Source organism: Pithys albifrons, chromosome 15 (genome assembly GCF_047495875.1).
Source record: "Pithys albifrons albifrons isolate INPA30051 chromosome 15, PitAlb_v1, whole genome shotgun sequence".
NCBI lineage: Eukaryota > Metazoa > Chordata > Aves > Passeriformes > Thamnophilidae > Pithys > Pithys albifrons.
The window spans coordinates 9,279,966-9,349,698 of NC_092472.1; the positions used below are offsets into that span (position 1 = coordinate 9,279,966).

At 55.3% G+C, this 69,733-nt stretch overlaps 2 protein-coding genes across 7 annotated transcripts in view; both read right to left on the minus strand.

The window, feature by feature from the left end:
- Positions 1 to 450: 450 nt before the first annotated feature.
- PPARGC1B (PPARG coactivator 1 beta) lies at positions 451 to 50,589 on the minus strand. 2 transcript variants are annotated; one of them, XM_071570210.1, is made up of 12 exons: positions 50,452 to 50,589; positions 17,681 to 17,854; positions 14,994 to 15,206; positions 13,070 to 13,186; positions 11,169 to 12,285; positions 10,580 to 10,616; positions 10,149 to 10,213; positions 8,934 to 9,717; positions 8,374 to 8,449; positions 7,429 to 7,550; positions 6,965 to 7,119; positions 451 to 5,380 (listed from the first exon to the last, which is right to left on the minus strand). In XM_071570210.1, the coding sequence occupies exons 1-12, from the start codon at positions 50,533 to 50,535 to the stop codon at positions 5,277 to 5,279; spliced, it is 3,048 nt and encodes a 1,015-aa protein (XP_071426311.1). In that variant the 5' UTR covers positions 50,536 to 50,589; the 3' UTR covers positions 451 to 5,276. The 2 variants fall into 2 exon arrangements, with proteins under 2 accessions (XP_071426311.1, XP_071426312.1); XM_071570211.1 differs by lacking the exon at positions 14,994 to 15,206.
- Positions 50,590 to 65,613: 15,024 nt separating this feature from the next.
- The window catches only part of ARHGEF37 (Rho guanine nucleotide exchange factor 37), a 19,645-nt gene continuing 15,525 nt past the window's right edge, over positions 65,614 to 69,733 (minus strand). For 4 of the 5 annotated variants that reach the window (XM_071570281.1, XM_071570284.1, XM_071570285.1 and 1 more), the window contains exons 13-14: positions 69,637 to 69,733; positions 65,614 to 65,874 (exon numbers count right to left, since the gene is read on the minus strand). The exon at positions 69,637 to 69,733 is cut by the window's right edge and continues 26 nt beyond it. In XM_071570281.1, the coding sequence (XP_071426382.1) occupies positions 65,752 to 65,874; positions 69,637 to 69,733 (220 nt within the window). In that variant the 3' untranslated portion in view covers positions 65,614 to 65,751. The other variant, XM_071570286.1, reaches the window with a different exon arrangement.

Sequence of the window (69,733 nt, forward strand, 5' to 3'; positions counted from 1 at the left end):
AAGACATCCTGTGCTGGGACACAGTGGCTGTGCCTCTGGGAGAGCAGGCTGGCTCCCAGGAGACTGCTCTCCTTCTTCTAAGGGACTGTCCAGGTGCCATTCTGAGCTGCTGCATCACCATCTGCAGTCTTTTCCTACACTTTTTCTTGCTCTCTTCCTCCCATTCAAGCAAATTTGAGGTGCATGCTCTGTTTAATTTTTACCCCCCCCCCAGTCTCAGGGGTTTCTTCTACAACAGGTCTTGTGGCATTGGCACCGCTTCAAAGTCCAGAACACAGAGCCCAGGCTTTTTCTGCACGAGTTGAACTAGAAGAAGCCACACTTCAAATAGCAATATACAGGGACATTCCCCCACAGGAGCCACATCCCTGCTTATTGGTGTGAACAAGCTGGGGAGTTCTGCCACCCCCCATGGCCCCGGCCATGCCCCCACAGTCCCACTACCCAGGCAGATGCAGGAGAGCAGCTTCAGCAGAGCAAAACACCTCCTCCCCAAGCAGGCTGGCACTAACAAATTAAAATATAGCAGAACAAACTTTTCCTTTTGTTTTTTTGTTTCTACTTTATAGTATATATGTTATTGTTTATTTATAGGCAGATCACTTAACTATTTACAGTACATGAGCGTAGAGATTCTACAGTCTTTTTGATGTAAACAATTAACTCCACGGCAGGGGAGTCTGGAAAAAGAAGCCAGTTCTGAAGTATTTACACAATTTAAAATAGAACTTTTATACCCACCGGATAGATATAGAGAATACATTGAGCGATTTGGTTAAATTATCTATGAAACTATAGAATCTGACAATGTAAAAATACAAGAAAACGTTCTCTCATTTTAGAAGGTAGACAGTTAAATCACACTAGAAATAAATCTCTTTTTTAAAAATAATAATAATAAAGGAAAGGCATAAGAATCCATGCCACCTTTTAAGGTTAAAGTATATTACATAAATAAGGACACAACAGAAAGGAACTGGGGAAAAAATTAAGTGAAATATAAAAAAACCTCTACCAATTAAAAAAAAACATACTAAAAACTTGATTCTTTAGCACAGAGGGATCAATTCTGCTACTTTCACTTACTCTGCAAGTAGAAAATTGCAGTTAAGAAGTACTTACTCAGCATGAGCAAGGGAAGCAGAATTGGCCCCTAATGATTATGCGCAGTGTCCTTTTACTTAAAAAAAAAGACAGAATTTAGCTTTTTTCTTTTTCATAAATACCAAAGCAGATGTGCCCCTTTTTAGGTGAAATTCTTACACCTTTCTCAAGAAATGCATCAATTTAACCGTTCTGTTTCTCACATGCATACACACACTCCCTCCCCAACTCTGTGTTGCAGCCAAGCTGCTGCTGCTGCCCCTGACCCCGGGGAGGGTGAGGAAAGAGGAATGAAACCCCAAGGCTGTGTTTGGCTCTATATTGCTTGAGATTGTCAGGGATAGACTACGATGCTTAGAACAGAAAGGGTGTTGGGTTCAGCTGTGAACACTGATGTATCTCAGGATTCAGCATACCGCCAGAAAGAAAAAAACCAAAATAAAGGATAAAATCCTGTTGATCTGCAATTGCAATACTCCTTTGCATGGACCAGAGCTGCAGGCAGACATTCAGGACTGTAACATGGTGACTGAGCTGCTGCATCATTAAAGATGTGCAGCCCAGCCAGCTGCGCTGAGAAATTGGGATAAACCTTTTCTTTGGGGCAGCATCGAACCTAAAACCTGGGATTGTCTACTGCATTCCGCCCACACACTCAGAAACATTTGCTCCTTCCTGCGGAGCCTCAGGGACCCACTGGATCCCAGCCAAAAACCCAGTACCCCACCCTGAACAAGCTTTTCTGGGGCAAACCTGTGCAAAAGAAGCAAGGGGGCATTTTATCACAAAACTCTTCACATTCAGCATTTCCCCACAGCACCCGCAGGAAACGACTGGGGGACATTCTATATTACATATTTTTAAAAAAATAAATTTCCTCCTGACTTATTGCCTACCAAAGCAAACCCTTTTGCTCCCAGTTTCTCTTTGAAGCCACATTCCTACCCTGGCTCTCACAGGGGGCTGGCATGTGAGGGTTCCCTTTTTGGGGTGCCCAGCTCCGAGCTGCACCCACCCCAGAGCACCCACGTGGATGCCACAGGCTGGGTGGGACATAAAGGCAACCCTTGGAGAAGGATGGGATCCCCACTCTCTGGCAGCACCTGCAAATCTCTGGGTGCCTCTGGCTTTCCTGGAAGCACTGTCTGCCTCTCCCCATGCAGTGCTTGGACATTGCTTTGCTCCTGCCCCACTTCTGTGTCAGTATCCAAAACACTCACAGGCTGCTCAGGAAGGGAGTTCTCACCTGCCCCCTGTGTCCGAGCCCACTTTCCTGCCCCTGTGCAGACTCCAGCACTGTGAGCTAAAGACACGTTTATAGTAAAAAAAAACCAAAATAAATAAAGTGGAAACTTAGTTTTTGCCACAAACCCTGTGTGAGGGACTCTAAACCCAGCAGAGCTGCTCTCTCCACTCTCACCCAGTCCCGAAAGTTGGTGGAAGCCATCAGGGCAGGCAGGCAGCACATGTCCCCAGGGCAGGCAGCACACAGCCCATGGGGCTCTACATATGCATAAGTCCTGTAAAACATTTCTTGGGGAGGAGGGAAAACAAACCATCCCAATTTAATGAAAAAAAAGTAAAAACCCAAACCAAAAAAACCCCCCAACCCCACTTATAGGCTTCAGGCACCTCAAAGACCACTTATTGCATCTCTTCCTACTACGGCTGCAGTATGGATCAACTATATGCAGGATCAGCCCTCTCTTCCCCAAGCACTGGCCTCAGGACCCAACAGCTGGGCATGGGCAGGGGCTGTGGGCTGACCTGGGGCACCCAGCTGCAGGAAAACAATGTGAAACTTTGTATATGGTACACCAAAACCAATGCTTGGGAAGTGACTGAGTGATCCCCCAGGAGCAGGCTGGAGCCCATCCAGCTCTGCACTAGACCTTCCCCTCCACCACGCTTGATGCATCCCCAGCAAGGCCCAGCCATGGATGCCCCTGGCTGAGTGGGAGATGGAAGAATTCCACTTACTTTGCGCTTTTTTTGACTTTTTTTTTTTGGATTGATCGTTTTCTGAAAAACATCAGCACAGCACAGGACAGTACTACCCACCCTAAATGTGTCGCTATATACATTCTACATAAGCTCTATAGCAATCACATGTAAACATCATCATTGTGAGGAAATACTAGGACAGAAAAAGGCAAAGCTACAATGAGGCAATTGCCAATAGCAGATGCTCAGTCATGGCCAGAGCTCGTGTTCATTAAGATGGGATGAGAAGTGGGAGGATTTTGAGGCAGGAGAGACACCAAACCTTGCTGTGAGGCTGAAATGGCACAAGGACTGTTCCCTGGCAGTGATCGTCACTGGTGGTGGATTGGGGACCCCACGGTGGCCTCTGGGCCCTCATGCTGCCGGGCTGGTTGTTGTCAGAACCACGGCTTTCCCGAAAGAAATAGCCAGGGAACTGTGCTGGTGTCGGCGCTGCCGGCATTCCTGCTCCCACCAGAGACCAGCTGCACTCACGGCCCCAGAGCCCGGGGCCATGCCGGCAGGGCTCAGGCTCTTGGCATCGCATCTGGTGCAATTTCCGAGGCTTTGGTCATTCTCTCTGCAAAACGAAATATACCCAGGCCAGGGAAATGAGAATAAAACCCCTAAGTCATGTTGAGAGGAGACCCCAGGAGACTCTAATCTATCTATTGGCAGAGTTAAGGCTATAATATTCTATCTACATAGGATGGCTGAATCCCTAGTGGTCTCTGGGGAGTTAAAATAAAAGGAGATGATGACAATGGCTTGAGGAGCAGCAAAATTCCCGCTCGCTCAGGCAAACTGTGCCTCTGGCCAGCTGATGGTAGGGTTTGCTCCAGCCGGTGGCAGGCTCTCTCCCTATCCCACCTCACCCAGAGATGGAGGGCAAGTCTGCAGGCAAATATGATGCTTGAGTATTCCTTAAATCCAGCCCTGAGGGCCCCTGGTGAGAGGCAGAGCAGGCAAACAGGCCACGGGGCGCTGGTAGGCATGGGGACAGATCCTGGGTGCCAAGTGGGTGCTGGGGAAGTGTATGGCTTATCAGGTACTGGGCAGAGTGCAGGGAGGGTGTTGGGTGGGCAGATGTTCGGTGCAGGTGCTGTGCCCTCTCCTGCCTCTCTAGATTTTGGGCTGGCTACCCAGCAAGAATCACAGACAGGTCTTCTTACCTCTCTTGCTTTGCAAGGGCTGGAAGTGAGTGCAGAGCAAACCACTTGTCTCAGCTGGTCTCTCAGCCATCCAAGATGCTGGAGAGAAGCCAGTTCCCTCATATTGACCTGGAGATATCCATACCCCAGGCTGTGCTGGCTGGACCCACCAGATCAAGTGTGGCTGGCTCCAGCCCACCCAACCCCTGTCCTGGCCCCAAAAGCAACAGAAGGCTGGAGTAGTGCTCGCTAGAAGTAGTGCATCCTTCTACCACCCCTCTCCTTGCTGCCTGCAAAGCTGCCTGGCCGTGGCTGCATCACGCACCAGGACCCAGCTCAGCACCTGGGTGCTGCTGTGGGGCTCAGGCCATGTGAGGACAAAGAATGGCTTTGACAGCAAAGTGGGCGACTCTGGCACGACCACTGAGCACCCGGGTTTGCCAGAGGGGGAGGTGGGTGAATGTCAGCTCCATGACTCTGTCTGAGCCCCCATTTGCTGAGTGGCAAGTGCCTCATTACAGTGCATAGTTAAAAATCAAGGAAGCCGTACAATAAATCTGAATTACAGTACATCTGAGCCATAAATACATTTTTAAAGTATATACTTTTTTTTCTCTTCTATTAAAAATTAGTTTATAATCCTGATTCTATTCACAATTAACAATTTCATCATCACACACTACAGACAAAAAATGTTATGGTGAACACAGCTGCAACTCCACAGCAGGAGCACGGGGAGGGCTGGAAAGGGGAAGAGGGGATGGGAGGCTCCTAGGCTCACCCTAAAACAACCAGTCAGAAGCAGAGGGACTAACGTGTGGCAGTGAGACATCAACACCATGGGGACTCACAGACAGAAGCAGCTTTGTTCAATGTAAACATCGATCAGAAGGGACAGCAGTCTCTCTCTCGCGCGTGCGTGCTCTTGCTCTCTCTCGCTCTCTTGCTTTCCATAGACTGAATAATTTCTTTGAAAACGTAAACATATTGGAAGTGCCTTGACTGAGGTATTGAGGTATTCCTCCAAGGTTAAGGCTGTTACCGATGCAGGCTTAGCTGGGCCTCCTGCAGCAGGCTGTCGAAATCCATGGTCTCGTACTTGCTTTTCACTGAAGCTGAGGAGGATTCCTCCGTGCTGCAGTCTGGGAATGGAAGGGACAGAAGGCAGCCAGGTCAGGGAATGGGGCACCAGCATGCTCACTGCCTGGTGGAGAGGGAAACTGACACATGGCAGGGCACTGCTCACTGCTCTGCTACCGCAGAGCCAGCCTGGATGCAGCAGTGATGGCAAAAGGGATTGGGATGGTGCTGTCTCTCCCTCATTGAAAAGAGCTGTGGGCAAGTCACACAGTTCTGACACTTGTTCTTCAGGTGTGCAAAAATTTGCCAGAAGCAGCCAAATTTGGAGGTGCTGAAACAGGTCATGGTGAGGGGAGTGCCTGCCTTCCCCCACTCCCAGCCCTCTGGCAAAAGCAGAACACACGGTGCCACTGGAAAGCCTGGGGAATTCACCATATGCCAAATAAGGCTGCCTAATTTAACAGCAGCTTAACATTTTAAGTGTATATTTTTGAATGGCATGGTTGCATTTCAGCTCAGCCTGTTGGGCTCTGCATCATGTCTTGTACCAGGACAAGAAGGATTTCAGGAACAAGCTGAGCTGTGCAGGAAGAAGGTGACTGGTGGCTTTCCTGCAATCGCAGCTGAGGAACACTGAGGGGACTTCTTGTAGGCAGCTCTGGCTCCCTTCCCACAGCACTGCACAGTCAACATCTTCATCATGGGGTGCTATCTGCCTCCTAACTTCTCTGTGCCCCAAATGAGAAGCTCTGGCACTTATTTACATGAGTAGCAGGCATTTGTGCCCACAACCAAATTCAGAGGGATAGCTGCTCTGAGAAGAGGACATATCTAGTACCTAGCAAGGTGCTAATAGATTGGTCAGTGCTTGTGTCAGACTGGGTGCCTGGAGATAAGACTTGGGGTTTTATTTTCTGGGCCTCAATCTCTCACTCATGAAGTGGGATCCTACAACTCTTCATCCCCTACAGAGTATGGAAATAAACATGCAGTGTTGGTGAAACACCTGAAGACCACAGCAAGGAGGGCTGGGCAAAGCCTGGGACACATTTCTCTTGCAGGCTTTGGCTCCTGCCCCTCAGCTCAGGCTGCAGTCCTATACCCCAGGGAGGGACAGGGTCCAGTGAGACCCTGGGTGACACAGTGACTGGGTAGAGCAGGAGGCCTTGCCAAAGCTCAGATAGCACTGAAGGGGTTAATGTGACCACAACACATTTCAATGCTATCAGTTTGGCTCAAAAGTGCATGTGTAGTGTGGTGAATCTGTCCTACAGAGCAGCAAACCACCCAGATCATCTCTTGGGCTAAGGAAATGCTGCTGACTGCTTTCTCTGAGATGGGAATTTTCTGCTGAAAAGCCTCCAGGGCTGTGCAGAAACACAGCAGAGACAAGATGGGCTGTCGTCAGCTGAGACCCAGCAGCCCTGGGGTGTGATGCTACATTTTGCAGCCAACACACCATGGGGCCTCACGCCAGTTGCTCTTTCTCTCCCCAGCTTCCCAGGCCACCTGGGTGAGCTAAGAACAGCTATGTGAGCCACAGGAAAGCCGGTGGGCTTTTTCTGCAGGCTTGAAACATGTTTGGTATCCTTGTGTGACCAGGGCTCAGCAGTGCCATGTGCTGATAGAGACTCCTGCTTTCTTACCCAAGTCAGCATATCTGGTCCAGAAGAAGCGCCCGAGGCCACCAGAGCTGAGCTGGAAGGAAGGCTCATTCCTCTTCCTTAGCGAGGGACCGTTCTTCAGAGATAAGGCGGCATGCTCTGAATACCGGTAGGTGATGAAGCCATATTTATCCCCCCTGAGCAACCAGAGAAAGAACTCAAGACATGATGGGCTCCACAGCCCTTCTGGTGCAGTTCTGCCCAGCACCGTGCCCCTGTCCCTCCATTCTGTTGTCCCTCCATCCTGCTGTCCCTCCATCCCAGCAGACCTCTTCATGGCCTTGGATCTGTGGATGCATTGCATCTCCTTGCCAAAAGCATGGAGACTGTGGGCTCAGCTGACCAAGTGAGTTGGTGTGGCACCTCCTGGCAGTGCTGATGGGGCCTGGGGAGAGGGGCTGCCTGTAGCTGCTGAAGCCCTGGACCACAGCTCACTGCCTACCCACCTGTTAGTCCTGGACAGGACCTGACACTCCACGATTTCACCAAACACCTCAAAGCGTTTCTTCAGTTCATTGGAGCTCATGCTGCTGGAGAGGTTTCTGATGTACACAACCCGGCCTTCCCCCTGGCAAGGCAAGTGAAAGGTTTCAAGCTCTCTGACCTCACACCTCTGTACTGCTGATGGCTGCTGGAAATGTAGGGCTGTTTAGGAGCCCCTGTAAGCCAGCAGTGGGATACACTGCCATCGGCATGTCCTGACATCTCCAGGATCTGGCTGTTTCCACTCCAGCCAGTTCACGGTGTCGTCTCCAGGACACTGCTGCTCAATGGGCAGTCATAGCCAGGCTGGAGCAGCTGCCACCCCCTTCTTCTCTTTTAAAATTCCTCTGCATTCTTGCAGCTCTTTCAGCTTCTCCTGAAGAAGATGTGGGAAATATTCCCAAGAATTGCTAGGGGCAAAATCCAATTGCATTGCGGGAAAAAATGCTAGAGCGGCGTGTGTGTGTGCACTCTGTGTGTGCACAACAGTATGGAGCAGCAAGTTACTTTCCCACATCACCACCCCTCTCCCAGCTCCCACTCGTGGGCACAGATTGAGTTCCTGATGCATGAGGATCCAGCAGAGCCACATCTGTAATGACTGAGCCTCTCCAGGGATTCCCCAGTTCACCCCCCAAAGTGCCAATGCCAACTGCGCTGAAGCACCAGCGTGGGATGTTCTGGGCATTTCTGTGCCAAGGACTCCATGTGTTGCCAATTGCTGGTGGCTTCCACTCCAGGTTGGGTTTTTCTCTCCCTCCTCCACCCCCGTGTCCTTGTTTAACATTGGCCTCGCACCAAGGGATGCTGAAGCCAGGGCTAATGGGCTCCACTGCTGCTTTTCTGGAGCAGGAGATGAACTGAGGGCTGGGGATTGCTTTGTCCCGGCATGGGGTTCCCCCACTTACTATGGCCTTTTCTCGTTTCTTCTCCAGCTGGCCCCGGTGCCCATTCCCACCCTGACACTGCTCGCCATTCTCACACCTGGGAAGCGAGAAAGAGGAGATCAGCCCAGGACAGGGGGAGCTGGTAGGGAAAGCTTCAAACATCAGTGATAAGCCAAAGCATGTAGTGGCTGCAGCAGCAGATAGAGACTCTGGAGCACTGGCAGCCAATGAGAGAAGGGGGTCTGGAAACACTGGAAAGGACACTTGAAAGTTTTTTCTAATAGATGCCAGTGGGTGTCTCCAGCAGGCCTCACCCCTTCCCAGGCCCAGCTCATGTCCCTGCCCATGTCCTGTCAGCCATAGTAATCCTTGGCTGCTTGACCCTGCTGCTGCTTCCTTTGGTCATGGCTGATGTTTGCAGCAGTGGCTGATGTAGAACCAATTATTTTTGTTGTTTTTCCTTCATTAATTAGCATCTTTATTACTTGGACCAGCAGAGCAGAGAGGACTGAGGCTGCCCTGTATCACCCTGCAAAAATATGGGGGCACGAATGATCCCAAGGTCCCTATGCCCCCTGTACCTGAAGGTGCATCTGCTGGCAGGTGATCGTGACCGGCAGCATGAAGACCCCGAGCTGGACCTGCTCCGGGAACAGTAATGCAGAGTGGTCCTGGAAAGGGCATTTCTCCGCAGGCACAGCTGGGTGTTGCCACGCCCCTCCTCCTCTTCCTCCTCTTCCTCTTCCTCTTCCTCCTCATCCTCCTCCTCCAGGGGGGAGCCACTCTCACTGCAGCTGTCTTCAAAGACAGTGTCATACTCAGGGGTCTTGCAGAAGCCCATGTCCTCGTCATCAAGAGCACTGTCCAGGAAGCCAAAGTGCTTTGTTAAGCTGGCTCTGATCTCCTGGTCTCTCAGCTGCTTGACACCATCCTTCCACAGCATCTCACTGTCCACCTCCTTGCCAAGCTCCAGTCCCTGGTAGTGGGCAGCTGGGACCCTCCTCTTGTGCTCTGTCTCCACCTGGCTCGTGGGCTCCCATGACTTGAGCACCTTCCTCTGCAGGGAGGCCTCGGGTTTCAGCACCTGGCAGTAGTCATGATCCCCAAAGGAGCGGGAGAAGGGCCGCTTGAGCAGGCCCTGCTGCTCATGGAGCGTGGGGCGCACAGCAACAGCTCGGCTCAGGTGGGCAAAGAGCTCCGTCCTCTCGGGGTGCTTCCTGGGGGCCTTCCGGGAGGCTGCCATGTCCCCTGTGCCCCCAGGACTGGGGGCCATCCCATCCTCCTTCCCTGGCTCCTGGGGGATGTCTGGCTTGTACAGGTCCTCCTCAGCAGGCTTGTATGGTGGAGTGGTGGGTGGTGTGAGACCTGAACCCCCCCAAACAAAGGGCAGGAGTCAGCTCAGCCCCCACCATCCTGCTCTGTCCCACCCCAGTGCCACATCAGGTATTGCAGAGGAGGAGGCTGCTCAGCCCAACAGCCTCATCCATCCAGTGGCACTTGGGGTTAAAAGAAGGATGCCTGATCCCAGCGAGGACCAGAGGACTCTCCCTTCCCTCCTGGCTCATCCAGGGGCCCCCTGAACAGCTGCCCCCACCCCAAACATATCCCCCTGAGGTACTCATGGTGCTCAGATGTGGCAGCACACAGGGAATCTCCTGTGCTTGCAGTGCAAAGGGGATAAATGTGCCCCCTTGGTTGGTAGGCTGGAGCTGACAACTCCAGACTGAATTTAGGGTAAATTTGCACTCTCCTGGGGAGGATTTTTGCAAAACTAGAAACTTAAAAGCCTGTACTACCTGCTGTCCCGCATAGCTCCACAGTCAGCATTGGCTCAAAGTTTCTCTTCCCAAAGGCTGGGTCACTGGAGAAGAGTAGAAAATCAGGAGGGAGGAAGTGTTTAGGTGAACCACAGTCCCAACAACTAAAAGGAAGCTGAGAAAATGATGTCTACAAGCAAGGCCTCCCACTACGGCTAGTGATAGAGGGGTGGAAGGGCAGCAGGGTGAGCAGTGTGCCCTCCCCATCCTGACCAGAGCTCTGGGGCACACACAGAAATTCCCTGCCCTCAGTCCAGAGCTCTCACAGCTCCTCGCACCAGAGTGACGGCTGTGGCTTCCCTGCTCTGCTAAAGTTGTTTCACATGCCTGCTGCAGAGGCTGAGCCCAGCCACACAAACTGAGGTGGTTACTAGCCCCAGTGCAGTTTCCTCAACCCCCTGTGCACTTACGTTTGCACCAAGGACAGCGTGAGACACCTGGGTGTTTCTGAAAGGCAGAAGAGAAGCAGGTTACCAGTGGAGTCGTATTCCCTGCAACCCTCGCAGTCTGGCAGGGGCTGGGCACTGGGGGCTTTGCCCACCTGAGAAAGAAGGCTCATGCTTCCAAGGCTGAACCATTAATGCTCATAAAGCACTTGCAGACAGCTGCAGTTTTGGGGCTCTGCTGCAGCTGAACCCCAGAGCCCAGATACAGCATGACCCCATGGGCAAGAGAGACCTGGAGGGATGGGGCACCCTGGTCCCTGCTGGGTGAGCACTACACCAACTCCTTCACCTCATTATAAGGATGGGGAAACTGGAGCAGGAGGCCCCATGGATTGAAACAGCACTCCAAAACCAGAACAGGACCCCAGCTCCCCATGCATGGGACCCGAAAGCCAGCCAGCACACAGGGCTGTGCCTGGGCTTGCTCACAGCTTTACTGCTAGCCGAGTGCTCAGTGCCTGCCCAGTATCACTTGGTCACAGCCAGGATGGCACAGGCAGTGTGGATGCACTGGGGAGGGGTGAGCAGAGTGACAGCCCACGGGCCCCCTCACCTGTTTGCTCCAGGAGGGCACAGTGACGGTTCTCGGCCCCATTTCCCACCTCGCCATCCACTGGGGAACCCAGGGAGAGTGGCTGGGGCTCTGCCAATAGTGCTGTGCCGCCCACCTCCACTTCAGCTGCAGGCTCTTCGGCAGAGAAGCCCTCCAGCACTGGGCATGGTGCAGCCTCTCTGCAGACAAGGGGGCCAGAGGGCTCGGGGGGTGGCTCATCAAGGAAGGAGAGCCAGTGCCCAAGCTCGGGGTTGAGTCTCTTGGACCGGCGGACGGCATAAACAGTGTTGTCCTGCTTACGGGGCATCTTCCCCAAGGCTGTGACTGGGGTGTCCTCTTGCTTCCCAGCATCGTCCTCATGGCCACCCAGCTCCCGCAGTGCCTCTGTCTCAGCCCTGGGGCTCTGCTGTGGCTCGCCCTTCTCTGGTGCCATTTTCAGTCTGGAGGTGCAAGTCCCACTGACATCCTCCCCATCCCGGGCTGGTGGCACAGGGGAGCAGGAGCCAGGCGGCCGTGCCAGGGCAGCGTACACAGGCTTGCCCAGGCGGTATGGCTTGCTCACGTCACACAGCAGGTCCCGCGCCAGCAGCTCCTTCAGGATGGAAAAGGATGCTCCAGGCTTCTTGCAGTCGCCGGCTGCCTGCCAGGAACAGCCCGGCTGGCTCTGGGCACTGCCAGGGGGGCCTGGCTGTGCAGGACAGTCCGGCTTGGCTCTCTTGAAGGGGCTGCTGCAGGGCTGGGGCTTGGCATCGGTGGTGTCGCGGGTGGGCAGCTTCCGTGGGGGCAGGCAGTAGGTGTGCATGTAGCGGATGAGCTCCACCATGGAGTGCATCTCCCCCTCGCAGGAGAACTGGCTGCCAGAGCCATCCTCAGCTGAGGAGGGGGGTGTCACCGAGTCGCCCGAGCTCAGCGAGTCCTCGCTGGAGTCACTGTCATCCTCGTGATGGGCGCAGTCGCCTGGGGACGGGTGGTGGCCAGCGCTGGGGCACTCCTCAGGTGCCTCAGAGGGTTTGGTCTGGGAGCAGGGGGTGATGGAGGTGAGGTGCCGATGCAGCTCGGTGCAACTGCGGCTCTGTGCCTGAGGGACATTTGCCCTCCTGTCGCGGGCACCCTCCAGCTTTGGCGAGGAGAGAGGAGAAAATCAGCCCCAAGCCCCACAACCATGACCTGACATAAGTACCTGGCATGGGGGGAGAAGCCCTCCAAGCTGACAAAGCCACTCCACATCCTCAAACCCCCAAGTTCTGGCACAGCAGCATCCCGACCTGCCTTGGGGTCAGCCCTCTGCCCCAACTGCTGCCCCACCCTGCACATAATGATGCTCCTTCTTCCAGGGAGGGATCTGCTACTCTTCCCAGGCAATTTAATTTGCTGGGCCTAATGCACTGCACAAGTACCATTAGCAAAGTACAAAAATCTTTGATGGCAACTTCTGCTGGGTTTCAGACCAGCTTAACTGAGGGGTGGGTTCTCCAGCGTGGCATGCAGCTCTCCTGGCTCATGGCCACCAGCTCAGGCTGAGTCAGCAGGAAGGAGGGCAAGGACATGGCCAGGGAGCACATGGGGCTTTCACAAATGGGCACTTGGGGAAGCTGGAGGAGGCTGAACCACACTGGGTCCAAATGAGATGGAGTCATTTCTCAGCCCTGCACAAAGTCTAAAGTTTTGCTAAGCCTGGACTGCAGCCCCTGTGCAGATAGGAATGGGAACACTGCAGGCGATGTTCCCTGCCTGTCCCCAGCCCCTTGCCCAGCTCAGAGGCTGCCTATGCTCTCTGACACCATCCTTCAGTGCCCTCCTTTAGGACAGCTCCCTGACACTATCCTTCAGTGCCTTGCTTTACTACAGCTCCCGAGAGGTGGGCACTGCACGAGCTCGAGCTCTGCCCACCGAGAAAGTACCTTTGTGCAGGGCCGTGCTGGTCGTGATTTTGGGGTCCCCGGGCGCCGGGTACTCCCATCCCGCTGAGCCTCACAGCTCAGAGGCACATGCGATGGAGAGAGGAGCAACTTCTTCAGCTGCAAAGAGAAGTGGCAAGAAAAAGAGTCAGCATCACAGCAAGGGCAAGAGAAAGTGCCAGCAGGGCTGCAGCCCCTTAGCTCATGTGCGCTGGGCACATCAGTCACTGAGCACCCAACCCAAAAATGGGGCAGGAAAAATCTAAGGCAGAGAGGCTGTGGGGGAAGGTGCCTGGCCACGTGCAGCTCTGAGGGGGTCAGGGCTTTCTCCACAGCATTCACCCATGTCCCCAGGGACCTTCAAGCACATCAGGGCAGTGTGGACACAAGGGAATTTACTTTCCAGGAGCAACCCCACTCCTGTTAGACACACAGGAGCTGCCATGGCATCCAAATTTCTTACTCCATCAATTCTGCCCTTAGGTGGCAGAGGCTTTATGCTGATGTGAGTGATGGGTTTGGATAACTCACACATGTCCCCATGCAAGGCTCATTTAGCTGAAACATCCAGAGAGGGCCTGGACTCATTAATGAGCTTTCAAGGCGTTTTGCAGATGCAAACCCCGGTGGGACATGTCAAGGATCTTCCCAAAGCCCATGGGTGGTGGGAGTGGGATTTTCCTTGGGTCACCCACAGAGGCAACACTTCCGGTGACAAGGTCAGCATAACATTTTCCTTCTACTGAAACCCAGTTTTGCTTAGGGGGAGGAAAAACACCAACCCCACACCCAGCAACAACATTTGATATTCCACCCATGTCGTGCTAACAGCCAAAGGCGACAACAGCTCAACAGCAAGACGACTGCGTAGGCACTGGGGGACTGCACAGAGGAGACAGATCTGGGGCTCCCGTGTTGGTCGGTGGGCACAGAGCCCTGGGGGGGGTTAAGGGGCAATAGAAACAGGCAGCGCCCAGGTCAGGGTCTGCTGCAAAATGTCAACCAGGGCAACCACAGCTTTAGGTGTGCAGCTCCTGTTTGTAGAAGCAATCAGCACCCTTCCCCCCCACCCCTGCAACGTATACATCCTATATATACACATACATTTCGTGTGTGATATATACCCCTGCGCAGGGGCGTGGGCGGTGGAAATGCACGCTGTCACCACTGGATGTCACTCCTCCCCTTCTGGGTTTTTTGGGAGACCCCGGGACTAGGCTGGAGGTCTCTGGAGGGGGCCGTGAGCCTCAGGAGGGAGCAGGCTGGGTGCCCTGTCCCAGAGGATCTGGGGATGGCAGTAAATGCTGCCAGTTAGTCCTGGGCAGGATGGGGAGCAGGGCTGGAGCCCCAGTATGGCAGAGAACCAAGACAGATGCTCCAGTCACCAAATCTATAGGGACTGGAGACCACGCAGCCCCAGAAGGGTTTTGGTGGAAGGCACAGGGAGGGTCAAACCCTCTTGCTGAAAGCTAAGGGCACAAGATGACACCCGGGCCAAACCCCTCTGTGCCTCGTGACAGCAGCAGGGAGCTCGGCCCAGGGCAGAGCAGGTTGTGAACAGCCTCTGTTGCCCATGGACACAGGGCTGGGATGACCCTCAGGCAGCCCCACACCTGCATGTCTGATTAAAAGCAAGTGTGGGTGTTGCCAAAGCAGCCCCACCCCTATGACACCCGCCCCCACCCCATTCATATATATATTTGTATACACACAGCTTGTTCCTGTGAGGATGGTGATGGAGGTGACAGCAATGATGCAGAACATGTATACGTATACAATACAAGAATATGCTTTGGTATTGACGGTTAAAGAGAGTTTTAAGCCTAGAATGAAAAAATTCAGACCTTTGCTTCCTATCATACCCATGCAGCCGGCTTATCAGGGGCTCATCCAAATCCACCTTAAACAGTAGGAAGTGGGTTCTTACTAGAGACAGCTCATCAAACTCGGGGGCCGGGGGCGGCCCCCCCGTGACCGGGGCGGTGGGTTTGGGGGAGGGGGCAGGTGAGGTGTAGGCATGGTTGAGCGTGTCCCCCTCTTCCATAGTTCGGAAGGCAGCCAGGCCCATGTCATCTCCCTGAATATCATCCAATGTCTCGGTCAGGGCTGCCAGCAGTGCTTCATTCTCGCTGTCTATTATCTGAAAGGAGCAGGCAGAGAAGAGAGGGGAGTTAAGCTGGGCAGAGGGTCCATGGGATACTGGGTGCGGAGAGAGGGACCAGCAGTGCCACATCAGCTCCCACTGACCAGCTCCTACTTCCCAGCTTGAGAGACCCAACTTGAAAAGGAGGATCAATGTGTCCACCTGCACCCCCATCAGGAAAATAATGAATCAGAGCATCTTCTCTCCCAACAGTTGTCTCCACCCCACCATCAGGCAAACATCAGCAGAAAAAGGATCTGTGATTAAAAGGCTCCTTGCCTAAATCCCCCCACTTTTGGCTGCAAGTGGCCACAGCACAGGCTGCTCCAGAAGGGATAGGAACCCAGGGAGGGGGCAGGAACAGCCCCCTGCCCTCCATAGGGCTGTGTAGGCCTGAGAGGGCATGGCTGGTTAATGTGCAGCTCTTCTGACAGGGGAGGCAGAGGAAACGTGATGAGCTGCGAGCTCAGCCCAGGTCTGCCCAGTGGACAGGAGGGTACAGCTCCTCAGGAGGGCACAGGGGAAGCTCAGCTCTGGTTGCACTGCTGACCAAATAGCACAGCTTTAGCCAGTAGCAGTATGAGTTTTGTTTTCACTAAGAGCCCCTAAAATGTAGGCACCTGGAGCTCAACAGGAGCTCTCAGCCCTCACACTTAAAGCTGGCTGCATCAGTGCTCTGCAAGGGACTCTGTTCACAGAACACAGCCTCCGAGAGCAAGATGGGCCTTGCATTACAGTTTCTCTGATCTATTTTTTGGGTGAACAGCATGATCTGAGGATGCTGATGGGAGACTTGTGAGTGTCTGGGGCTGTACTGGGACAGGCAGGATCAGGGGCTGCTCCTGCCTCCTCCCTTCACACCACCCTGACCTGACCCCTCAGGTCTCTCTTTCTGTCTGGGCTTCAGCTTGCCTGATGCACCTCCAGCCTTCCCAGTCCCACACAGCCCCATGAGTTCCCTTCCAGTCTGGCAATACACTGCAGAAGCCCAGAAGAGGATGGAGAAGCTGAGGAATGGCTGGAGTGAGTCAGGAGTTCCTTCTTTCTGGTCCTCCTCCATTACATTACTCTGAATGTAAACCATGTCCAACAAGAAGCAGGCTACCATCAGTGATAAAATTAGAACAGGGGTAAATTCAGGCTCGAAAGCAGGACTGTTGCCTGCACACACCCTTCTGTGTTTCCCTCATCTTGTTTGAAAATTAAATATCTTTTGTTCCTTGCCCTAACCTTGCTCGCAGTTACTATAGCAGGCTCCAGGGAAAGGCAGCAGGATGCTCCATTTTTGGCTCCATTTCTTTTCCTCCTGTTATTGGCACGAGAGCACTGTGCATACAAGTTCAGTGGGATACATTTCATCATACTCCACTGCTCCTAATGGGCCTTGTCTTTTGCATTTCTTTTCTGTTTATCTTTTCCCCAGGAAGTTCAGCGGAAAATATGCATCTCGTGATGAAGGTCCCTCAGCTGGACTGGACCCTTTTCAAGTACAGCATCAGCACAGCAAAAAAGCCAGAGGGTTGTTGTTATGGCCAGGTTAGAAAATATTGAGGCCTTTTGGGTTTTTTCCCCTTGTTTAAATATCAATCCTGCTCCCTCCCAAAATGTAACCCAGAGTTGGTGACTAGCTGGCACCAGTGGGTCACAACCTCTTTGTCTGAGGGGTAACGGCCTGGGTGCTACTCAGGAGGGCAGAGAAACTCCAGCCCTCAAGGACAGGCACATCTGGGGCATGGCATGAGCTCTGAAAAAGGTGAGTGGGCTTTGGGAAAGGTGAGAAAGGCAAAGTGCCTGATCCCACAGGCAGCTACTGCAGCTCCCTGTTCCCAACCTGCCTCCACTGTGCTCATAGCCCTGCCCTGGCACCACAGCTCCATGAGATGCTCAGTTCTTCTCCAGCGAGAGACAAGATCAGTGCTGAGGGTCATGGACCAGCCCTGCCTGTGCCCAGGAGCACACTCTGTCCCAGCACTGCTTTGCACCATGCAGTCCATGCTGGCACAGTGATGGATCCATCCCAGCACAAAGCCAAGGAGAGAAACCAGCTGCCTCTGCCAAAGGGAACCCAGCCCCAAACAGAGGGGGCTGCCAAAACTGAGAAGCCAGTGTGGGAGGGGCTGCTTTTTGCTCCTGAGAAAGGAATAATCCTGCCCCACACCACAGTGCTGAGACCCCCGCACTGCCGCCCTGGCACATCCTGCCTTTCTGGGAATCGAACAGGACGCACTGCACCCCGGCTGTAATTCCCTGTGAATAAAACATCACAGGAGGGCTGGCTCAGCAGCCTCCTCTGCTCCTCCACCTCCTCATTAGCCTTACTCCGCTTGCCCCATTTAGAGCCAGTGAACAAATTAATGGAGCACTAATCAGCTGGGGAGTAGATATTAATAGTTGTGTGTGTTCCCTCCTCCCTTCCTCCTTCTCCCTCTGCCTCCATCCTTGGGTGCCCTGTGCCAGGAGGATGGGGGTACCTGGAAGAGTTCGGAGTCATCAGTGCTGTACTGGCTGGAGTCTGTCTCCGAGTGCTCCCCACACCACTGCAGCTCGCTGAAGCAGCTGGCCGAGTCGAAGTCGCTGGCATCCAGCTGAGACAGATCGATCTCGGGGAAGTCGGAGTAGAGGTGCTCCTCACCAGACACCTCGTACTGCGCAGAGAAGAGAAGAGAGAGGGGGTGAGCCCACTGCTGTGCCAGGGAACAGGCAGCAATGGGCAGCAGCATCACCTTGCAGAGACAGCTGGTCCACCAGTGTGCTCCCACCCCCGCTCAGGCCTGTTTCTCAGACCCTCTTTCCACATGGCTCCAGGAGCAATTTCACAGCAGTGCAGAGCACGGTGAGCACCTCTTCACTGCACATCTAGCAAACTGTTTTGCACAGTCTGGCACTGGCATTGCTGGTTACTGAGAACACCTCTAAAACTTCCACCAAACACCCCTCTTGTGTCCCAGCTGTGGCACGGGTTGGAACAGCAGCATCAGCATTGGAAGAGCCTTGTCTCCCCCAGTGAGCAGATGCTCAGGGCACAGCACAGCCACTCAAACTGTGGCAAAGCACCTGCTGGTGCTGCTAGGGGCCATTCCCACGTTTGGTGCCCTAGGGGTGACATCTAGGTTATCCAGCTGCCCTGGGTATTGAGGCAAGAGACTTGGGTGCACAAGGGACAGCAATGCACAGGGCAAAGCTCTGGCGAGTGGCCTCACACCTGGTCCATACCCTGACCCTGCCACATGGCACTGAACCACTCAGGAACAGCCTCTCTGGGAAAGCTGCACATCCCAAGACACCACCAATGGAATCCAGACCCTACTCCTTGCAATTCAGAGGATGTGAAAACAGCATGGAAATGAATGATGTCCAGGTGCACGCAGGGTGATGTGAGCTCTAGGAACCCAGCTAAAAATCTTTGTTCAACCACAGAAAGGAGTTGGCACTTGCTCTGCTTCAGTCTGGCTTCCAGCCACTGCCCTCCCACAAAACCTCACAGCTACACCCAGCACCCTTGGGAGTGAGGGCTGGCACCGACACCCACTGCCTGTGCTGGCATTTGGACCATGCCTGGTTTTGTCCCAATGTCCAGGTTCAAATGTACAGGGGAAAAGGACTGGTGTGACTCTTGCTGGCATTGGCTGCTCAAGGGGAGTTTTCTGGCAGTGAGGGAAGCAAGTTTATTTACAGAGCAAATGGATTTTGGAGCAGGCAAACATCTGAGCATGTGAGCAAGGCTACAGGGGTAGGGGAACATGGGGGCTCCTCCTCCTGAAGCACCCTGGAAGGGTCTCCTCCTTCACTCAATGGGAAGTAAAAAGGATTTCAAACACAGCTGGAGGAATGGAAAATACAGCTTTTCTTTCTTTTCTTTCTTTCTTTCTTTCTTTCTTTCTTTCTTTCTTTCTTTCTTTCTTTCTTTCTTTCTTTCTTTCTTTCTTTCTTTCTTTCTTTCTTTCTTTCTTTCTTTCTTTCTTTCTTTCTTTCTTTCTTTCTTTCTTTCTTTCTTTCTTTCTTTCTTTCTTTCTTTCTTTCTCTTCTTACTTCTTTTTTCAAATTAGCATAATCTCGGATTATTGATTATGTTCCCTTAGGCTGAGGAGCCTGTCTGCTGTGTTTCCCATCATGTTTAGGACATTCCAAAGGACACTCGTGTGCACAAACTCACTCCCATTTTACATTTATCACCTGTTTTCCACCCTGAACAGTCCCAGGGGAGGTGAAAAACAGGGTGAGCACCTTGGAGGGCACAACAAGGGCAGGGGAGAGCATCTTCATGACCCGATGGTGAGCCAGTGCCATGTCATGGCAGCTGGGGCTGCAGGAAGCTCCTGATGCTGCCACAACCCAAGCTCTGCAGAGGCCTGAGAGATGCCCCACACTGGGGGATGCTCTTCTTCATCCTGTTGCTGGAGGGACATGGATCAGGCAGATTACACAAGCATGGTGCCACAAAAGTATATCAGGCACCCCTGAGTGGCTCTTTGATCTGACACTCCTCACTGGCCCCCTAAGGCTGGGGCTTTCCTAACCTGCCCTGCAAAAATCTTTGGTCCGCATTCTCATCACTGCCTGTTCTGGGGGACCTTTCCCCTTTTTCTCCTGGCCCCTTTGCTCAGGTGCAGCCTGGACTCCTCTGGGAACAGATGTCCTCTGGCCTTTCAGATCTGTCCCTTACCTGCTGTGGTTTGTCCCTGCCTTCCTGCCTCCTCTAGTGCCTGCTCCAGAAAAAATCTTGCGACAACTTTGGCTCCCCCTTCTCCCCAAATCTTCCCATGGGAACACAGGCAAAGTCTTTTATTTTTAGAAAAGTCATACATACATATATATATGTGTCTCTGTGTGTGCGTGTGTGCATTCAATTAAAAATAGCAGAGCAGTCAAATTCTCCTGCTCCTTTTGATATGCCACAAGGGAAAAGATCCTGGTGCTGAGATCACAAGGAGCAGCTGACACCAGTGCTCGGGATGTCTTTTGATCAACTCCACAGATGTGACATGTCCCCATTGGCAACAGGGCCGGGTAAAAATAAACTCTTGCAATCTAATGCTGCTGAGCTGCCCTCTCTGGGCACCCCAGTGGCAGGACTGCCCCGGCACTGCCACACCGTGGATGCTCCCAGGGTCCCAGCTAGAATAGGTCAGGAATGCCCCAAAACTCAGCTCTGCCTGCATTGAGCCCCTTTCTTTTCAAAAAATGTGAGGAGAGCCTTTGCTCAGCATGATCACCCACACGAGCACCTGGATGGGCAGCTCAGCTCCAGCCAGCCTGCTCTACCAGACAGGGTCACTTAACCAGCCCAGCCACCAAGGACCTGAGTCTCCAGAGGGAATCCATGACTGAGCTCAGAATCCATCACTCCAAGCACCACTAGCCCAGTACAGAGTGCTGAGAGCAGAGTCCCTCTGGGATGGTCACAGGGATGGGGGACTACCCAGCCTCCCGCCAAGGGTCAGGGGTGGCAGCAGCAGTAGGAAGGATGCCTGTGGGCACAGGACCTCATCTGCTCTGACTTTCCCTTTTCCCACCCTTTGCATTTCCTGCTGCCTTGGGAGAGGAGTGAACTTTTGTTCTAATTTTACTTGGGAGTTTGTAGGAAGATCAGCCATGGGTTCTTGGTGTGCAGCCAGCAAACACCCATGGAGACACGCTCAAAAATTCGGAGGCATCCTTCAGCCCAGACACCTGGTCTGTGTGTGCTGCAGCAAGGCTGTGACAAGCAAGCTGCCAGCAACTCATTGCAACATGTCTGATGAAGCCCTGCTCCAGGGAGGAGAGATGCCCTACACAGGTGCCCCCATGCCACACACCTCTGCCCTTTGAGGGATCAGGAGCCCAACCTTGGGCATCCCCTCCTGAAACAATGCCATGCAGGCAGCTGCCCCTGGCAACCAAAGCTGGAAGGTGGAGGACATTTGGGGAATGGCCTCCATTCAGAGACATCCTCCTCCGCTTTCCTTAAAGCACGAACCAGCTCTGACCTCAGCCCCAACAGAGACGCACTTGCAATTCTAGGACAGAGAGGCAGCTGATACTCGCTTGCATGTTGCACAGAGCTTCCCTCTGCAAGGCTTTGCTCAACAGAGCAGCAATGCTTTTATTCATCTATTGCTGAGCTTGGACAGTCCTGCCTACTGTGAGGGGTTTGTCACTTCAGTCGTGGGAGCAGGGACTCCCTACCCAGGGACCCTCATGCTGAGGGTTTTGTGCTCGTTTTGTGCCCCTGCTGAGGCTGTTGGACCTGGCAGCAGCCATGCAGTGGATGCCTGGGTCAACCAGGTGAGCAGGAGGGCTCTGTGCCCACCATGGCTGTGCCACCCCACTGGCAGCCCCCCATCTATGCCTGCCATGACAGAGCTGGCAGTAGTGAGAAAGCACAAGGGACATCTCCAAACTGGCTAACAAGGATGTCCAGAAGTGACTCTGACAACTCTCCTGTCCTGGGGAGCCTTGACTGCACCTAAATGCTTCCAAAGTCCCAGCGCAGCCTCTCCCTGAGCACTCTGGGTGAGGAGGGGCCTGTGCTACACCTGTGCTACACCTTTTCCTGGAAACCCCATGAGAGCAATTCAGTCTGAGAGCTTCTAAGTGTGTCTCCCTGGTCATCATCACTTTGTCTCCCCAGAGGGAATGAAGAGTTCCCAGCTGCTCTGACTCCCTATTCCTTTGCAAGGCCCCCAGTCTTTGTCCTTCCTGGGGCAGTGGTAAGACAAGGCAGGACAAGGAGTGGCAAAGATCACCTTCCTGATGGTGAGGATGGTCAATGTGGGTCTCTAGTGTTCCCAGCAGCTCTGGTACATGGGCAGTCAGTGGCTGGAGCCACATCCAAGGATGCCCTGTTGAGCATGGTTCAATGCTTGCTCCTGACGCTGTGGGGACAGCAGGTAGGGTATTTCCCTTTCAGTACCTTCTGCTGTTTTGGAGCAGTGTTAACTCTGTTGTAGAAGCATGCAAGGTCTTATCTCCCAGAGACATGAGGCTCCTCTCCAAGCCCAACTTTAATTCAAATATTGGATTAATGAGACAGTGTCAATTTGGGCTCCTCAAACTAAGCCCCCCGCAGTAAGCAGGACTGGGGAGGCTTGCTGGGGCTGGGCTGCTGACTCCTGGGGGCAGCCTATCCATGAGTCCACTGACAGCAGGAACCACAGCCCTGCTGCCAGACAATACCAACCTAAACCAGGGTAAGCATGAGAGCTCAGCACATTGTCTGCTGTGCTTAAGTGGCTCAGGGAGCTGGAGACAGGGCAATGACCGTGACAAAGAGACCTGGAGGTCCTCCTCTGTCACACTCTGACAACAGCACCAGTAGAAACTTCTCTTATCTGCAAAACTCCTGGGTCCAATCCCTTGAAGTCATGGCCAAGTATTTTGGAGTGAGCTCTGAGTGCACTGTGGTGGTACGCACACTGTACTCATGCTTAGTCAGGCTGCAAAAGTTTCAGCCTCTGAAGTCTGCCGGCGTGAAAGTGCTGCTGGCCACGGGCAGCACCTTCGCAGGATCCTAATCCTGCCTAAGCCTGGGAGGGCAGCTCTGCATTGCTGCCTGCAGATACAGCCCCAGGATGCTTTGCAATTGCCTTGTTACTCACGTACCATTTTGCTGTACAGAAAAAAGGAAGGAAAGTGGCAGCTCCTTGGAGGGGCCAAAGGAACAAGCCAGAGACAGGCAGCCCACCTCCTCCTGAGGAGCAAAGCAGTGACTCAGCCCTGCACGGAGCCTCCTCCCTCCCCACAGCCAAGTGCCTACCCAAAGCATTAAGGGATAAATATACATCCACATGTGCTGGAGACAGAGCCCCAAATTAGCCAGTAGCATTTAGGCTGGGACCCAAACAAGCAGAAGGTGAGAAATGCCAAGAACATGAATTGCAACTCCCGGCAGCCCTCCCTTGGCCCCACAGGCAGCATCGGATCCCAACGCCCACCTTCTCTGTCGGACAGGGAGTTTCTCCCTCCTCGCCCTCACCCGAGGCTTGACTCTAAAAAGGAAAGAAAATCCTTGGGCAGGGGTTTTGGAGAGAGCCGTCTGGGCTTATCAGGGAAATCCGTAATCACAGACTGCTTGAAATGCGGATTACACCATGCAGGGAGACAGGCACGGCGTGGCTGTTTCACTGCGATGAGCTCTCCCAGGGCAGTGCAGTGGTGGGCAGGGCTGCTCACCTCCTTAGCTGCTTCAGGCAGTGGGGAGCCCCACTTGGCAGTCAGGGATTGGTGTCTGTAGACCCCCAGCACCCTCCAGGGCTGCCCCAGCACTGAAGTGGGGAGGCACTGGGGGCATGACCCACACTGGGACAAAACAAACCCTATCCACCCCACGGGGCACCCTGCTGTCCCTGCAGCTGCCACCCATGGGACAGGGTCCCCGTGCAGTCAGGTCACTAGCACCCTGAGGGGGCAAAATTGAGTGCTGCCAGCCCCTCATCATCTCCAGGGATGCATCACCTCCATCCCAGCCCAGAGGGACCCACTGGGGCAGGCAGCTCCACTCCAGTATCAGGGAGGAAGGCAGAGGTGGGAATGGAAGGCAGAGCTATAAATAAGTGTAAATACAGCAAGGAGGCACCTGGCCAGAGCTGTGAAGGTCACCAGTGTGTGCCAGCAGATAAGCAACTCCCCTCCCCAGTGGCATTTGACAAAATGTCACTGTGAATGAGGGAGAGGTGGTGTCGGGTTGTGACTTGGCCCTGCTGCCCCTTGACACCCACTGATATTTATAGCCAGAGAGCCCCAAAGTGAAGGGTGAGTGGTTCCTCCTTGGGAGGCAATGGAGGTGAGGGGACCCTGCCTGCAAACCCACCTACTGACATGGCAGAGGGGGGCACAGGCAGGGCACAGGCAGGGCTGGCAGCAGCAGACTGCTCCCTCATCCTGCTCCCCAAGTCTGGGGGCAAATGCACACAGCAATCTCCCAGGCACCCAGGCTGCACAGAGGCATGTGACACCTCACTGTCCTGCCAGGAGCAGGGCATTTTGCCCTCTGTACTCTGTTAATTTTTAATTATTTTTTTTTAAATTTCTACTAATCCATTTTAACGATTCAGCCCAGCCAGCAAGAGGCAAAACCAGCTACCACATTTAAAGTTTGGGCAAAGCAAATAGAAGCTTGATCCTTTCTTCCACTGGAACCACTCAAAAACAACTTCTGCTTGTCCACACTGGTGCAGAGTGTGGGAGCCGCTGTGGCGGTGATGGGCCCCACGCTGAACACGCTGTGCCAACACAGGTTGGACTCAAAGGTTGGACTCAAGGTTGGAGTCAGTGATCTTAGAGGCCTTTTCCAATATAAATCATTCTGTGGTTCTGTGGCATGCATGGAGCAGCCGCCCTCCCAACACGGCCCACGACGTGCCAAGCGAGCACAGGAGGTGCACTGGGCACCCGGCCCCAGGCACCAGCAGGACGGGGGCCGCTCAGTGCCAGGTTCTGAGCCACAGTCTCAGCCTGAACATGGACTCACTTGCTGACTTTTGTCTTACATTAGAAGGGTGTAATTAAGATCAATCATGAGATGCCAGTAATAGGAAATATTAAACATTAACTGCAAACAATAAACATGAACTTGCCAGGATATCTTTGATATGGAGGAAAGATGGAAGAAATTGCACTAAACTGTCCCTGACTCACAGGATAGAAAAAAAGGAGCCTGAGATACTGGTAATAATACCCTGGATAAACAACATTTTGCTGGAACACTTTAAACAAAGGTGTGTCAGGCTTAGGAAGAAGGGCAGTAGCAAAGTATATCCCGGGTTACAGAGCTGCAAGCTCACACTGTACTCAGCAGCCGTTTATTTGGGCTCTAAACTACAGAGTCCACTTTCTTTCTGCCTGAGCTCCAGGACAGACCAGTCCAGGGCTGCAGGACCCACCAGTGCCACAGGAGAGCCAGGGAGACCGCACAGCCCCTGCACAGAGCCCAGAGCACCCCCCAAATCCAGCACCCTCACACTGCCAGGCACAGGCAAGGGCATGTGGTTGTTGTGCCCCATGCAAGAAGCAGACACAGCAGGGAACAGGCTGTTCCCAAAGAGCCACGGTCCTCTCTCAACACAACCTAATGGAAACAGCCCCATGCCAGAGGCCGCTGCTGCTGTGTCCTGGGATAGTCTGCCAGGCAGAGGGCTGTCCAGGCAGTGCCAGCACACCTGGGCACACACAGCACACTGATAACTGTGTCTCCCCACGTGTGACAGCTTTATCCTGCACCCTTCCAGCCAAAACAGCAGCACCCCATGCCAACCCTGCCAGCAGCCAACCTGGCAAACCGCATCCACCCCCTGCTGATCCTGGCTCCACCACATATGCATTGCCAGTGGCTGCTGCTAGCCTTGCCCCTGTCCCTGACAGCAGCCAGCAAAACACAGTGGGAACTGAAATGTCCCATCAGTGCAATGGAATGCAACACTCTGGCACTGGGGAGAGAGGCAGGGGCAGAAGCAAGCAGGGGTTACGCCTTGCAGCCGCCTTTCTCCAGGGAGGCAGCCAGCCTGTGAGGGGCAAGGACAAACCAAGAGGTGGCACAAGCACCGTAACCTTGAGAGGCTCCGCACACATGCCCAGTAGGACAGGGAGTGGCGGGGACTGCAGCTGAGGCCAGTGGGGTTGTGGGACCCTGAAACTCTTGGGATTGCTTCCACTCACAGATTCACAGCTGGACATGATAGGAAATTCTGTGGCTCCATGAGACAAGCTAGGGACCCCTATGTGCAGGGGTACCCCAAGCTCCAGCCAGGCTGGCAGCATGGTGGGCCAGGCTGCACCATGGGAGGGAACAAGTGCCTGACTCACCAAGGAGCTGACTGTTAGCCATCTCTGCTGGTCACAAAAATTCCCCATGATGGCAACTCCCTCTTTTGAAAGGAAAACATGAGGGGGAGATTATTTTCAGACCTTCCTCTTCTGATGTCCCTGCAGCCAGCAGCCACATGATTGCTGTGGGCTCAGGGATGCCAGCGAGAACCCTCCTCCAGGACCAGAGGAGGAGCAGCCCTATCCCTGCCCTGCTCCAGCCACCGGCCCCTTTGGAGGTTTGGTTCCTAGCTTACAGGCTGATGGGGCTCCACGAGGACCTTTCTGTCCAGAGGACATTGCAAATATCCTCTCATGGCACAGCTCATGGCAGCTAATACCAGCTCAGCTCCATGGGCACTGTTCACCCTGTCAATGACAGCTCTTCACCCCTCTCAGCTGGTTGCAAGAGCAAATTCCTGCTGGGGGCAGCACCTGTCCCTCCAGCTCCCCACACCACGAGTGAGGTCAGACCTGCAGCAGCATACAGAGGAAGGCAGAGCCATTGCCCACAGGGTGTGTGGTAGACCTCACCATGTCATGCCACACTCTGTCCAGCTCTGGCTGTACCATCGAGCCCAGCCACAGCCATGCTTCCTACCCACAGCCACAACTTTGGGATGTTCCCTTGTGGTGTGCTCAGAAAGCTCACCTTGGCTTTCCAGGAGCCACAGCTGCAGGCTGTAGTCCTGGGAATCCCAGAACTACTCCCAGGCACTGGCAGAGTCCATGTGGGGAAGCCAGGAGGCTTTTGGGACCCGTGGGCCAGCAGCAGGGAGTGAGCAACTGGAGGGGCAGCATCTTGGCTGGGCTGGAGCCACTCACTCTGTGGTGTCACCACTTCTGGGGCTGCTGACTGGAGGCTGCTAAATAACAGGGGAAGGGGAACTGTCAGCACTGACATACCCTTCTCCCTGACTTGGGACAAGGCACACAGGACTCTGCGGGTGGCTGTGGCTCGGCAGACAGCCTGGCGAGAGCTGTAATTCCCTGCACATTCTGGCACTCGGTGTCATCCACGGCTGTGAAATGGGAGCTGAGGTTAAAGCCAGCCCATGTCCTGCCTGAATCCTGTCCCTTTACATACACATCTGACAAGCAGGTGGAAAGAACCTGCTGCCTGCCAGACACTCCAGCCCAGTGTCATCCCCCTGACAGGTCACAGGCGCCTTTTCAGACCTTGCTGATGCTCTTGTGAGAAAGGAGGGACTGCCTGGGCACCCTGCACCCTGTCAGGAGCACTTCTGGTCCCTTTTGCCAGGGAGGTAGCAGCAGGGGCAGGAGGAAAGCGTGCTCCTGCCTGCCTTCCTGCCTGCAGGTCTGGTCCAAAGCTCAGAGAGGTGTTGAGGCCTTCCCTGCCATGGAAGGCAGCGCAGTCCCCTGCACTGTTCAGAGCTGCCCCTGCCACCAGCAGCAAAGCAGCCTCTTAGCGCTAATCAGGACGAGGCAGGAGACAGGAAAGGTTCAAGCTGGGGTTAAGAAGGCGCAAGGAGGATCTTCCCACATTAGCTTGACCTCCCAGCAGGTCCAGCCCCGACGCTCTGTCACCACAGGCACGCTCCAGTGACATGCCGTGCCCTGCTGGGGGTCAAGGCACCACCACCAAACCCAGCTCACTGTGATCCTCCATGGACCCTTTACCCTGCCAGGTATGGTCTGCACTGGCCCTCCTGCTGGGGGGGCCTGTGGGACCCCACACCGTGCCCAGCTCCCACACGAAAAGTTTTCAGCTGGAGGTGTGAGGTCTCAAAGGCTGAAAACCACTGTGAAAAGGGCAAAACCACTTGGGTTTGTCCATACCCTCCCAGCCAGCTTGTCCATGCTTGCCCAGGCACATATCCCAATGGGGGTGGAAGCACCAGCCTTGCCAAGTGGGTGCTGTCAGCTGCCCCTTGCTGCATCAATCCACTGCTGCAGGGAACAGGCAGCACTGCCTGTTCCAGCTCCTGCCCGCTGCCCTGCACAAGGCCTGGCACCCCATGGCATGGCCATGCTGCCTGCTCTCACTGCTCTCTATCACCTGGACTCCCTGTGAAGGGAGCAAGAGGTGGGTCCCCCCACCCCTTCCCCTGAATCAGGGGCTCCCTCTTCTCCCTGCTCCTGCTGCACCCAGTTAAATTATTGCCTGTTTTATGCACAGTGCAAGGAGGTGTCCTGGCCAGAAGAGACCTGTCACCACCTGGTGTGGTCACCTCATGCCTCTTCTCCAGCACGACTATGCCGAAAAAGCTGATGAGGAAGGGGAATGCTGACAGATGGGCATTTTCCAGGTGGGCACCAGCAGTGCTTGGATGTCACTAGTATGATCTGATTTGCAGTATTGATACCATTCCAATTCTGTGGGAAAACCGAGACAAGGGAGGGTGAGACAAGAGCAGGTCACAGCAGGTCCATGACCACGGGCTGTGTACATGCTCACATGGATGGATGGTGGAGGTGTGATCCCCAAGCAACACCTCTGGGCTGGCTGGTCCAGCACCCTGATGCCTGCTGTGCTTCCACTGGCACAACCTGTTTGGCCTGGGGATTTCCTGGTGCTGCACCAGCTGACAAGGTTTTACTGTGTATGGGTCTGCATCGAAGCACTGAGGGATGTCCCAGCCAGGCCACCTCCCTCAGGGACCCAGCACTCTCCCTGGTTTTGGCTCAGCAGGAAGCATTTCTGGGAGCTGCAGCCTGGAGCTGGTGCTGCCAACCCACTTTCCCTGGTCTTCCAGCTCTGCAAACAACTGACTCACCCTGGAAAGAAACCGCTCCAAGATCTTCAGATAGAAAAATCCCTACGAGGGCAAAAGGCTCCTTCAGGAGCACATGTAAACCCACATACACAAAGCTTTGTACTATTTCAAATTCTCACCTGCTGGGGACCACACCTTTCCCCTCCTCAAAACTCCAGCCGACAGGCTCCAACAGGGCATGAGAGGAGGGGTCGGGCCACTCCCTGCTGCAGCATCTGAGAGCTGGGGCCCCTCTCCTCCTCCCAAACCAGTTGGGGTGAAATCTACAAACATGACTTCTTACACTTAGGTCAGAGTCTTTTACCCACTCCCTGTTCTGTGCTGGCTTCCTCATGACCCTGCTCTGAGCTTGTCTGCTCCCAAGCCCCTACTCCTGATCCTAGCTAATCCAGGGATCAGATACAGCCAGAGATCCTGGAGCAGGCTGGTCTGAAATCCAGACCTGAAATCTGGACCTCACAGCCTAGTGCCTGAGAACTGGCTGCCTCCAGGTTGGCAGCATCAGAGCTGGGGGTTCCCTCTGGTATGTGGAAAAGCCGCCTCTGCCCTGGCAGTGCCATATCCCAGATGGCCCAAATCCCTGTGTAAGGCTGGTGGGGGTTCAGGCTCCTGCTTGGTGTGCCACCTTCATACACATTGCACGGCCCCAGTGCCTGGCAGCAGCTTCCCAGTCATGTCGGCAGCTCCAGTTACCAGGGCCAACACCACCCTCTGCACCTTGCTTTTATCCATCCACCTCCCCTTCATGGAGGCCATCCGTCTCTCTCAGCTGCCTCCACCTCCCATGTCAGGGGCTGCCATGTGGGAGTGTGGCCAGGTGTCCTTGGGCAAAGGCTCCAATGTCACCTTGGCAGGGGTCTGGCAGGGAGGCAGGGCAGCATTGCACTGTCAGGGGACTGGCAGGGATCCTGCTGGGCCACAAAGGCTGAGCCCACTGCTGGATGCAAACAGCCAGCCCCACACCTCCCAGCCCCTGGCAGCACAGAGGACATGGAGGGCACAATGGGCACGTCACCACAGCAAGCAGCCCCCTCGGTGTCTCCATCGAATGCCATACCCAGCCTTGGTGAGCAGGTGGAGCTGTGTGTACCCAGACCCAGCTGAGCCATGCTTGCTTATGCAAACCACAACATGAGCTGTTTCAACTACTTGGACTGCCGCCTGCTAGTCAGGTGCCTTTCTCCTCCTCCTCCTCCCGAAACGGCTGCCAGTCCCCTGTGGGCAGCTGCCCAGGCTCCTGCGGGTGCCTCTGTCCCCACGCTGAACATGCCACACCTGCTGTGAACAAGGGGCTCTCCCTCCCTGGGGTGCCCCAAGGGGTGGGGGCAGGCAGGGGCTCTCCCCAGCACAGTGTGCTGTTATCCCCCAGCTCAGCTGTGAACCAGCCCTGTCAGTGGGTTTCACAGTCCTTGAGGTGTCCTCAAGTGTCCTGGTGCCACAGGCGGTCAGGGGGAATGTCGTCCATGAGCAGCTTGTGCCCATGTGACAGCCATCACAGAATCCTAGAATGGTTTGGGTTGGAAAGGACCATAAAGATCACCTTGTTCCAACCCCTCTGCTGCGGGCAGAGACACCATCCACTAAATCAGGTCGCTTCAACCTGGCCTTAAACACTTCCACGTATGGGGCAGCCACAACTTCCGTTGTGCTTGGCTGGGAGCAGGGAAGATCTACAGTGCAGAAATGGGGATGGGGCTATTTGCCCCATTGCTGATGAGTTTTGCTCAGCACCGTGGCCCCATTGGCATTTCCCACCCTCTCTGCATCCTTGGGGGAGCACAGGAACCCAAGTAAAATACTTCCTGTGACCAGTTGTAATCAAAATTTGGAGGATGTGGGAAAAAACAGTTACAGTGCTGTGAGCCACAAAGGAGGGCTCTGGCAGAGATAGTCACCATGTCCGTCACCAGCTGGCTCTGCCACACTCACACCTCATGGCAATGGCTCAGAGTTTTGCTTTACCTGGAGAAACTCCCCAGGCTAGGAGGGGAGAGGAGCCAGCAGTGGACAGCATCTGTTCCAAACAGCCTCTGACATTGCAAAACAAGGGGAAAAACCCAGATCCAAGCACCAGGAATCTTCATGCAAATTTCGTCCTTCCCAAGCCAGTACCAGCCTCACATTCTGGAATGTCAGGAAACCTGCAGCTTGGCTCTGCACAGGGCTCTTCAGCCTTTGCACAACACTCTGGCCTCTCCTTAAATTTCAACATGGATTGCAGGGAACTTCATATGCCACCAATTGAGTCAGCGGATGCCTGGCAGACCTGGCTCCATCAGGGAAATATTCCCTCACCACCCCCAGCTGCTCCCAGCAACCACAGTGGCACAGCCAGGGCAGCTGGGCTGCCATGGAGGTGCAGGCATCAGATGGATCAGTAGCTCTGTGGGACGAGACCTGTGGCTGTGCTGACAGGCAGGATGAAGTGGGATGAAGCCAGCTGCGCGCCTGCACCAGGACTGTGGGGCTTCTGCCATGGTTGGTGTCCAACCCAGGGAGCCCCGGTGGGAATGCAGAGAGGGAGAAGCTCTGCTAAGCCAGCCTTTGTACCAGTCCTTGGGAAAGGGACAGGAATCAGCCAGTCCAGCACATGGAGAAGAGGCACCATCCTGGATGCACCCACAGCAGTACCAGGGGTGGCACAAGGCATGGGGTGGCACAAGGGATGGCTCTATCCCTGTTTCTTTACTACAAACTTCTGTGCAACAAAATAAGGCCTTTGCCAAATGAAATGGGCCCCAAGCCAGCTCTTTCCAAGGCTTCCTGGGATGCTCCGCTCTATCATCCCTCTATCATCTCAAGCAGTTATTGGTTATTCTGCTTGGGATGCTTTTCCAGCTGGTGATGGATGTCTTTGATGAGCTTTTCTGCAAAGGTAGCATCAAGCTGGAGGAGCAGGAAACCCTGCCTGTGGTGAATGGTAAAACCCGCTGGCAACACTGTGACGCTATTCCAGACGCTGTGCCTAAATATAGACTCCTCATTTATTATCCTGCAGCTGCTGGATTTGGTGTGAGGAGCAGAGGGGCTACACTGATGCTCTCCTTGCTTGTGGCTGTGGACTGCCTGGACACATCCAGAGGCTCATACTGGTCCAAACAGGGTGCAAAGCATGAAATAAACCATGAGCTTTCTCTCTGTGTGTCTCCTGAGAAATGGGGCTGGTGAAATGCTGGGAGTCCAAATCTCCCACTCTGCATCCCAGAGGGGTTTAGAGATGTGCAGCCATGAGCAGGTCCTGCCTGTGTGGGAAGGGATTCCCCCTACTCTTGGTGTCAGGAGGGGCAGCACCCAGGCCTCCTGAAAAAGGACACCTGGCTTTCCTGTGGCTTCCCTGCCAGAACGTTTCCTCATCCAAACCAGCCAGTTCTTAATCTGGCTGCACTTACTGTCTCCCTGGCACTACAGGCCAAGGGATCATTTCTGCCAAGCACTTGGATCACACTAGGATTTATCCCTCTATTGCACATCCCAGAGGGAAGGAGATATACCCCAAAATTTGCTCGGGACCTGCAGCCTCTGTGACCCCTTGCCAAGATTTTCCTGAGAGACCCTGTTCACAGACAGGAAATGAGGTGCCAGGGGAAAAGTTGATGCTCAGGGCAGGGCAGGCAGGAGAGGGTGGAGATGGCATTCTGCATTCCTGGGAATGCACAAAACCCTGTCAGGCTCAGCTCTGGGCTATGGTGTGAAGGTGGCTGCCAAGAGGCCAAGGCACGGGCAGGAGCAAATGGGGTGAAGCTGTCAAAGCTGTCCTGGAAGATGCAGGGCTGGCATCATTGCCTACAAGACTCCTGTCCAGGCACAGCAAGCTCCCAGGCCCTTTCTAGCTGCTCTCCAGTGGGAATATTGGTGCAGGGGCCTGTGTGAGAGGCAGGAGGGGCAGGGAGCCATGCTACTGTGGGTGCCATCAACCCCCAGGCCATGTGCTTGCTGCCTCCATCACCACATCTTAGAAAAAAGGGTAAAAAAGAAGGATGCACTGCAGGCCAGCCAGCCTGGGCCACAGTGCTGCTGGCTGCTCACAGCAGCCCTCCCCCCACTCTTGGCACTGAGTGCCTTTGAGACAGCGCCAGGAGGGATGGGAACTCCAGGCATCCTGCCTCCTGCTGCCGGGGCTCTCGGCCGGCTGGTTCACACTGGGACACCTGCTCCCTGGGTGGCCAGGACGTCCTGCTGCCACCACTGCCAGTCACCCTGCCTCACTACCACAACACTGGCTGAAGGACACAGCTCTCCAGTCCATTAGCCTTTCCCCTCCAGCCACCACACCAAGTGGGAGGCTGGGAAGCAGCAGGAGAAGAGGGGTTAAGGCATTAATCATCCCTGCTGGAGAGCAACTGGACTCATGGCACCCACAGGAGCACCAGTCCTACACCCCACACACCCTGGTACTGGGACCACTCAAGGGTCTTGCAAGCTGTGGGGATCTGTTGGGGTCTGCCTCATCCTGCCAGCAGCTAAGTCAGCAGCAAATACTCCTTGGGGAGAATGGGATCAAGTGGTGGGAGCAGAAAAGCCAGCTGTGGTGCCTGCTGTGCCTGTGCCACCCACTGCTCAGGTGGGGACTGGGAACCTGCCAGGCTTGCCCAGCACTGCAGCTGCACACCCACCCACCAAACACCCACCCTCACACATCCTCCCACCACACTCCCACCCATTACTGGCACAGGCAGGTTGCAATCCTGACACCCTAAGCATCCCCCAGGTAGGGGCAGAGGCGACTGTCCCTGCTCTGAGCACCTCAGCCACTGGCTGGAAGCTAAGCTCGGCAGCTGCAGAAGCAGCTCAATGTCCATAGGCACAAGGGATCCCATACACCAGGCTGGTGTCCCCGTATAGGCACAGGCAGGAGAAGATACAAGGCTCACTGCAGAGCAGCTGAAAAAGCCACCCGCTGACTGACAAGTCCTTGGCCCCCACGGGAGTGTCTGTGGGGGCTGCAGTGAGGTTGTTTCTGCCAGTGGCCCACAGGGACTCTCAGCAGCACAGCAAGATGAGAGCACATGTAAGACCTCCCTGTGCCTTTGGGGCCAGCTCTCCCTTCTCTTCTCATTCTCTTTCCAGGAACTATACTATGCACAAAGACTTACAGCAACCCAAAAATCTCCACATGTGATCTCCTCCCTGTGCTAACATTTGCTGAAGCAGCAGAGGGGGGCCTCAGGCATGCCCTGCTTCTGCCTCCCCCCTCAGCCCTCGAGGCCTTTCCCCTGCTTTCCCCCAGTTCACAAGGGGCACAAACTCTTGGGCAGTAGGTGGTATTTGGGTAACAGGCCACAGAGCATTGGGGATGCAGAGCTGGAAGCATGTGCTGCTGCTGTCCTGACAGACAGACAGCTGTGCCTGTGGCTGACCATCCGTCTGGACAGCGCATGCTCCAGCAACTCTCCCACGGCCGCCAGCAACACCCCCGGGACCCCCGAGGCCAGATGTGAGGGGTGGTAGATGGGGGAAGAGCTCAGTGGGGAGCAGAGCCTGCCTGCCTGCAGTTCTGCTCTCCCTGCCTGCAGTTCTGCCCTCCCTGCCTTCCGCTCTTGGTCTTGGGGACTTCCTTCCTACTGCTTTTTCCCCATTCCAGGACCACAGATCATTTGGGATGGTGACACATACCAGGTGAGGCTTTGCTGCTGTCCTTCTGGAAGGAGACCTGTGCCCATCCTTGATGGGACACTTTGCACCATCTCCTTCACTCCTCTGCCTCCCTCCTCACCCTTCTCTGGCTACAGACTGTGACCCTCTCCCACCTTTCCCACAGGAGGATTTTCCTGGCGCCCGCCAAGGGATTTGCAGGTATAAAGGGCTCACTAAGTGCAAACGGTGCCCAGGAGCCGGCTGGCATCCATCTTGGCAGACACCCACTGCTGTCCTGGAAAAACCTCTGCAAAAATCTCACCCTGTGACTGCTGGCCCCAGCTCTGGGCAGCCCCTCGCCCTGGCCATCACCCCTCGCCGGGGGCACAGGTCTCGTGGGAGGGAGGCAGTGCCTGGACAGCCAGCAGAGGGGACATCCAAAGAAGGAAAGGATTTGGACGGATGGAGGAGCCGGCTGGGCTCCCTGGCCAGCCAGCCCATACTGTAAAAGGAGTGGGAACAGGGACTGCACAGCTCCAGCTCCAGCGGTTTTAAGATGGCTGAGAAGCTGAGATGAGAAGGAGGAGGAGGAGGAGGAGGAGGAGGAGGAGGAGGAGGAGGAAAAGGAGGAGAAGGAGGAGGAGGAGGAGGAGGAGGAGGAGGAGGAGGAGGAGGAGGAGGAGGAGGAGGAGGAGGAGGACATTAACCCTCCTGGCACTGTGCTGCAGCCAGGAGCACTGAGGGGAGGATGAATGGCAGATTTCCTGAGACTGCTTAACAGCAGATGGACTGGGATCCCCCCAGCTCCCACCCAAAAAAGTGCAACTGATGATGCTTTCAAGGCCTGGCAGTGCTGAGCTGGGAGATGCTGTCCACAGACAGGCCATGGGGACAAGGAGGAGAAGGAGGAAGAGGAAGAGGGGGAAGAGGCACATGGCAGATGCCTGTATGAGGGAGGTGACCCCCATGGGTGCAGGACACTCAGTAGGACCTCTACGACCCCTTGACCATGAATGGTGCCCTTCCACACATGCTGGAAAAGTGCAACCCTGGTGCCACCCCTCTGGGCACATGCATTGCCAACACTCAGAGGGAGCAGCAGGGCTGAGCAACTGCTCAGTTTCCCTTCTCTTGTCCCTATGGACATGCACGCGATTATTCACGTTTTTCCTGCTTAATGTTTTCCTTTAAAAACACTGGACTTGGCCTTCCTGGTGCTTTTCTCCAGTATTCATCAGAGCTGCAGGAACCCAGACGCAGTGTCTGGAGGAGCAAAGGTATTGGGCACTTAACAGCAACTTCCCTTCTCCAAAATTTTAATTGGTCATTGACGTCAAGTAATTATTGAGCATTATTAATTAAGAAAGCATTTAAGAGCCTAGCTTTTGTTGAGGTTTTGCCATTACAATTAGTTTATCAGCCAACAGGAGAAACATCAGCCTTTGCAGTCACTTGGAGTGCAGCAAAGTGCCCATAATTAATTTCCCTTTCCGCAGCAAATGTTTTGCTCTGACCTGCCTTGGGGACTCGCCTTTCTCCAGGTGTGCTAACCACAACAGCTCTGGAAACACCCAGCCACAGAGACCTCAAGAGGCCATCAGATGGGAACACTATGTCCCCTCTAGCCTGTTACAGGCAACTATGCATGGACAGTGGCTCTTTTCGGGAAGGCATCCTGGCCAGATGCCCTGGTCCTGGGGAGGAAGCTGCAGGGTTAGCAGGGTTGAGCCCTGTGGTCACTCCAGGGCCACCCTGCCTTCCTAAGAGATTTTCATTTAATCTCCTTCTTGCCCCAGGGAAGCTGCTGGCTCTCAGGTGTTTGGCACTGAGGTGAATTCTTCTGGCAGCCAACACTTTCCAAGAGTTCACCCAAACCCCTCATACACCAGCAGCACCCACCAAGACAGCAACAGGAAGCTGGAAGGGTGAGCTTGGGCTAGGGGAGTGCTGACATCTGGATAGCCCCACCAGTAACAGGAGGAGCAGGAAAAACTCATGAGATGCCTCTTGGATTGGGTCTTGAGTGCTACCTGATCCTGCTTCAGCTCAGGCACAGACAGGCAAGCCTCAGGCTGGTCCTTCCAGCAGCAATTCCTGTCTCTCCATCTCTGCTGGGGCACCAGCAGCTCCTCTTTCCCTGCAGGAGCCAGGGTGCTGGTGGATGGGGGAGGATGGGAGGGGTGATAAGGGGCAGGCAGGCTACAGACCCTGCACCCCCAGAATGGCAAGCAGCACAGCCCAGTCCCTGCACAGAGCAAGTGATGCAGGATGCAGCCCAGCTCTATGCTCCTAGATGGATGCTGGTGTATCCCCTCACAGCACCCCCAAGTGCAGCACCAGGAGGGGCCGGGAGCACCCGCTCAGCAAGTGGGTCAACTATATATAAACAGCCCCAGCAGTGCTGGTACCAGGCACCTTCCTGTCTTGCATCATTGCCACCCTAAAAACCATGGCCTGGGGTCAAGGGCTCTGGCAGTCGTGAAGTGCTGCCACATCACCAGAGACTCTGCTGAATCTGCTCCTTCATAGCCATCACCCTGGGGCTCACACCCTTTGGCCTGCTCACCCAGGGCAGCCACCAAAGACAGGGGGGACCACATGGGACCTATGACAACCAGACAGGGGGACCAGGTGTGACCGGTGCCTGCTGGATGATGTTCCCGGGACACCACGGCTGCAAGCTGGGTACAGACTCCTCCACACAGGGCAGGCCCCCAGGAGGGAGATTTCTGCTTCCATTTACCAAAACCAGCCGGATCAGCTCCCAGGCACTAAGGCAATGAGCTCAAACCCCCTCATTAAGGCTGGGCAGACACCTCCTGGCCCGAGGCACACAGACATGCCTGCAGCGTGCACCCACAAGTTCGGCTCACAGTGTGATGTTGAGCAGCCCCACTGCTGCATATCACTGGATAAGGATGTGTAGGAAGATTATGCAGCAGGATTGTTCAAGTCTCAGTATCCCCAGTTTGTTGAACCCCAAAGGCAGATGCCATTCCCACTGCTGCAGTTTGTGGGTGCAGTAAATCTTCTGCTAGAGCCCAGGAGTTTGGTTTGGGGTGCTTTGGGCTGCTGGTCCCTTCACAGTCTTATTGGCACCACACAGGAGAAGAGCAATGGTGTTGGTGTTCATCCTGCACCTCACACACAGTCGGGAAAGCCCTTTGCAGCCTGCAGGTCTTCAGTTGTCTACAGTTGAACATCACCCAGCCTGGAGCGTTGGTTATTAGGGAAAAACACTTTAATGAGGCAGCTCATTAAAGGCAGGAACAGATTAACCCAGGAACTTGAGGAACTGAGTGACTGCTGAGCTCAAGAATAGAAGAAATAGACCTTTCCCTGGCAGCAGTGGGAGATGATGCCTCAAAGCAGTGGGCTGAGCCCATGAATCCTCAAAGCTCTTTCAAAGCCCTGCACCCTCCCAGGAGCTGTGGGAGCTCTGGAGATGAAAGATGCTGGGAAGGGTGGACCATAGCTTGAAACCTATGAAAACACCCACTGAAATACAAGAGGAAAATACTCGATCCTTGATAGTCAAGTTCAGGCACTGCCTCCTCCACTGATCAAGCAAAATCCCAGCACCAGTATGGACTTCCAGCAGGGATGCTCCAGGCACAAAGCCTTTGGCATGACACAGTCCCGCTAGACAGGAGCAATGTGGGAGGAGGGGCAAAAGCAAACAGAGTTCAGAGTTACAGTTACCAGAGAAAAATGAACCCTAGAAAAAAGGAACAGCTCCATTTTCCACTACAGGCAAAGGTTTGCAGATCATCCCTTTCCACAGCCAAAGGACATACTGGTGACTGGTGGAAGTGTGGACAAGTGGGGCAGCCTGAGAGGCCGGGGGATACTGTAAAGCCACTCCAGCAGCAGAGAGAAGACTCAGGCCCATGCAATGGTTGTTATGAATGAAGGTGGGAGCGGTGCTGCTAAAGATAACTTTGTGAGCAGGTACTATTAATAGCAATACTACTGGGCTTTTTCTTTGTGCTTCCTGCGAGGCTCTGTGGGATTGATGAGCGCTAATGGATTGGGCCCTGCCACAGCGCCAGGGAAGGACCATGTGTGTGCATCACTGTGCACTGTGTGCACAGCAGAGTGATGCCATCGAGGAACAGGGACCAGCGGTGGTGGCTGACTGGGCCACCCGCCACTGCCACTGCCAACCAGCACCAAGCCGGTGCTCAGGCCGAGGATCCCGCGCAGAGCTGCTGGTGAGGCTGCTGCCATCCCAGTTTCCATGACTACTTCAGCACTTGGCGTGAGATGGAGATGACGGGATCAGCCAGGAAAGTAACTGAGCGGAGCTGGCGTCCTCCGTCTGCCGTGGCCGGCGGCACAGCCTTGGCAGCCCTGAGTGAGCGGCTGGCACAGGGTGAAGCCCCAGAAGCCTCAGGGCATCTGTGTCCCCCTCGCATTGCGGGGCATGTATTGGCTGCCTGTTGTCCCTGCGAAGCAGAGCCTGCCCATCCCATCAATTCCTCCCTGACACTTCCAGAAAAGCACAGTCCAGGTCCTGACCCCCAGCCCTGTGCTGGCCACCCAGCACACTCACAACCAGAGCACCCATCCAGGTCTGTCCCCCAGCACTGCCCTGGGCTCTTGCCTCTGCACTGCATTTCCACTCCTGACGGGGCTGTCTCCTCAGCAGCACCACCTCCGAGAACACGGATCCCTTCACGCCCCAGCTTGTGCCAGGGCCCTCCAGCACAGCATGAAGCCTGGCAAGGTGGTACCCAGCTCCCCTGTGCAGCTCAAGGAGATGCTGCAGGCTGGGACCGAGCTGGCACTGGGACAGCCCTGATCCTCACTGGCCCTTGGCCCCGCAGAGGCTTTCCCTGGCTTACAGGTAATCTAAGATCAAGTGCTCAAGCCAGACGTGCTCAGTCAGATGCGTAGGGACACCACAGAGCAGTGGGGAACCGAACACCTGCAGCATATGACTCCCCAGCTGGCATGGCCCCCCCCAGCTCCAAAAGAGCACTCCCTGGGAACCCCATCCCTTGCCAAGCCGCCGTGAGTGGCCAGTTCATTCCCAGTCTGCTGGCAGGGAACTCATGGGGCTGAGGCAGTGCAGCCGGGACCCCCAGCATCCCCTCTCACCCGTGCGCAGGATCCTACCTATGTACCCTTTTATTCCAGCAGTGCAATTAGCCTTGCTGACCCCTGAAATCCTCAGCCTCTCTAAGCAGCCATGCATTAAATCCCGGATCCAAGAGTGGAAATAGACTTTGTAAAAGGCTTATGGCCCTATTTATTACATTTTACGCATGACGGAGTTCGACAGCACGGCAACTGTGCTGCGGCTCTGCATCCACACCAAGGCAGACGGACAGATGGATGGGCAGGATCTGCAGCAGGCAGCAGAGCCTTGGCAGGTGTCTCCTCCCAGCCAGGCTTGGGTTGTCAAGCTGAGTGCTCCCTCAGACACAGGCCGGCAGGGATATCGATCTAGATGAAAGCCAACACCGCTCTCGGGACTGGGTAACCGTATCTGCCGCACATTTGTATTCCTTAGAGCAGGGTGGGAGGGCTGTAGCCATCTGCCAGAGCGGCTCAGGGATCCTGGGGACACTGCGAGCCCTCCGGATGGATCTCCACTGCGCTGCCTCCTCCCATTTCACTGCACAGCCTTTACCTTCTCTGTTTCACCTCCACCTTGCAAAGACCTGAGGAGCACATCACCAAAACTCAGTCCTTCCTTCAGACTCAGGCCAGCTCCTCAGCAGGGTAGCACCTGCCTGGTCCCTGCCTGTGTGATGGGAGCTGAGGGGGCACCACACTGGGGTTTGCAAGGTTGTACAAGGGCACATGTGAAGCCAGCATGCAGGTGTTCACTGACACATCCCCAGGGTCCCACTGTTTAGCCAGATGGCTCCTGCCCTGGGTGGGGATGGCAGGGGTGGAAGATCCTGTGAAAGTGAGTGCTGACATGAGGTTGCACAGCTCTGAGCTGGGCAGAGGGCACGGTGACAGGCAGGAATGGGCAGCAGAGGGATGAGGTGTGCAGGGAGGCAGAGGCACTGTGTGCAAAGGAAGCAACAGAAAAAGCACAGACATGATGGCTCAAACAACTGAGGGACCCTCTGCTTTCCTGCAGAAAACACAGGGCAGCTCCTGTATGTCTCCATCAGAGCCCGAATCACAAAACAGATCAGGGAGGCCCTGCAGCAGCACCAGGCTAGGGAGCTGCAAAGCAGGCAGGAGCAGAGGGAAACACAAGGGTGTTCTTTTCACACACTTATAAAGAGCCAGCTACAAAGACTCAAGCAGCATGTGTCCCCAAGTCCCTGGGACACCAGCACACATGGACACAAACAGCTGCTCCTCACTTCCTTGGAAGGGACTCATGGCACCCTCAGCATAGGGCAGTTGGAAATATCAAGAGACAAAAGCAAAGGTCACCTTGTGCACCTCCAAGAAACTCAGTTTCCGTCAACACTTGGTTCAAGGTGCAAGCCTGGCTGATCCCAGGGTGTACACAAGAGCACAACCACACCACTCAAGCAAACTCATCTCCTGTGCTCTGTCCAAAGACAACAAGGGATCTTGTATGCATGAAGAAGCAGAAGCAGGTCCATGGGATGTTCATGGTGGATGGATCACGCTAACACCTGCGTCTCGGAGAAGTGTACAGGCTGTGCTGTGCATCAGGATTGGAAATGGATGTCCTTGGCAAGTGGAAATGGGACCTGTGGGGCATTCCTCAGCTTGGCGTTTCAGAGGCTCGGTCCTGCACGTTTCCCTAAAGGAACTCAAAGGCTTTGATGCCTGTGGTGCACCTACGGGCAGAAGGACCTTCACCCTTCCTTGCCTTTCCACCCAACCCCACATTGCAGGGGTGATTCCACTCCAGCAGCTCTGACTGATCACTCCAAGGTGCAGCCGGGCTTTGGCAGGGCTGGATGTGAGATTTCCCCCTGTAGCTCATCTTTGCTTCTGTGCTTTGGAGCACAGATCATCCTTCCAAGGGGAGGTGATGGTAGGTTAGCAAACAGCATGTTTGAGCATAGAGGAGCTCTGGCCTCAAAAGGCATCGAGACATTTATTAAAACCCCTGCAGTCCACACAGGTTTGTGCTTCCCAGCTGGGTCACTGCCATGAGCTTCCCACTGCTCCAGGACAGCTCCAAGCCCATCCTGCTAATGGCAGGGGAATAACCCCCCTGGGCCCAACTGAATGAGGTTTAAACTCCCTGTAACACCCGTCCACAAAGGTCCCATACCCGCCAGGGCACTCGCAGGCTAATCCCCCCTCCAGAGCAGCCACTATATTTAGATATCTAAATGAAACAGAGTGGCTCTTTCCAAAAAAGAGTTCGTTTGGGTTACATAAATACAGAGAGAAACTTGAAAGCTGTATTTCCAGGTCCTTGCACTGCCATAAGCGAGCAGCTGAGATGAGAGCAGTTTCCCCCTGATAATCTTCCTTTCATTTCTTTTTGACTCAGATGGATGTGCAGATGGGTTTCCAGCTCCTCTGGGCAGACAGGCAGCAGGTAAGAGGTGGGAGCTGAGAACAGGCAACCAGGGCAAGCAGACCCTCATGGGCAGCCCCTGGTATCCACAGGGAGACTGCACTGCATCCTGGATGCACTGATAGAGGAATAGAGTCAGCACTGCAGGCAGGCCAGGCAGCATGACCCAAAGCATGGGCAGGAAGAGTCAACAGAAGTAAATAAACTTAGTAGCTCCAGCCCTTCCCATTTGTGCCTGTCCCAACAGTCCCCCGCAACATCTCCTTCCACTCAGCTGCCGACTTCCTTCCTCCTGCATCCACTTCCACATTCCGAAGCCCCTGGTTCCATGAGGAGAGGAGACATGCATGTACCAGCATGTCCTGCACACCTACCATGGCTCACCCCAAGTGCCAGAGCTCCAGGACAGGGGCTGCCCGTGCTCCCCAGTTCAGAGTCAGATGTTGGTCATGGGCACAGCAGTGTCCCCAGCAGAGCTGGGTGACAACATGCACCATGAGGGTTTCTGGGGACATGGACCACGTGCTTTCATTTTCAAAATACATATAAATAGACATACTTATGCCTTCCTAAAAGGACATGGCCACAGGAAAAAATAAAAAAAGCAGCTCAAATACCATCCAACCTTTCAGCCTGAGAAAACCACACAGTTCTCACAGGCTTGAGCTCTGTTACCTGGGAAATGGGTTCTAGCACTCAAAACCCGCATGCACCAGGCTCCCAGTGGGGCCCACACAGAAACAGAAACTTCCTTTTTAAGAAAAAAAATTGCAATTTTTTCCTTTTCATTATCAGCATGGTTCAGTCGTGACTGTGTGCAAGTTGCTTGAAAGGAGAAATGATGCTGGTGGTTTAAATTCTCCATCTCTGCAGAGCTCTGGGGTTTTTGCTGCTCAAGGCAAGGTTTAAAAATCCTCCCCTCATTAAGATGCAGGAAAGTGGCCCTGAGCTGCACACACCTGGCACAGGCAGGGCTACAGGTCCCAGAGCCCAGGGGCAAAGGGAAGTAGCTCAGCAGCCGTGGTTTGTAGGGAGCCAACAGGAATGCAAAACTTAATTAGCTGGAAGCCAAAGTTGCAAACATTTGCACCGAGGCAGTGAAAGTGCCAGGAAATCAGGACAGAGGGACTAGCGCTGGACAAAGTTCAGCCCTGCTGTGCTGCGTGCCAGGTGAACAACCTCTGTGTGGCAGAACCGGGTGCTGCCAGATCACCTGGCATGAACCATCGTGCAGCCCCTGCCCTGCCCTCTGCCAGCACTGCCTGCAAGCCCCGCTTCCCACACATGGGCAGTGGTTCTCCCCCTGCTCCGAGCCCAGGGAGTGTGTGCTCTGTCTGGGCACCATGCATGGAGTCAAAGGACTGTGGCCATCCCAGCCCTGTGCCCACCAGGTCCACACACCATGCTGGCAGAGGGGCTGGCATGCTACTGGCATAGGGGAAAGAGAGTCAGAGCTGTCTCTCCTTAAACCTTCCAGGGGAGCTGCACAAGAACTATGTTTGACACCTCCAGTTCCTCAGTGTCACCCAGGCACGTGCACAGCCATGGCCCCCGTGTGACCAGTGCTGCTCTCTGCTCCAACCCAGCCTGGCTGCAGCTCAGCCCTGTCAGTCCTGTGTGCACGCAAAGAGAATGTCTCCTGAAACACCCCACGGCTTCAGATGCACTTTTTTCATTAAAGAAAAACGAAGTAACACAACTCACTTCTACCTTGGAACTTGGCTAAAAATGAAAGAAGAAGGGGCTCAGCAGAAAAGCTGCCAAAACTGGGGGGACAGGGAGCACACTGCCTGCACCAGCAGCGCCTCCCCTGCACCCCAGCTCTGTCACAGGTGGGGCTGCTCCAGCTGTGGGTCACCTCGTGGCAGGACAACCAGGTGCCCAGCTGTCACTTGTGAAATATGCAAACCCCCCTCGTCTTCGCAGGAGGAAGGAGAAGAAACATGACCAGAGGCAGCTGGGCTTCCTTCCGTCCCCAAGGCACAGTCGGCTGCCCCAGCCCGCGGCTCCGCTGCGGCACAGCCCAGCTCGGCACAGCCCGGCTCGGCACGGCACGGCTCGGCACGGCACGGCTCGGCACAGCCCGGTTCGGCATGGCTCAGTCCCTCACCTGCCGGGACGCTCGGTCCTGTCCCCTCGCCACAGGATTTCCTTGCTCTTGACGTGCATGAAAATTAGGAAATGAGGGTTCCTCGGGGAATAGGTGGGGAAGGCAGCTTTTGACAGGGGGGGGCAAGGGGGGGAGAAAGGATGACACCTCCCACGCCCGCGGCCTCACATCGCGGGGTCGAATGCGCTCCCCACACAAGGGCTGGGAAGCGGAAGGGACAGGAGTGATGAACTTCTGTGATTTCAACTTGCTACAAACTGAAACAGGAACGGTGGAGCCCGGCTCAGCAGAGGGGCTGCGGTGCTGCCCTGGTCGCGGCCACAGAGCGCAGAGGAGGAATTTAGAAAATGCATCTCAGTAAAGATACGCTGCTGCCCTGCAACTGTAATCGCTGCAAGAGCTTGAGGCGCCACCTCAGCACAAAAACATCCATATAAAGCATGTACTGCTCATCCCAGGGGAGGGGAGAAGTGTCACATCAGCCCTCGGGCACACGGGGATCTGTCTCGCCTCGGCCCCCATCACCAGGCTGCCCTTCGCCAAGGGGGGACGTGGTTGGGTGGGCAGGGGGCCATAGGGACACATAAGCAGATGTAAAAAGGTCCCGTTATGTTTCAGCAGGACCCTCATAGTGCTCGAAGCTTCTCGTACTGGGGTGCCCATCCAGCACGCAGTGCCTGCCGACTTTGCCTCGGGACAGCCGGGATGTGAGATAAGTGAAGTATTTTCCCTAAGCCCCACACTGCTGTCCGGAGCCGGCAGAGATCAAAGGTTAGTCTGGCTACTGGATGGGGCCACGTCCCCAAGGTTGCCACAGCGGTCTCCACATCCCCCACCAGCAGATACCAGACTTGCCACACGGAGAAACCCTCCTCGGGGGCTTTCCAGATCTTACAGGGCCAAAGGCGATTTCCAGCTTTTACTTTTCAGAGGTGAACTGGTTTAACATAGCACCTTGCAGCAGCTCAGCCTCGGTTGGTGCCTCTGCTGGGGAAGTGCAGCAAGATTGGGCTGGATAAGGACAGAGCTGACGAGACCCTGAGCACAGCCAGATCTGTGCAAAGTCCTTCGGCATTTCTTGGAAGCTCCCATTATTAAAAGAAAAAAACAAAAAACCCAGCCGCCATAAATAAATAAATAAAATTTTGTGAGCCAGAGTTCAGGAAAAGTGCTGAAAAGCAGAACAGTCAAGCGATAAGGGAAGGGAAACATATTGGCTGGACCATCACCCAGTGCCTACAGTGCCGGTGCCCCTGGAAGTAGGTCATTACCTCACCTGACCACCCGCACCATTAACTTCAACCTTTAGTCTCTGGCTCGTTACTACAAGCAGAGGCAGCTTAAAACATCCTCTCCCAGGCGCTCACGGGAAGGTGGCTCTCCAGGCAGCAGGCAGGAGGTGGGAACATGCCCCTCCAGGCAGGGGAGCCGGCTGCCCGCTCTTGAGGTGCGGGATGGGGCTGCCCAGCCCGAGTGCCGTGGGGAGCAGGAGACCTGCAGGGCTGGGATCGCAGCGGTCAGCCCGGCACGGCCGCGCTGGCGGCGGCTCCGGCGCGTACAAAGTTCCCCCTCTGCTAAATCCCTTCAGGCTGCCAAGCAGTCACGAGAAATATAAGCCCGTGCGGGGTTGCCATGGAGCGGGGCTCAGCTGCGGGAGCCCGGAGCCGATTCCTCCGGCAAGCGTGTTTGTGACCGAGGGCCTGCCAGCACCTCGTGTCCCGGCTCCTCAGTGCCGGCGAGCGCCACGTGCGTGGTCCCCTTAGAGCCTTATCTCTGGGGACAGCACTTCCCTCCCGACAGAGCCAGTGCTGCAGAGCCCCACGGGGTGGTCGAGCTCTGAGAGCACAGCAGGGATGCTGCCCCTCGCCCTGGTGACACCCTCTTCCTAAGGCCATGGACAAGCAGAAGAAGCAGTGGCTTTGGTGGTGGCATTTGCCCTGCAGGCACTGGGCCAGTAGCACAGACTGGTCCCCCAGGATGCCTCTGCCCCAGCTGGGTGATGTCCCCAAGCTTCCACAGTGCTGGCACATGCCAGCCATGGGGAATTGTGCCCTTCACAGAATCATAGAATGGTTTGGGTTGGGAGGGACCCTAAAGATCATCTCCTTCCACCCCCCTGCCATAGGCAGGGACCCTTCCACTAGAACAGGTTGCTCCAAGCTCCATCCAACCTGGCTTTGAACACTTTCAAGGATGGGACTGCCACAGCTTATCTGGGCAACCCGTGCCAGGGCCTCACCAACTCCACAGGGAAATTTTTTTCCAAACATCCACTGTCTTTCAGTCTGAAACCATTCCCCCTGGTCCTGTCACTACAGGACTACAGCTCCCATGCTCTGCCATGACTCCCAATCCCACCAAAGGGGATTTCAGGCCCTGGGGGGCTCCTGCCCCAGCACCAGTGGCAGCAGTGCCTGGCAGCACAGCAAACCACCTCCTAAGAGCCAGCCTGCGGCCTCCCTATCCCCAGCCCTGCACTAGAGACCATGGGACTCACTCCTCAAAACCAGGGGTTTGGGGCCGAAAGGCACATCCTGTGGGCATTTTTCATTGGACAGCTCAAAGATGCTGGTAAGCCAGTGCAAGAGGAGTTTCTCACTACAAAGAGGCTTTTGACATTGGAAAGGTTAATGGGAGAGAGATCCCTCTGCCTCACAAAGCTCCCTTTGCTGGAGGCCTTAGGTTGAGACTTTAATTATTCACCTGTTGGAGAGGTGCCTTTCCATTACAGCATGAGACTGGTCAGGGATGTGCAGACAGGTGGGAGGAAAGCCCACGGCATGGGGCAGCCCTGGACCACCAGCCACAAGCAGTGGGTGAAGGTAGGCAGGTGTGCTGAGGGGCTCTGCGAGGGGCCAGATCTCAGGCCAGCTCTCCTTTCCCCTCTCAGCTGCTCCCAGCAGCTGCTCTCTCCCGGCTCTGAGCGGCAGGATCAGCAGCACACTGTGCTCACCAGCCTGCGCAGGCTGTGCTGCAGCAGGGACAGCCACCGGCATCCCCAGCACCCGCTGCTCCTGCTCTGCCAGCACACCAGCACAGCCTCTGCCGGTGACAGCCACCAGGGCACGACCACCCTGCAGCTCTTCCTAGAGAGCGAGGGGGTCTCCAGCCCCAGCAATGCAGCAGTAGCTCTTGGATCCAGGCTGCAGCAATGCAGCCAGGCTGAGGATACATTCTGCACAGGCCCTTGGGCTGTCTCAGTCATCCAAACACTCCCTCTCCACCAAAAAATATCTTTGAGAAAAAAGATGCAGAAAAAGCAGGATATTGGTCTGCTCAGTGAGGACTATCAGAAATTAGGGATGCATCGCTACTTCATTACTAGCAGTGCCAACCCACCGAGGGCTCCCTGTGCCTCCCGCACTCATCGACGGATTAAGATGTTAGCAGGAGGCTGGGAAGTTAAAAGAGGGAATATTGTATTTCAGTTCATGTGATCTTTAAGCACATCTCTGAGAAGCAGCCTGGATTTTTTTTATTTTTTTTCCCCCCTGCTGCAGTTTCTTTGGGGTTTTTTAACAAACTGAAGCTGTAAGAGTCACAGTGCCCCTGCCTCTTGCAGGGATGCCGAGAGCTGCTGGCCGCTCCGCGGTGCTCTCGGCAGAGCTCCCTGGCTGGCACTTCCCAGAGCTTGGTGCCAGCAGACGAACCAGCTACAACCAGCTTCCCACCTCTGAGCAGCAGAGTTGCACAAAATGGATTAAGCAGGCCCAGAAATGACATGTTTTGAGTCACAGCAAAACAAAATGACTTTTTTTTGTTGCAAAAAAGGAAAAAGGAGTTGGCCGTAGAAAGGCAGATATCAAGTGAAAACCCCTGATTTTCTTTCTGTAGCAATGCAGGTACCACATGAATCATCGCTGTCCTGGATATGTAAATAGAGGTTAGCAGGCACCCTCAGCTCAAAACCTTATGATTATGGGCCTGATGTAAAAACCCATGTCAAACCTTCACCATGCATCTCCCCAAAAGCTTCCTCAGGATTCCTTCCATGGAGAGGAAAGGACCACCTGGCACCTGCAGGCACCCAGCTATGCCTTTCTCAAAACCACTGCAAAACCAAGGACGGGGAGGAACACCAGGGAGAGAGGAAGAGAGCCAGAGTTCCTCAAAATTTCCACGAAGGAAATGGCTAATATTCGTGAACTCATGGCCTCCTGACATTGTAGCCTCTCAGGATAATCTGATCTCGTGCTGGAGCACTGGGGTCTTTGCAGAAGCAGCTTTTGGGCTCCATTGAGAAGTCAGTAACCCAGTTGTAAGCAGAGGCTCGTACAGTAGTAATGGGGAGAGACGTCAGCGCCAGCCCGGCCCGCCTCCCGCTCCCAGTTAGAAGGCAGCATGTGACAGAGCCAGGGCTGGAGCCTTCCCGCAGTTTCATCAGAGGTTAAGGTACAAGCACAACACATGCTTACAACTGCACGCGGTTCTTAACCAAATGCATGCAAATCATAACTGGGGGGGCTTTTTTCTTTTTTTTTCCTTTTTCTCTATTCTTTTCATCCCAGCCTTCAGCCCCTCTGCACACGTGGGGACACAGAGGAAGGAAATGGAATTATTGAAAGCAGGCACTGGGTGGGAGAGCACACACAGTCTGCACGGTCCCCTCGCTGCTCCTCACTTTCTGCACCTGCAGACTTCGGACCAGCACTACCTGTGCACATACCTGCACAGCTCCCTCCAACAGAGTTCATGTAGGAGAGAGGGGAAAAAATGGGACACAGCAAAATGCACTTCAGGAGATGCCAGAAACATGGTCATATTTCAGCACAGGCCATTTCACAGTCCCCAAATTTGCAGGGAATGTTCACAACATGGTGGGTTTGCACCAGAGAAGAATGCCAATTCACAGGATTTTTTCCCCCCACTAACAGTCCCTTTTTGGAATAAGATTCCTAAATTGGCACATCAAATGCTGACCAAAAGGCAAAAATAAAATAGAGACGCGTGCTGCAGTCATATGGGCTTTTCACAGTAAGCATGCAGAGAACAGGAGGGTTCTTGCAGGGAAGTGGAGCCAGGAACTTTCACCCACTCAGGGAGAAACGAGGCTGGTGGGACCTGCAGCTTTTCTGCTGTATGTTTAAGGGACGGCATGCCTCACAGCCAGCCTCCTCCAAGGGAGAGCATTCCACACAACCAGCCTTCCCCTCCTCTAAGTCGACGGTTCCCTCGGCAATAATAAAACTGATCAAATGAGAAAACAAACCGCTTACAAAATCTTCTCGGCCCACTTCTCACCCTTCCTGACCCTTCTGCCGTAATCAACCTGTCAGCAGCTCTTCGTTAACAACCCAAGCTGCCGCCTCCCCTCCGTGATCTGCCCCCAGCAAGCCGCCCGGTCCCGTGCCAAGCCAGAGCGCTCTGGGGCTGGTGCATGCGAGGAGAGGTGCCGGGACTACATCAATCTTGCTGATGGCAAGAACTGCCTGGTTCTGTCTGGCACATACACCGGGGGCAAATCTGATTTACCAAGTCTTGAGACCTTGTTTGTTTTGAACCCAAACGGCAGATTAGTCCTCGTCCCGTTTCCCCCGCCACACACACGCTCCTGCTGTTCGCAATCCCGGGGCTAAACTGGTGAGAGAGCACGGGTTGGGACGAATGTCTTCGCTTCACAATCGGAGGTATTTTGTAATCCGTGGTTATGAAAGTGAAGGGTCGGGGATGACATAGAACTACAGAAAACTCTTCCCACTTGCACCAGCCTCATCAATTCGGCTGCAAAATGCGCGGCCGTGCTCCAGATCAGTCACGGCTCCGGCTCCTGCCCGGTTTATTGTATAGCGCCTCTCTTCCAGCCCCCAAAATGGAAAAGCATGCGAGCCCTATAGCCAGCACAGCTCGCTCTCGTGATCCCGCCGGAGCTGCCAAGGAGCCTTAATCTGATTTTAATACCCAGCTCCGTCCAAAACACAACCCATCCACATTATGGAGCCAGTGACTCTCAGCACCGAGACCCCTCTCCCTGTCGCAAAATCCCCCCTCCTCAAACCTCCATCCCCCAAGAACCCAGCCCGTATGCGTGGAATTGACGCTTGGAATGACTCATCCCACAGCCCAGCTCTTATCAGCCCCCACCGCGCAGACCCCTGCGGAGCCCCCCCCGGCTTGCACCGCGCCTCCCCCTCCCCACCTTTGAGGGGCTGTAACACACGGGAGGGGCTGTCTGTGCCGAAACCCATCAACCCATCAACTTCTCCCCCCTCACCCCCAAATTCCCTGCAGATGGCGGGGGTGTTGGGGGGGGGCGGCGGGAGTCCACGTGCGAGTGGTGCTGAAAGCGCCGGCGGGGCTGCGGGGAAAGCCACGCGGAGGGGCGCGCAGAGAACCGCGGATGGGCGGCAGGGCTCCGCATCCGCGGAGCAAACGGGACCCCCGCAGACCCTCGGGGCACCGTGTGGAAAAGCCATTCCTCGCATCCCCCGCTCCGGGAGAACCAGCTCTTCCCCCAGGTGCTCGGGAAGAGCCGGGGGGGCTCTGCCGGCTTCCCCCGCCTCCTGCAGTTGCAGCGCGCTGGGGACCCGTCCCGCAGGGCCCCCCCCGCCGCTGCGCGGTCCCTACCTGGCTGTCAGCGAGGTAACTGAAGACGAAGGAGGAAAGATCCTCATCGAGCAGAGAGCTGCAATCCGGCCCCGGCTCCGCCATCTTCCACCTCCGGCTGGGGCTGAGGCGGCACCGAGCATGCAGCAGGCGCGGCGGCGGGAGCCGGGCGGCCGGCGGGGCGGGGAGCGCCGGGGCGGAGCGCCCGCAGCCCCCGCCCGCAGCCCCCGCCCGCCGGCTGCGGGAGCCGGGCACGGGCAGGGCAGTGCGAGGCAGCGGGGTCGGGGGGACGCGCAGCGCTGGCTGAGTGCCCCGTGGGGTTTGCAGACACGAGTGGGGCACCAGCACCATCCCGCGGGAAAAGCACCCGCTTGGAGCACCGCTGCGCGTCCCTTGGAAGCGCCAGCCCTTAAAAGTGGGGGTGGCCTGGAGTGACCGGGTGCCGCTCCGCGGTCCCTGGGTCACTCCGATTTGAGATGTATGAACGCTGGGTGCTGCGTGTGACAGCGGGGCGTCACGTCCAGGCTTCCCCGGGGAGACACACACACAGGGAACCCACTGTAAGCCATGGGATGCACACCTCAGAGTGCCAGCGCTTGAACACGGGGGTATTCAGGGGCTGCCAACATCACCGGGTACAGGAGGGGTCATACCCAGGCTCTGTGGGGGTTCACCCACGTTGCAGAGCGACCTGTGGTTCTTGCAGACATACATGGGGCACCATGTCTAACAGACCCCGTACAGGGAACGCACTTTAGGCAATGCCATACATTTGAAGTACCCAGAGGCTGCCAGTACCACTTACTGCTACTCCACAGTCCCTAGGTGACTCTGAGTTGAGATATATAAATGCTGGGTGCAGTGTGTCAGAGTGGGGGGGGTCACATCCAGGCTCTGTGGGGGGTAACTCAGGTTTGCAGAGTGCCCCATGGTTCTTGCAGACGTACATGGGACACAAAGCACCTTCCCCAGGAACATGAATCCACCCAGGGAATGCAATTTAAACACCCCTGTGCACACCTTTCAAGTGCCAGCCCTTGAAAGTGGGGGCACCTAACACCACCAGGCACCTCTCAACACTACCCAGACCACCCCATCCTGAGATCTGTAAACACTGAGAGCAGCCTGTTGGGCCAAGGGTCCCTTCCAGGCTTGGTGGGTCTGCACTGAAGTGGGGCCAGGTGACTGAGAGCAAAGAGTACCAAGGAATGAAAGATCTTTAGATTTCCCTTGTTTTCCTCTCAGTGCTCATCCTGCTGCTCCTGCGAGCATCTTGATGTCATGCACGTCATCTTTCTGTCTGGGATTTTGAGGTGTATACTAAAAGCCCTTTCAGAAATAATTAATGACAGGACCAAAAATCTCCTGAATGTTCTATTTACTTACCCGTAGCAATTATGTGGGAAAGAGCAGGGCTTGGCACTGCAGCCTGAATTAGCTGATACACAACTGAGTGGCAACACCTACAGCCTAATGGCTCCAGACCCTTGAATCCCCTCAGATGGCCTAGACAGGCCTGCAGGGTCACTGTAAAAAGCTGATGGAGCAAAGAGATGTGGAGGAATCTGCGTGGGGAGCTCTGCATCAGGCTCTGATAGGTGAACAAAAGGTGCTTCTTCCTCTGGCAGGAAAGGCCCACTGCCTGTCCACATTCTCACTTTGTTGTTTCAAAGGCAGAGCTGTTTCCAGGCACTATTCCATTCCTTCTGGCCTCCCCTTGGTTCAGGACATACTGTGAACACCGTGTAGTGTAGCAATATTGGGGTTTCCCTGATGATCCAAAGCCTTGCACCAAAGGGAGATGTCAGCGGACAGAGTATGTTATGTCATACTGATGAGAGCTGGGGGCCAAGGCCTCATTGCTGTGCACTATAGTACTAATTACTGGTTTAAAGTGCCAAAAGTTACCCAGGGTGCTTTTCCAGCTGCCCTGCCAGCCGTGAAACTTCTCTTCCCTTGGGTGGGAGGTCTGGGCCCAGAAATGCGCTTCTAGGAATCCCAGCTGTAACTCACAGCAGGCACAGCACAGAGCACAGTGCTGTCAGAAGGGCCAGGGAAGGAAATTGCCTTGCTCTGGGGCACGTGCAGTTCTGTGCAGACTAAGACTCAAATTCCCAGTTGAACCTGCTGACCAGTGATCCAACGTGCACTCCCCATATCCCTCGTTTGCAGAATATGCAAATGATGAAGGTGACAGAGTGATGAAGGTGATCTGAGAACCGGAGCAACGTTTGCCCCACCAGAGGAAAAAGAGGACCAGAAGGCCTCACCACTGAAGTAGTCTTGGGAAGAATTTGTTACACAAAAGGAGAGATTCTCACTTGAGTATCTCGTGATTTCCTTTACACTAGTTATACTAAAGTAGGAAGTAACAATTCCTGGCAATTACTCATGAGTGGTCATTCTATAATCCAGCATTAGTTGTGTGTGTCGGAAATACCTTTTCCCTTTTGTTCTGTAGGCAAGCACAGTTCCTCTCCCCTTGCTTTCTAACCCAAGGACATGAGCCCTTCCCAGTCCCCAGTGGTAACAGCCTGCAGGACACCCACCCTGGCATCAGTCCCTCAAAAGGTGCAGCTCACCCAGGGAGCCCCCAGGCACTGAAGAGCATGAGGAAAGCAAAGCCCAGCCTGTGCTGCTCCATTTGTCCTCTGGACAGAGACTGGTTAGGGCTTCTTCCAACCCTGAGGCCAAAATTGGATGGGACATTGGGGTCAGGCTGCCCTTGTGCTGAGAGGGTGACAGAGGACAGCAGAATGGAGACAAACACTCCTCTTGGAGGAGTGGACTCGCCACTGCTTCTGGGTTTCAGTGGGATCCTGGAGGATGAAGTACAGTTGCTCACGTGTCTGCAGTCTGATGTTAACATGCCAAACTTCAGTTCCTAACTGCTCTGGACTCTTGCACAGTCCAAGTGTTTTTCTGTGTCTTTTGGTTTTTTCACCTACAAAATGGAGATATCACTTCCCTGTGCCCTGGAACTTCTGGGAGGATTGGTTGAATAACACTCATAAAAAGGGCTTCGAAAGCACCAGGAGAGAGTCGAAGGAGGACAAGATGTTATAACTGGTGTTGTCTCCACCTCCTTAGAAGTCAGTCATGTGGCAGCCTCAGAAACACCCGTGGTGGGTAGTGATGGTGTCTGATCCACAGTACTTGAGTGCTATGGTGTGCACATCTGCTCTGCTCACAGAGCAATCGGGCAGCTTTGCCATGTGCTCACAGCTTTCCTCCTAAACCGGACCCTGAGCTTTGTGAGCAGAGGAGCTGCCAGAGCTCTGGATTCTGCTGCTCTCTGTATTTATGTACTCCTAGAGGAGTCAGCCACAGTCGAACTGAAATAAGCCCCCTTGCCCACCCTTGCCTGCAGACCCTGTCTGAGCTGGAGTGCTCCATGACACTGCACCCGCGCTGCAGCAACCCGATGCTGAACCTGGAGGGGCTGGGGATAATATTACCAAGGTAAAATATAACAGGAAAAGCTTGCAAATGTCCTTTCAAAACAACAGCGAGTGAGCAATGTCATTGGGCCAGCGGTCAGGAGGGGACAGGGTTTGAAGGTACCCTTAGCCTGCCAAAGGCCAAGCGTGGGACAGGGGCAGGAGCCAATGAGCAGCGGCTGGGCAGGAGCCACCCCGCGCCAGGCAACCTCCCGCCTTCGCTCTCACGTTGCAGCTGCCTCTGTGGATGGCAAAATGTTGTAAGGACCGGGCAGTGAGAGGCAGCAGCAAATGGGGCTCCTCCGAGTTACAACATCCGCAGCCTCTGGTGGGTCCTCGCCAGCCCCCCGCCTTGTGACACTTTCTCCTTGGCACTAAAATTAAATGCAGCCCCGCGGGGATTTGCGTGGTGGCTGCTCCCGCTGGGGACCCGGGGGAAAGGCGGTCTGTGCTGGCAGGAGCTCTCTGAGTCAGCGGTTGGGTAAGCTGTGGGGCAGCCGAAGGGGAAGGTGTCCTGAAGCTCTCCCAGAGCCCTCCTCTAAACCAATCTTCATTCATGCAGGCGCTCATCGAGGCCCTGCTCCCCACGGGACAGCAGTGGTTGGCAGTGCCATGCCCTGGGTTTCATAGAGTTTCTGTGCTTGGCTCCTTTCTATGAGCTCTTTTTTTCCTTCCTCTCAGCCCTGCTCAGCACTCAGCTCAGCCTTACCCTTCACCTGAATTCACCAAGGATAGGGACATAGTGACACTTTTTTCCCATGCTTTCTATGTCCATTGGCTCCTGATCAGCCATGTTCACCTGAAAGCCCCAGCCTCCTCCTTCTCCTTCTCATCCTTCCCTGTGACTTGAGGGCTGTTATGCTTAATGGTCAGCCAGTACTGAACATCTGGAAAAGTTCCACTGAGGGACATGACCCCTAACTCCCCACAAGCTGAAGTGAAAATTAACCCTCCACTCTTAATCTGATGTCCTCTTTGCCACAGGGCTGAGGATGTCACCTCTGAGGCTGGAGGGGACCTAGGAAACAAAAAAGTGGCTTTCGGAGGACCAGGGGTTGCTGGCTGGGCTCCTGGCTCTCAGATCCAGCTTGTCTACGAAGCAGGGCTGAGACTGTACTAATTCAGAGGTTGCTGTTGCTGCTCCATCATCCCTGGGCATCATCGAGGAGTAATATTCCACTGTACCAGAAAAGTCCCTCATGCAGACACACATGGACACCATGAACACTGTGCTTGTGCTGTGGCAGAGACCCCCAGTCCCTTCTCTGGAATGCACCTGGCAGAGGGTCCTTCCCCACCCTGTGCCACCAATCAAGCTCTCTGCAGCTCTCTTTCCAGGCCCTTTGGGCTGCTCCAGCTGTCAGAGAAGCCTGTGGCTGGCACTGAGGGCACATGCAAGGCTCCAGCCTGCCTGATCCTGCAGCCTGCTCGTCTTCAAAACTGCAGCCCTGCATGTGTTGTGGAGCTAAAGCCATGCAGTTATTGCAGAGAAAACCTATGAAGAGACAAATGTGATGGCAAAGAAGCAAGAAGGGGCTGTGGATGCGCTGTTGAAACATGTGGGAATTTCCTGGAGCAAACGGCAGAGGCCAGGCGGAGCAGCGGAGGGTAGGGAAGGCTCCTGCCTGATGGCTCATGCTGCCCACCAGCTGTGTGGGCTGAGCAGGAGAGCAGGATGCCCATTGACTCCTTATGGCATTTTCAGTGACTCATTTGTCCACGGAAGCAGCACACCCGCAGCAGCTGAAGCAGCCTGTCCTCCTCCCCAGGCTGCTTCAGCACAGCGGGGCCAGCCGGTCCCTTCTGCCTGGGGACGAGAGCCTGGCAGCAGCCCAGGGCACTCAGCTCATCCTGTACCTCACTTCATCTGGGGGAAGGAACGTGCTGTCAGAGAGACCTTGCACTGCTCTTTCTGCAGTGCCTGACATCCCACAATGGAGCCCAAGCTGTTTCAGCAGCGGTGTCCCCACGTGCTGCCCCAGAGGCAGCCTGGCACACAGTATGTGGGGGCTGAAGGGAGCTGCACCATACGGCATGCGTCCCTCATGCTTACTCCTTCACTCTGGCTGAACTCAGCTTTCCCCTAGCCCTTGTGGCTCTCACACTGCACTGACAGTGCCTGTCACAGCCCGTCGATGTCACTCCACTGGCATCTTGCTAGCCTGCCTGCCTCTCGTCCCTGCCTGTCAAGCTGCCTCCGGTCCTGGGAGTGCTGCTTGGGCTCCCTTTACTACCCATCTCTGCCTGGCAGGACAGCATCAGGAACTAGAGTATGCCCTCCATCCCTGTCATCCTGCTGCCAGCTGCTCATCTGGTCCACTACCTGGGGCAAGCAAGGGAGAGGGGGGAAGCTGACTGAGACCCAGACTGGCTTCATCCTCCTCTGTTGACCCTGGCACTGAGCAGGGCAACTCCTCCTGTCTCTCTGTGGGGGCTACTCAGAGTCTGGGTATATGTCTTCCTCTTTCCATTGAACTGCCTCATTCCGGAGACATGCCATGATCACCAGAGCAGGTCCTGATCACCCTGCACCAGCAGAGCTGGCCAAGGGGGTGAGCAGTGAAGGGAGACGCTTTGGATGTCCAGCACTGCTGAGCAAGGACTTGCTGTTCCTCAAGCAGCCGTTGCTGGCAGGGATGTCTGTGGGCATCTCCCTGTCTCGTGACTGCCAGCCTGCCAGGTTGGCCTTGTCAGTCCCTGGGCCCTCATCCTGCAGCACCCTCTCCTCACCACCCCTGCCCTTTTCACCAGCTCTGCTCTGAGCATCCCCCATGGTAACTGGAGATCACTGTTTCCACCTACCACACTCTTGGCTGGACACCAGGGGTGGGAAGAGGTTGGTGGTCAAGTCCTGGTACCTCCTGACCATAGACACTGGTGTTAGAGCAGAAACCCTTTCTCAGGTGTTCCCCCTTTGGCAGGCTGTGAGCAAAGCCACCCTGAGGACTTTGAGGAGTGGGGGGCTGGGGGCTCAGTGGGGCTGGGGGCTTGGTGAGGCTGGATGCTGGATTGCAGCAGGCACTGGTACAGCTCCCAGCCCTGTGCAGACATCACTCTGCTGCTCCACAGAACCTCAGCACTGTGTCTCTGGGCAGGAGACACTTCAGTTCCAGCCAGTGCTATAAATAAACCCACGTTCTTTAATCCCACCAAATAGGTTCCCATTGATTTTACCTATTCCTTCTCCCCCCTGTATCTCTTTGGTATATGAAATCAGCTGTGGAGGAGCGTGGGGAGCCATCAGCCTGGTGGGGGAAATGCCACCCTCTCCAGTTCCTCTTCCCAGGAATAGCAGCTCTCCCCTGGTTTTCACTCTCTGAATAGATGACACTGCTGGAGGAGAAGAAACGAAGCTCCCCAGTGGAAGTTTGCTGGCTAATTATTTATTAATGTCCTGACAGTGCAATTGCCAGCAGCAAGGCAGTGACTGAGCCTCACACTGCAGGCAGGAGGATGAGGAGGATGGAGAGCTCTCCTGGTGGCACTTTCTTGCTGTGACCAAGGAGCTCAGAGTGAGCTGACACATCACTTCTGGCTCTGGCTGCTTCACTTGCAGTTGTGCCAGCAGCTGAGATAAGGGTGGCCCACCCTGGATCCCCATCTGGGAAGTGCTGAGGGCTGATCCCAGGGTGGTCCCCGGCTCCTTGCAGGTGATGTCAGTTGGGGAGCTCAGCCCCCCCAGACCAGGCAGTGTTTAGATGCTGACTTGCTGCTAGCAGCTCTTCTGCACACAGGAGCTCCCCGTGCAGGGATGGCAACAGAAATAACGCAGCAAATCACAGCTCACACGATCTTCCTGGCAACTTGAAAGCATCTTGAGAGCTTAAAAAGCTGCAAGATGCTCTCATTCCCATCCTCTCCCCGCTCCTTTTTCCTGTGATTTGGGCCTCCCTTCCTCAGAAGGGGTTGGGGGGGGCATCAATTTCCCAGGCAACGTGTGCCCGTCTGAGCAGAGCGAATGGTGCCCGCACCGTGCGGGAGGCAGCGCGGCCGCGTGCTGCCCGCCGGAGCGGGCTCCGGGTGACTCATCTCCATGCAGTATGCAATTACCACGGCAAGTGCAGGCCCCTGCTGTTCCGCACAGGTATCTGTGTCAGCCAGGGCTATTTCCAGCTCTCTCCGCACTCCCAGCTCCGTGGAGAGGTAAGGAACACAGCCGCCTCGCTTCTCCCCGCCTGCCACAGGGACGGGCACGAGATTCCCATGAGCGACGAGCCAGGGCAGTTGGATATTGCATCCGAACACCCGAACTGCACAACTAGGGGGAGGAGTGGTGTGGCATTGCCCACGCGTTCCATGTATTTAAGGGCGCCTGCCACAGCCCCGGCCGGGCTGGAGGCACGGAGAGAAGCGGCCGCGCTGCGCAGCGCCAGGCGAGCAGGATTTAGAGCCGTTATTATTAGCGGTGCTGGTAGCGCTAGAAAAGAAGCAGCAGGGATGGGATAAAGCAGACTTTGAAAAATGCTCTGGCCTGGAAAGGCAGGGAAGGGAGCAGGATAAAAGGAGAGCAGCAATGTGCGGCAGCGCCTGCCGCTTTCCCTGATGGAGCAGATAACTGCAAGCTCCGTGGGTCAGTGGCTCTGTCTCCCGTTCTGTACATCGAGTGCCCGCCATCCCCCGTCAGGCTGTTAAGCCAAACCGCACTCAGAGAGTGAGATTCTTGGATTTCCAAAATGTTTGTCTAAGATTTTGCTTGTTACTTTTTCCACTGGTTCCTGTGAGTGGGAAGCAGGGGGAAAGCTCAGGGGTTGAGCACGTCTTGGATAAGCTCCAAGCAAGGGTTCCATCCCTCCAGCCACAAGCCTGGATCACGGCAGGGGTTTATAGTTGGGGTTGTCACACTAGGGCAGCAGCGGCAGCCCAGTATCTATGGAGGGCTCTGTGCTTCAACCTCCTGCCTTTGCCTGGCATGTGCCCACCAAAACCTGTCCTGGGAGAGCATGAGGCCACAGCCAGATCTCTCATCAGGGTGGGCTGTGCCCTGCAGACCAAGTACTGTGCTGCGAGAGGCACCGAGCGCCTTCGTCCTTCCCACATCCCCCAGCAGAGCCCTTGACATGGGGGAACTGCTATAGTATTTTGCTGAAAAAATCACATTAATCATCCTCAGCACCGCCTCCCTGGCCTTTGTCACAGTTTGGTGCCCCAGCACCAGCTTTAAAAGCATTATTTATTTTTAATAAAAGCTGATCTACAGAGCAACATTGCTGGGACGATAAAAATAAAAATGCAGTGGTTGTCACAACTGTCAGCATCCCTGGGAATGGGGTCCGGCAGTGCCTGGCTGTGCTCCCCTCCAGCCTGTGCTGCTACATGGGCAGCCTCTGTGCCAGGGAAAGCAGCTCTTTCTTTTTACTTTAATACACAGGTGCACTTCTTTGGTATACTCATAATTTTCTAAATGTTTAGTAACTTTAATTTCATTTACTGCATGAATAAATGAGCAAATATGACATATACAAATGTTGGGAAGCAAATTGGTTTATTAAGTCCCTGTATTAAAAGAACTATGTATTATTAAAATATCTGTGTTGCAATGTGCTGATATCACATTAGCAACAGTAATAAGAAACCCTGTTTATCCATATGAAACTAGGTTTTCAGAGCATGGATCTGGCAGCAGGCACCAAGTTAGTGCACGGCTGAGGCTATAAACCACAGTGCCTGGTGCACCTCCATTTGCCCAGGGAGCCATGGAGGGTCACGGGGCAGCATTCCACATCCCAGGCTGATGAACAAACTGAGATATTTATTCCGAGGTGGTCCCTGGAATAGTCTACGTCTATTCCCCAACCCCACAGCAGTGTCCCACCAGGCAGGGGGAGCGGAATTGTTCAGGAAGCATGCAGGGAGTGTGCAGGAAGCACACCTCGCTCACTTCCTGAGCATCTCTTCTCCTTCCATCATTCTTCCTTCTGGCAGATGGGGAAAAAAGCTTGACTGGAGGCCACAGGAAGAGCCTGTCCCACCCCTGCGCATCCCTCCTGCTGTGGCTGTGCCTGCTCTGGCTGGCTCTGCTGGTTCCTATGCAGGTCAGGGACAGGGTGCTGCACCAGGACTCCTCTCAAGCTTGGGTTTCTTCCTGGGTTTTCCAAACCAGCTTTATCTGCAGAGCTCCATGAGCAGTGGGATTTGGGTGCTGCCTGGCCAAAGCAGAGCACAACCATGTCTGGGACAAAACAAAACCATCATTCATGGCCAGTCATTTAAATTCCCAGCAGCTGTTCACTCCCAGCATACTCATGTCTGCACTCCTTTGCTGTCCGCAGGCACTTTCAGGGACTTTTTCCCTGGGTGGTGTGGGAGCAGGTTTTCCAACAAGTCACCCATGACCAGTATTCCTCCTCCTCCTCCTCTTGACTGATAAAAATAAGCAGCAAGCCATGGTGGAGCAGCTGGGGGTCTGCACACACCAGGAATTCAACCCCTCAAGCTGCCTCCTCCCTGGTCTGGTGCAGTGGATCATGTAAGGCCAGCTGGGTGCTTTCCCCTGGAAGCCCCCGTGCTCACTGGCACCCTCAGCCCCTCCTCGCAGCTGCCTCCCTGACTCCAGCTCATTCCCACTTCCTCGTGATGGTGCATGGGCCCCTGAGGCTGAGCCACACTGTGGGAGCGGCTGCCCAGCCTGTCTCCACCACCTCACCACAGAGCTTCAGCTGGAGAACTCCCCAGGACAGGGGTACTGGCAGGAGTGCAGCCTGGGGCATAGGGAGAACACAGTGGGATGGGGCTCCAGGCCAGGCGTAGCCACAGGAGCCCAAGCAGGAGCTCAGTGGTGCCTTGCAGCCCCAAGCACGGCTCTCATGAGGAAGAAATTGCTCTGGCACATGTTTTGGTCTGGTTGGGTTTAACCCCGGTACTACCTTGCCATGGGGACCCAGCCACAAGCAGGCAGCGACACGCTGGGCTGGCAGCAGGAGCCAGCACACGGCAGTTCCCAGCCGGAGACTGGCAGCTGCTCTGAAGAGCTGGTGGTGAAACGCTGCCTGCAGCCCCATTACGGCTGCAAGCGCAAATGAGTTTAGTGGCCTCAATTTAATTCCCATTTGTACATGGTGAAAAAAAAAAGGAAAAGAGGGAGAAGAGTGGAATCACAGATCGGCTGGGATGGGGATGCGTGAGCTGCAGCCACGTGGGAGGCACAAGCTCCAGGGATGTGCTGAGCCCTGGGCAGAGGGTGCAGTGCTGGCAGGAGGGTTGGGTGCCATAAGGGAAGGAGAGGAATATGTCACTCCTGCTGGATGTGTCCTGTTCATGTAGCTGGAGCCCATCAGCACCAGGCATGGGGTTCCCCCATCCCAGCAGGAAACCCAGGCTGATGGCAAGTGCCTGGGCTGCTGCGGGCCAGGCCAAGGCCAGTGGAATGAATGCCTGTGTCTCCCTCCTCTCCTCACCCCAGGATGTGAGTGGGGCTGGAGCAGACCTGGCCGAGGGAAGGCTGGTGGAGGGAAGGGACCACTTAAAGCTCCCAGGGGCCAGGGCTCCAATTTCAAAAAATGAAGTGAAGTTTTCATCTGTATTTGCTTAGTGAGTTAATGGCTTTATTTCTAATTTGATGCTCTTGTCCCTGAAGACTCAGGTACAAAAAGGGAGAGCTGATAAGAGCAAAGAGGCCCGGCCAGAGGGATGCTGGTGGCTGTTCAGTGCCTGGCATCCCCCACCTGGATCCCTTCCAAGGGATTCCAGAAATGCTGTCAACTCAGGGAATGAAACCATGGGCAGAGCAGCTCAGGGTGGTGAAAGCAGCAGCAGCCATCCCTGATAAGAGATGGGCTTTGCCCGTTTATGGCTGTGGTGAAGGCACAGGAGCACAAGGCATTCTATACTTGGCATGACCTGCCCAGATCATGCTGTACCACCCTCTCATTCTGTTCCAGGAGGAACAAACCTCTCTGATGGGCAGGAGAGGAGACATTCTCCTTTCTCTGATATCCACAGCTGAAACCTCTAGGCCCATGTCTTGTCCTGACTAACTGTTGAGGCCTGGTAGGCAGCTGGGAATATCCCCAGCCTGGGAGAGTTAATCAGTCCCAGAGCAACCCACCCCCTCGTGGCTCCATTTCTCCATCACGAGAAACAAACAGATGTGTTTTGCCTGAGTGAGCCAGTTTAGATTGGGAGGGCAGTCTCAACCCCACTGCAGCCTGTTCCCCCCAGGCTAAAGAAGTAGCTGGGCAAAAGGCACATTTTCTTTGGTGAGGAAAAGGTTTCTTCTCTCCTCGTCCCTTGCTTCCAGGTCTGACAGTCCTACAGAGAAGATGTGAGCAGAGCTCTCTGCATCTGGAGGGTTAACAGCTCAGCTCTTCCAAATAAATAGAAAATGACCCAGTTTCTTTATTTTTCTTTTTTCCCAAAGTCCAAGCACCCAAAAAATGAGACAGCAAGTGGAAGCCACAAATAGATTTCTTGTATCCTGGCAGAGCTAGGAGATAAAAGCAGGGAAAAGGACTCCTGCCTCCCCTGCTCAGATCTGGGCATGGTGCAGCACATCCTCCACAGGGTTAGCTTTCCTGGGTCAAAGAAGCAGGAGAGGCTTTGGGTATGATCCCAACTCAAATCCTCATCCCTTGGGGTCCAGGCTCTTCCCAGGCAGGGTGGGAGCCTCCCCTGCACTTCTCCCATCTGCCTTGCTCTAAGTATTAAGGTGAGCAGCAGAACGTGCCCTGCCTTCGACTATTCCTATCACGTCCCATCTGGAGACAGAAATCTGCCTGCTGGCTTTACAATTAAAATTGAAATGATTTGATTATGGGGCTTCATTAGTAAAAACAAACACCAGGCAGCCTGCCTCCCTCTCCTCCCCTATCCCCGCCCCGCCGTTCCTCCCCAGGGGCTGTTTTAGGTAAATCCCAGCCAGGATGCGGCTGGGCATACAAAGGGCTTCATGTCTGCAGCTTGCACCTATAGTCGGGTGCAGCCTAAAGAAGGCAAATTTTAGACCCACAAATCCTCTCCATTGGGCAGAGATGCAGGAACAGCCTTGGCTTGATGGCTTGATGACTGCATGGACTGCCCAGCAGCCAGCACAGCAAGGGCTTGAGCAGGATGTTTTCCAGCCCCTCTGGATGCTTATAGACATTACCAGGGGTCTCCCACAAACCTTGGGGCTCCTGATTTGCGCTTTGACTCCATTCCCTTTATTCCATGAGTCTTTGCAATGGAACCATTTGCTCCTTCACACCAGCCTGGACCTGCCATTGGATCTGGTTTTCTTCCCCGCAGTTGGCTCTCCCACGGGAAGGGCTGAACCGGCACGGAGGAGGCTGCCCGTGGTGTATGCAGATGCTCGAGTCCCTTCAGCATTGGCAGTTCTGGGGGAAGTAATTCAATTAACACTAGGGGCGTTGGGAACAGGCTGTGCAGGCTGGGAGAGGAGGAATGCTAATGAAAGAGGGCTTGGGAATGCTGCTGGGTTAGAGTGCACTCGCCTGGCTGCTCCCAGTGACTGGTTTTCTCCAGTAGTGACAGGACAAGGGGGAATGGTTTCAAACCGAAAGAGAGTAGAGTTAGATTAGCTATTAAGAAGTTCTTCGCTATAAGGGCGGTGAGGCACTGGAATGGGTTGCCCAGAGAAGCTGTGCCTGCCCCACCCCTGGAGTGTTTAAAGCCATTTTGGATAGAGCTCTGAGCAACTGGATCTAGTGGGAGGTGTTCATGCACATGGCAGGGGGTTGGAGGTCATGATTTTTAAGCTCCCTTTCAACCCAGCCCATTCCATGATTCTATGGGATGGCTCTGGCAGTGGGGAGGTGAGGTGGGAATGAGGCTGCCTTTCTGCCTCCCATGCCCTATGTGAGGAGAGGGCTTTGGAATGGCTCTTGACTGAGTTGGTGGCCCATTTGAGTGGAGCTGCGGCCATGGGTGTCTGTCCGTTTTGCCAGGTGGGCAACAGGACAAGGCAGCTGTCACAGGGGCTGGAGAGAAAGCACGAAAAAGCTCTGCACCTTCTCCCCACCACACTCATTCCATACCTCCTGTGGCCTCTGGAAAGCCCTAAATTGCTATCTAGCCAGCAGTGTGACCCTGGGGACAAGACAAGCCCACAGGAATCTGCCTTTTGCTACCAAGGCACATGAAGCCCTTGTGCCATGGAACCAAGGAAGCCCCAAGGGAAAGGCTGCACTGTCCCAGGGTCACCAGCTTGAGGTCCTGCCTGGGGTGCCCCCTGGGTCATGGTGGGGCAGGGGCAGGGGTCAGGACTAGATGGGCTGTTTGTGATGGATAGTGTTGCTGCACTGCTCCAGCTGACTCATGTCAGGACCCGGCTGACTTCCCAGAGGCATGAAGCCTCCCTGAGACGGGGAGCTGACCTGTGGCCAGGGCAGGCAGCAGAGGGACACGGGTTGTAAGGTTATACCAAAGAAAGAACAGCTCCAGGCAGAACACTTCTCTCCTGGCCACAAGCCATCTGCCTGCCTGGCCTCAGCTTGGCACCTGGGGATGCTCCAGCTCCATCCCCCACTCAGGAGCCTGGATGCAGCCTAGGCATATTGGGGTCTGGCTGCCAGGATATGCTCTGATAATGGGGTCTGGCTCTGGGAATGTGATCTCATAGGAGGGGTCTAACTGCAGGAATGTGCTCCAACAGCCAAGTTGAGCAGTGGGGAGGCAGTGGGGCCAGTCCCCTCTGCCTGGGCAAGTGTCACCATGCTGGTGGCACTAAGCATTGCTGTGCTACCTGGGCTTGCCTCATGGGCTAAATCTTTAACCAGATCAAGGGTTTAACTTTATCAGTGGCTGGAAAAATGTGGCACTGTTTCCCTGGGGCAAAGTATCTTGATCCCTGCAGAAATCCCAGAGGCAAATCCTTTTCCTGGTAGCAGCTCCATGGCGTTCATGTCTGCTCCTTTGGCACAGGGACTTGCAGGACCCTCTGCAGCAGGGAGCACAGTATGCCCCATGCCCAACCTGGGCTTCCAGCTGGTTTTTCCTCCAAAATCATGGTTTGCACAGATGCAGGCACAGTAGCACTGAGGAGCTGGCACTTCACCTTGCAGGGTGTGCCCTCCCCAGGGGCAGTGCAGGATGAAAGCCACCACCGGAGCAGAGACTTCCATGTCCTCTCAGGGGAGCCCCACCACTGGCACCACATTCCCCCTGACAGCTCCCCAGCCCTGGGAAACCTTCCACAACCCCTACCCAGAGCAGGATGATTGATTATTGTTATTAGAGCTGGAGAACAGTTTCTGTGCACATCCAGGTGGTTCAGGAGCAATTAGTCACCCACTGGTGAGGGGGAAACCAGGCTGCCCCTGTGTCCCTGCCAAGGTGGGAGCTCTCTGCTGCCTGAGCAAGGATCTGAGGCACTCCTGGCACAGCTGGATGGAGCCCTATCTCCTTGTGGGCTCTATCTGTTGGGCAAGGGCAGGGCTTTGGCAGCAGCACAGCCCCAGGGCAGGGCTCAAACCTGACCTGATCCCTCCACCCCCAGGGCATCTCATGGGGCTAAAGAAGTGGGAGGGCAGCCCCCATCCCCCCTGCAGAGATCTTACTCCCATACAGGGTAATGCACTGGCAGCAGCTTGTGCTTTTACATGGGGTGGGCCCAGTGCAGGGGCTGAGAGAGAGGGGAAGATATGGAGGGACTACCAGCAGCCCCTGCCACAGCAGTTCTGCAAGGGTGTGCCAGGCACAGCTCCATCCTGGGGCTCATCTGGCAGCACCGCGACAGCAGGACATTGGCAGCAGTAGGCTGCGGGCTGGGAAGGAGGGGCCAAAATGATGGTCCGTCTCAGCAAAGGTAGCAGAGCATGAAAGCAATTTCACACTTTATTAGACAATTCAGGTGCCAGCTGCACCAGCCTGGAGCAAGCACTGCTGCTCATACCTCCACTTCTGCTTCAGAGCCTCAGGGCCACTCTCCTTGGGGCTCAGCCCTCCCTTAGGCCATGCTGGTCATGGTTGGTGCACGAGGGTCCAACAAGCGCTGCCGGGGGTGAGGGCTGCTCCTTATGGGCCCAGGAACAGTGCAGCAGAGGCTGGCTCTGCTCAGAGCCAGCCCAGCCTGGCAAAGGGGATGAACTCGAGCTCTGTGCCTGCAATCACAGCCCTGCTTGGGCTGGCTGTGCCCTTCAGCCCAGGGCAGCCACCTTGCTCCTGGTGGGTCCCCCGTCTCCTTTCCTTCCCTGCCCTCCACAGCTCTGTTGTTCCTCTACTCCCATTCTGCATCCCATGGTGAGAGGATGGTCTGGGTTTGGGAGCCTGGGCTTGGGGCTTCCCTGGCAGCTGCTTTCCTCTTGCACCTCTGTCTCCTAGATGGTCCCAGAAGACCACCTGGGCACATTGACACCTGAGCACACTGCCATCCTCCTGTAATCCAGGTGTCTCCACCTGGAGATGTGCCATGTGGTCCCCCACTCTGCCTGCAACCTCTGCCGTGTCCCCATGGTCCAGCACATCCCACAAAGCAGGGAAGAACAGGGTCTGAGCTGCCATTGCCCTGCTCTCTGGCACGTGACTGGGCTGGTGCCCCACACCCTGGGGACAGGGCCGTGTGCTGTCACACTCCGCGGGTGGACACTGTCTAAATGCCTGCACGTCCAGGATATGAATCAGCCCGGACAGGAGTGTAACAGTCGCTTCTGGACAACCGGAGCTGCCCCGGAGGCTGCTCCAGCAGTCAGGCTGTGCTGCTGCCAAATTCCTTGCAGGCTGGCGGGCAGGTTGCAGGCAGTACTGCCTGCCTGACTCTGCTGCCACCTCACAGATCAGCTCTGAGCATGGCAAAACCCCAGCCTGGCATGTGCTTCCCTCCCCCTTTCATGGCTCTGCCTCTGTGGTGCCAAGCTGTGGCACAGTGGCGCCTGGCTGGGGCAATGCCTAACCTTGACCTGACCTCCTGGTGAGCAGCCGTCCCTGCTCAGCTGTCCCCCCATGCCCCTGGCCACAGGCATGTTCCACCAGGCCAGCCAGAGCATTCCTCCTGGGAGAGCCTGTCCCTGATGGCTATTTAAAGGCACACTTGTGTCCTTTATCCCCCATCATGTTTAGGCTGGAAGAGCCCTGTACCCTCAGTGACTCCAAGATGGCACTTCCACACTCAGGGAAGCAGCAGTGCAGTGAGTTTGGGTGAAGCTGTGGAAAAATTGGGGGATGTCGGCACCTGTGTCCTGCAGTCAAGTACTAGGCCAAGTCCTGAGATCATGAGAAAGGTTCCATGGCCATCAAGACTGGCAGCAGGGCTGCTGGGAACTGCAGAGCCCAGCTCACCCCTTCGGATCCAAAGACCAGAGCAGCCACATATGCTAATTTCCTTCTTTGTAGCAGGGACCATCTGCTTCCAGGACCTTGGGGTGGTGAGAACATCAGTGCCACCACTTTGGGGCAGGATGCTGGTGCTGGCTGGCTTAGCACCGTGCCAAAGCACAACCACCTTATCTGACAGGGGACAGGCAGACGGTGCTCTCACAAGCAGCATGTCCTCAGTGTGCTGTCACCTGCAGAGCACTGGGGAGTGGCTCCTGTACATCTGCTGGTGGGATGTGCGAGTGCTGTTTCCACCTTGCCCTGCAAGTCTGTCAGCCTGGCAAGCACTGGTAGATGGGCTTGGGCAGATGGGTAGAGTGGAGACCCAGGAGTGGCAGCAGGGATCTGGGACACCTCCCAGCATCCTGCAGCCCCTGTACTGGCTGCAACTCGGACAAAGGATTCCTCCTGACCCAACTGACTGACACACACAGGTGGCACCAGCGGTGGCTGGAGAGAGACAGGAGACCTGTTGTTTCAGAGCACATAAAATCCAGAATCCTAGTGAGTGATGGACAAAACTCAACGGGCTCTCAAGTCCTGACTGTCCCAGATCTCCTTTCAGTGGACATACCAGTACCCAAGCAGCAGCAGTCTCTCAGCACTTTGTCCCACCATCACCTTTAACCCTTAGAAGGGTCCTGGGCACCTGCAGGTTGTGGAGCAGGACCTGCCTGAACCACTGACTCCTGCCATGGCCTGTGCTGGCGCAGGGCTGATTGCAACTGCACCCCACTGAGCCTGCAGGAAGGTGGCTCAGGAGGGAAATCCGACTTGGTATGATTTGATTAGGAATGGAAAAATCCACAGGAGCCATCAGCAGTGAGCTGGAGGTGTGAGCCCTGTGGCTGCAGGGCCAGGGCTGGGCAGACAAGCCTCAGATACACAGCCCCTGCACAATGACCCTCATCCCATCAGCCTGCCTTCCCATCTCGAGGAACCCAGCGGCCTTTTCCCAGGCTGGGAGCACCCCCAGACAACATCCCCAACTCTGGCACTGCCATCCCCTTCCAGGTTTCGTGTGGGTGAGCATTTGCTCAGGGGATTCAGTGGCACCAGGGCAGAGGCAGCTGCCCTCAGCCTCCCCACAGAGCACACCCCAGTTCCCTGCAGGTATGAAGGAGAGTGAACCCCACAGAGTTCTGCCTCAAACCAGGCACACAGACTCACACGTGGGGTGCACAGAGCAGTGTCTGGAGCCCATCCCAACCTGCCTGGCACCCACCCTATCCGTCCCTGAGGCTAGCTTGGATGAGGACATGCCACCTCTGCCCCCCTGCCCAGCCCACACTGCGGGAACCCACCCGCAGCCACGACGTCCCGCGGGGAGCCCGTGGGTGGCCGGGCATGCTACCCTCCCACTGGGCAGGGCGCAGGGCCCAGCGTGCCGGCGCTCGCCAGCCGGGACACCGCACTTTTGATGCGGGAAGCGGCAGGTGCCCGGGGCAGCCGGGACGACGCCAGGCTGCCGCACCGGCGGGTGTCTGCCGTGCTCGCCGTGTGTGAAAGGTGGGCAGTGTGGTCCTGTGGACTGAGCTCTCCTGCGGTGCCATCCCCACCTGGGGCTCCTGACCTGCTCTGTGACACCATGTAAACCCCAAAAACCCCTTCCAAGGGACCTCTGTCCACCCGCCGAGGATCGCAGGGAGACGGGGCGCCCAGAGAGTCTCAGGAACCGGGATCTCCGTTCCCTATCGTGCGGGTCGCGGTGCACAGCCCGTCAGGCTGTGCCCCCGCACCCCACAATCCCTGCACCAGTGCTCCCAGTACGCGCCTAGCGGGCACTGGAAGCTGGTGCGGGGCTCCCTCTGGTGGCCGCTTCGCGTGGCGCTGCCAGCCAAGGCCAGCGCTGGCCCAGGTGGTCAGGTGCCCAGGCGCACAGGTGCCCAGTGCCCAGGTGCTCAGTGCCCCAGTGCCGAGGCGCTCAGGTGCCCAGACGTGCAGGTGCTCGGTGCTCTGGTACCCAGGTGCCCGTATGTGCAAGTGCCCAGTGTTCAAGTGCCCAGCTGCCCAGGTGCTCAGGTGCCTTGTGCCCGGCTGAGGACCCCTCTGCAATGCTGCACCTTTGCCACTCGGCCCTGATCTAACCGGGGACAATGTTGCCTCATCACCCCCCGGGACACATTTGTCAGTGACACGGATTTCAGCAAATCCCTGGATAACTGCAGCCATCTGACCTCATGCCCTCAATGCTGCTTTGTGTTGTGCAAACACACACAGGACACGGCACCCTCAAGCCTCCCATTAAAAGGTGCTTCCCAAATGCTATCCTCGTGCCTGTCTCCTGGGACCACAATTCTGCCAAGTGCCTCCCACCACCTTCCCAGCCCGGGGCTGCATCCCTCCAGCATCTCCTGTGAGGAGTCCTGCGGTGCCAAGCTGATGGGTGCTCCCATCTGATGAAGCCCATGCCCTTGGTGTAGGCTGGCCACACTCACACGGGCAAGCTCCATCCCATGGGCTCCTGCATGGGGACAGTCACCAGGTAGCTGGAGGGCACATAGCCTCTCTGGCCATTCACCTCCACCAGGCTCCACTCCTTGCTCCCCTTCTTGTCGTGTGGCTCCAGCACCACCACAGGCTGCCCTGCCTGGAGGTTCACCTCCTGTGGACTCCTC

Coding starts and splice junctions, on each gene's coding strand:
- PPARGC1B (XM_071570210.1), bottom strand. CDS start 50,535: ATGGCGGAGCCGGGGCCGGATTGCAGCTCTCTGCTCGATGAGGATCTT. Junction 10,617..11,168: donor TGCCCTCCTGGAGCAAACAG/GTGAGGGGGCCC, acceptor TCTGCCTTTCAG/AAACACCCAGGTGTCTCACG. Junction 10,214..10,579: donor ACGCTGTCCTTGGTGCAAAC/GTAAGTGCACAG, acceptor ACTCTTCTCCAG/TGACCCAGCCTTTGGGAAGA.